Here is a 72,089-nt window from a genome sequence, read left to right on the forward strand (position 1 = left end):
TCTTGTTTAGATTCACAATCAGGCTTTAAAATTTCTTTTAGTGTTACAGTTTGTGGCTTTTCTTTAGAAGTCGTTGGTCATGTATAAAAGCACCATGTGTATCCCCTGACCAGCAATGTCCACAATTACAGACAGAATGGAGGTGCAGGGGTTGAAGGGACGCACAAAAAGCATGCTCCACTCAGCCATCCTGATCCAGCAGCATGCCTTTCCAGTGGATCTCCTACATGGACAGTGTTTTCCTTGCAGTGAACAGTGGGGTAAAAAATACAGCCTTAGAAGCACACAGCTTTGTCAGCAGCTCCCATCAAGTGTTATAGTTAGATAAATGTTGGCAGAAATATGTCCCTACTGAGTATATGTGATACATTGTCGTGGTTTAGGCCCATCAGGGAACAAAAGACCATGATTAGCCTCAAGTATCAAAGACCTGAGGATTGCCAAAGGGCAGGGAGAGCTTAGTTGCTGCTTAAGGTTCAGGACAAAACAGCCCAGGCTACTCAGCTAGGGAAGAACTCAGAAAATAGTGTAATCCAGCACCAACTAAAGCATAACCATAAAACCCCAAAACATAACCAACACAAAACAACACAGAGTGGTACAATGATGAAGAGCACAACCAGCCCTTTAAGATCACCTTCTCCCCACCTTTCCCCTCTTCCTGGGCTCAGAGCCCTGATCTCAGTGTCTTTATCTCCTCCCCCGCTGAATGGCTCAGAGGGGCAGGGAGTGGGGGTTTCAGTCAGTCTATTCCTGATGGCTTCTGCCATTTGTCTCTCCTCAGGGCAGGTGGGCTCTGCACCAGTTGTCCCTGCACCTCCATGGGGTCCCTCACACACACAGCAGCTCTGCACAGGCAGTTCCAATGTCCGTTCATCCCAAAGGCTGCAACTCCTCTCTGCCTCTCGTGTGGGGCTGCTCTGGGCCCGCAGGCTCCAGCACGGCCTGTGCCATGGCTGCCTCCTCACACAATCTCTCGCCCATCCAGGTGCACTCACACGGAGCTGCTGGTGTCTCTCAGTCCTGCCATAGCCCTGCATGGCTTGCAGGGGTACAGCCTCCCTTCTCACCACGGCTTGCAGAGGGGTCTCTGGTCTGGTGCTCCTCCTTCCTTCCTCCTTCTCTGACTGTAGGGTCTGTGTGGTCACCTCCATCTTGTATCACTCTTACACCTCCTGCCAGCACTTCAAATTCCTGTCCCTAAATAGTGATGGCAGAGGCGCCAGATTGGCCCAGCCGGGCCAGAGGTGAGTCTGAACCCAAGAGCTGGGGGAGAGTCCGAGAACTCTTTACCAGGTCTTCACCACAACCTACTTCCCCTTGTCACCAAGCAAAAGTGGCTCGTCATTAAACCATGACATACATGTACAAGGTTGGGTCATTTCTTTAATTGCAGAAGACAGACACAATACTGATGACTGCTGGAACATCTCTGGAAGTACTCCATAATCATAGATGCTGGTCCACTGCTGTGTGTTTGCACATCCTCCCTACCCTGAGCTGGTCCTAGCAGTACTCTAGTAGTCTACAGCTCATTGAATTGAAAGGACAAAACTGGCCCAAATCTGCAGGATGAGAAACTCATGTCTTCCAAGGAACACATGAGAACAGATTGTTCGCTTCAGTGTCTTCCTAAAGTTCTGCTCCAGAATGTGGAGGCTGGAAAACTGCCTAAGATAAAAGAAATCTACGTCAGCTGACAGCTGATGAACTCCTTGTTCAGAGACATGGGGCCAAAATCTGCAGGGATTTATGCTGCAGACAAGTCATATGGAGCCAAATCTGTGGATGGCAGAATGGGCCTAGTCGTCTGGGCAGAGAACAGCTAGAGGAAGAGTGTTGGAGGTTGTTTTGCTTTACTTTTGTCTGGAAATGCCATGATAGAGAACAGAGGATTAGCAAGTAGCCACATATATTTCCTCCAGGCATTGGGTGCTGGAAAATGCAGGTCCAAACTCATAATACATCTGTCTCTGACCACCCTTCACCGATGGGTTCACTGCTAGTCCTGCAGTACTGCATTGTGTCTCCACTCTTCTCTGGTAGTTGCAAAAGCTCACCCTGAGATTCACTTAGGGTTAGTTTGGGTGCTACAGGCTGAAGTTCAAAAGTCTGCCCAACTAGTTCTGCTTAATTCTCTGTAGTCCCTTCAACTGTTGGTGTCATATTTTGCACAGGCACTACCTGGGCATTGGTATGGTTGAGAGTCCTCAGCCCCTGATGAGTCTCAGATGACACCTTTCACTGAGCATCAATGGACTGAATCCCATGTGCCACATCATATGAACTTTACAGACGAAGGCATGTTTAGGTGTACTACTCTGGCAAACACTTTGTACAGCCCTACATATCATCTATGCCAACATATTTGGTCTCTTCCCCTCATGTTTTCCTTCCTCCACTTCAGTTTTAGTTGCTTCTTCTCATTCCACCATTACAGGATGACTTTCAAGAAATAATATTTTAGCGCACTCTTTGTCTCCTTCTCCTCTGTGCAAGCCACTAAATCTGGTCCTACTCTTGCTGCTCAGGTTTGCTTCCTTTGGGATCCATTTGTCAAATATTAACAAATCTTTGAAACTCTGAAACTAAAGTTTAAGTCAAAGAAGGTGCTGAATGTTGATCCCGTCTTCTTTAATCCTGGTGAGTAACATATGGTTATGCAAGGATGCAGGTACAACTCGTGCAGCATGAAGTCAGTGAAATACCAATTTAACAAACATCTGCAAGAGATTTATTCCTATATGCTAACCAGTAATGAAAATTAATGGAAGAACCACAGAATAATCCAGAAAACTGTAGGAACTGGACTTTATCCCAGTTCTTCTGCAATTTATCCACCTGTTCAGTTATCTGCAGAAGTATCTCTGGTTTACTTGATTAAATTATGCTTGGTCTTTGGATTAAATAGATGCACATTAGGAGTAGAAACTGAATCCCTGGCATCAAAACCAACTGTTTATACCACATGAAAGCATGGATGGATTTGAAGCTTTTTTTGTTTGTTTGTATGTTTGTTTTAATTTGTTTGTTTTACCTGACCTTAAAACAAAACTATTCACAATTCTTTTGGAAGAAATTAAAGAATCAACACCAAGTGAATATATTTAGCACTCTGTCAGGTCGGAGAACTACTTCCCTTAACTATTGTAGGAGGAAAAAACACATGCTTCAGCCCACACTTCTCAGACGGTTACTCAGGATTTTTGCACAGGCAAAGTGATCTTTAGTGAATGGAAAAACAGTGTTTTATGGTTGATAGAATTAATGAAGAAAAGATCTGCCTCCTTCGTGGGCCCAAACCAACGGGAAACAATGACTCCTTGGGACAGATTACCACTGAGTCCCCTGACAAGAGGAGAAGAAAGAGGCATGAAGAAATATCCCATTTTCCTACAGATGAGTCCACAACTGGACTGTCACTGTCTCATGCTCTTCCAAGCTCTGCCTGATCTGTGTAAAAGAGAGGTCTCCTGATTCCTTTTCAGCAGCTGAAGATGAGAGCCTAATGCAGAGAAGGCAATTTATAACCTTTTCTCTAAGTGGATTTAAATCCATTGTCTTTTGAGATGTCTCAAAAGTTTTGTGTTCTCAGATTTAAATCTTTGGGCAGCAGTGGGAAGAAACTAGGTCTTTATTGCCTTGAGCAGGACATCTAAGAAAATGGAGATGAGTTATTTTTCTTTTTAAACAAATTTCTTGTTCATTTCTCAAGAGCAAATCATTGTCTTAGATAAAGCTTTCTGTTAAAAACCTCTCAATGCTTAATAAAAACTTAAACAATGAACAGAATATTTACAATAAGTAAATAAGATGATCAGGGGACTGGAACATCTTCCTTATGAGGAAAGGCTGCAGGAGCTGGGGCTGTTGAGTCTGGAAAAGAGGAGACTGAGGGGGAGATCTTATTAACAGTTATAAATATCTAAATCATGGGTGTCAGCAGGTTGGGGAAGCATTTTTTTTTATGGTATCTAGCAATGGGACAAGGGGTAATGGGATGCAGCTGGAACACAAAAAGTTCCATTTAAACATAAGGAAAAACTATTTCCCTGTGAGGGTGAGGGAGCCCTGGCACAGGCTGCCCAGGGAGGGTGTGGAGGCTCCTTCCTTGGAGGTCTTCAAGACCTATGTGGATACATTCCTGTGTGACCTGATCTAGGTGAACCTGCTTCTGCAGGGGGATTGGACTAGATGATCTCTAAAGGTCCCTTCTAAACCCTACCATTCTGTGATTCTAAGCAACTGCTGAAAAATAAAATATTTCATGAAATGTTCTGAATGCTCCCACTTCATGGGATTTCAAAATAGAACACTTATTTTTACCTTTACCAAGATTTTCTTAAAGTTAATAAAGATTTCTGGCTTGTTGCAAACATTTTCTTTTAAAAATCTTTTTGTTTCCTCAGAGAACTAGGATTTCACTAAATGTTTCAGTTAAAATATTGTCAAGAAAGAAATGAAACTTGAAAAAAAAGATCACAAGGTTATCACTTCTGTAAAAAAACCCTACTTCTCAAAATGACTGCTTTTAATAGCAGCAATATCAAGAGACTTTTGACCTTGTCTAGTCACAATCAAATTTAAAATGCATCTGAAACAGAATTAGACAAATTACATTAGGTTGAAAAACAGCAATCAGAAGGCTATGTGAAATTAACTAGAGATGATTTTCCTGGTAAGACTCAATTGAAATAATTGTGTTATTTACTGTTTAAATAGTCAAAGAATCAGGAAGGATTTTCATAGTAATTGTACTGTTTTCTCCATTTTTTCCCTTTTGCACAAAAAAAAACAACAGTGGCAACAATAGCAGGATTTTCATCAAATCATTCAAGATATGAAGGGATCATGTTCTCTGTTTTTAAATGCAATTTATCTCTCAGTCTCCTTACTTGCAGACCTGGTGCAGATATTTGAGAGGAAAGATGCTAAGCATCATTATGCTTATACACGTGACCTTATCACAAAATTGAACTCCAACTGTCTTGGGGAGAAGCAGTAGTATTTGTGCATAATATTGGTTGGTGATCCTCATGATGATATTTCTGCAGTGATAAGTGGTTGCCTATCTGAGCACGCAAGTCATTTAGTAGGAGACCACAGAGATCTCTATCATCTGTGGTTTTATTCAATTTCTGTATCAAAATGAATATAACCCACATCAGCACAACGTGTAGTTTACAGCACCTTCCCCCTGAGGCTTCAGCATGGTAGGAACAGGGAGGGATGCTGTTTACTCCGTGAACGTACAGGGGACCTGAGATAAGGGCTTATGTTTCCTAGCTTTCTGATACCCAACAGAGGTACAGGCGCTCTCACAGCTTCCAGTGGCAGTACTGTCAGCCTGAAATTTGCTGCTTGGATTGATCCCATAAGCAAAGCAGAGCTCTTTTCTGGGAACAAGGCATTGCATTCTAGACTAAGAGCAGAAAAGATAATTTTTTTCTGTGTGTTTCTTTTGCAGACTCGCCCCCAACACCCCCTGCATATAATTTGGGGCTGTGCTGGGAAGTCTACTGGCTTGAACACCTGGAGTGGTAGGTAGGATGTGTCTTGCAATGCTATCCAACTTCTATCTGCTTTACATCAGAGCCTCTTTTGCTTTGTCTTCATTGAAATAAGTCTCTGTTATCCCACACAGGCAATTTTAACTCAGTACTTACCTTCTAAAAACAGAGATCTGATATTGCTTTAAGAATATGTATTTATTATTTGAAAGATTTGTTTTTAAATTGCAGATACTTTTCCACCTAGAGAAGATGAGTTATTTGGCCAGTGGAAGCAGGTGCTTGTACCTCAGAACATCAGTGGAGAAATGTTTTTGAATATGACCCTTAGATTGCATCGTTTGGCATAGTTGTGTTTCAACTTCTTTTTCCCCTCTGAGTAACCAGGCTAATGTACTGATTTTATTCCAATAAGGGGTTTGCTGATGATCATACTAGGCATGGTGTCAAAATCCAGGTATGCTGTTACTTTTTGATCATTCCCTGAATAGTAAGGCAAAGTCTTTTAAGTTTGGGTTTGCTTTTTCTAAACCTCAAGTTGCTCAAAACATTTCTTGTAGCCTGAAGGACATCTGGGTTAAAGCTTGTGACAGATGAACCAGATGCATGACTAAGTAGCCACAGACAGAGAAGTCAAAGCTTTTAAAAGTTTGAAAACCATCCTTATGAAAAAGCTCATCTGCATGTTCGTGCACTTGCTGCAGTCTTCCAGAGACCGGTGAAGGAATTGCAAGCCACTGCTCTTTGCTGTGCATTTTACATCATATGGAGAAGAGTACTACATCCCAAATGACACCTTCCATCCCTACTGACCCTTACAAAGGTCCAGAGAAGGAGTAATAGCAATATCAGTCCATAAGTAACACCAGTTAGCATGTTGATCCCAGCAGTGTTGAGGCAGGTGAGCACACAGCAAAGAAGATGGAGCTCGACAGGATTCTTCAAAATCCTGCACTCCTTTGTTGTTAATGAGAAGGACTGAATGCCTCTAATGTTTTAAAGACTGGGATGTCAGCATTGCATGCTTGCATCATCATCTAGAGACTGCAGTGGGATTACTCATTTGCCACCTAGCAGGGCTGGATCCCAAGCTGTGTGCATCACTGCTGCTTGGATCTTCAGGTGAAATGAATGGAGCCTTTCAGCCAAAGATGTGATATAATATCCACAAAAAACACAATCCCCCCCAAAAACCCCGTGGTCTCTTGCTAAAAGTGTGTCTGTTTTAAACGATAGTTACATTTATTCCCTAAGGCTTTCTGTATTTCACTGCCTCCAAGTGTGTCTAGAGTTTGTACTTCATTTGAAAGATTTATCTCATGATTAAACGAATCTCATTTGCTGTCACTCCTAATGCAAACAACTGTTTCATTTTTCCTGATACAGGTAAATTGCAAGTCAGACAGAATGTCCTTTTCCTTCATCTTGCAACCTATGTTAACAAAAAATTACTTTCTGGAAGTTTTTTCTTTGATGTAAAAAGAAAAGCACAAATTAAACCTCACATAAATGTTATGACTCACAGAAAACAAATAAAGGTAGCTCTTTATAGATTGTCATGTCAATGACCACGTTACAGGGGTTACTACTAATTTTTACTAAAATTGCATGCATGACCACAGTCATCTTTCAATTATAATGGTAAAAATGCAAAGAGGAAAAAATTGCCATGCAAATACTGTAGCAAAGGGCTCGTGCCTCACGTGTGCCTTCATAGAATCTTAAGAATTGGACGGGATCTCAAAAGATCATCCAGTCCAACCCCCCTGCCAGAGCAGGACCACCTAGAGTAGGTCACACAGAAACTCATCCAGGTGGGTTTGAATGTCTCCAGAGAAGGAGACTCCACAGCCCATCTGGGCAGCCCCTTCCAGTGCTCCCTCACCTCAACAGGGAAGAAGTTTTTCCTTGTGTTTCTTTGGAATCTCTTGTATTCCAGCTTGTACCTGTTGCCCCATGTCCTTTCATTGGCCATCACTGAGAACAGCCTGGCTCCATCCTCCTGACATCCACCCTTTATACATCTGTAAACATTAATGAGATCACCCCTCAGTCTCCTCCTCTCCAAGCTGAAGAGCCCCAGCTCCTTCAGCCTTTCATCATAAGGAAGATGCTCCACTTCCTTCATCACCTTGGTGGCCCTGCACTGAACTCTCTCCAGCAGCTCCCTGTCCTTCTTGAACTGAGGGACCCAGAACTGGACACAGTATTCCAGATGCAGTCTCAGGAGGGACTGTTTAATGTGTTTGCTAATGAAAGCATGCAGCTTCCAGAAAGGAATCTTTCTACTCTATAATAGCAATAAAATTTAATGCATTATAGACACCTTTTAATGCTTTTTTTTCTGATAGAAAAAGAGAAATCACAGGCACATCATTAGTAAAAACAGACTAGTTCAGAAAATTATTTCCATTTTTCTGCTGACTTTTCCTCTTCTCATGTTTTATGTTGACTCTGTTGTAATACTGTGGAATCACAGATCATCCTTGAACCTACCACAGAGATGTCTAAAATCTGAGATACGGAGCCCTTTATCTCATTTTCTCTACCACATATTATCAGATGATGCCCAGATTGCCCTCTTTAACTGCCAGTAAATCTGAAAGAAATGCTGACAAGCAGAAATACATTGGAAAGAAATACCGACAACAGTGGTATAAATACAGATAAAAAGTCACAGGGTCCAATGTTGTTGTCTATAAATGTTTCTTTTAGCAGGTATATATGGCAATCTTTCAATTCCATTCATTTAAGAGATCTCAGATAAGCAGCTGACTGCAGCATGAGCTAAACTGCCAGCAAGTCTCTAAATGCCTATGTGTAGAGGCTAAAATTCAGTGTCTGCACCTTCAGCTACATTCAGTCTCCAAAATGAGGTGAGATGAATCAAGCCCCAACAAATTAGAGTTTGTAGTTTTTTACTTTTGTGACCTCATTAGGTAATAATGTCAAGCTGAGATGTGTTTCTTACAACTTTTCCTTAGCTTATAGTACATTTTCTATCCTCACGTCTCTTAAAACATAGAGTGGGTTTGTTCATGTTTCTCTATCTGGAATACTATGGAAAGTGGGATTATACCTTAAATCTCATAAGAAGGAGATGTCTTCCTCATATTTTGAAACAAGTAGATTGAATTTATTCCAGATGCCTGTTCTGACTCTTTCTGGCAAAGGACAGGAGGTAGTATGACAGACTCCAACCTATATATGAACACTTGTACACCATGTCAATGTAGTCCATAGTAGCTTATTAAATACCAGGTCAAAGTTGTGTCTTCTAACTTTTGTCTCTAAATGTTATGCATAATGGGGCATCCCTTTTTTCTGTTGTAGCTAGCAACAGGACAAGGGGTAATGGAATGAAACTGGAACACAAAAAGTTCCACTTAAACATAAGAAAAAACTATTTCACTGCCCAGAGAGGTTGTGGAGTCTCCTTCCTTGGAGGTCTTCAAGACTTGCCTGGACATGTTCCTATGCAACCTGTTCTAAGTCAATCTGCTTCTGCAGGGGGGTTGGACTAGATGATCTCTAAAGGTCTCTTCCAACCCTACCATTCTATGGTTCTATGGTTCTATGATTCTATGATAATGTTTACATCATTCTTTAGTTCTCAACTGGAGTTTATCATCTTTGAAAAATGGTGTCTAAGACAAATGAACAGATTCTTACCCCCAGAAATCTCTCTCCCATCTTTGATTACATATTGGGAGACTAGATATTAGATCTCTCTTGTAGGTAAGTCAGGTGGATGCCACAGTAGGTGTCTTCAGTTATGACCACTGGGAAGAGCTAACATGGGACTCAAGCTGTGCAGAAGCTCAGCTGTGCAGAAGTCTATCTGTGCTGTTATTGAAAACCTTAAAATACGTCTTCTACTTGAGAGGGACAGTAATTTTATATACCATTAAGATCAAATTCTGCCCAGTTCTGCTATTAATAGCACATGGCAAAGTAAAGTATAAATAACCCTCCACATGGGTTTGAATGCCTTGCATATTCTTTACACTCAATGTAATGTCAGGAAGAGTTTGTCGATTAGTTTACAGCAAGGCAGTTACACTTTTACATTTATAGCATTGCAGGATAACTGAAATGAGCTACTTGGGTTTTATTGTGTGTGTGTGTGTGTGTATAAAAGCTAAAGTTTTCTAGAGAAATTCTGAACTTTACACTTGTGAATAACTATATTTTGAGGACTGAAGTTCTGCATTTGAAGTTGCCTGCAAGATAAATTTTCAGTTCTAATTAAGACTGCTAAAAGCCAGAGTAATGTTAAAATAATATTATCACAAAGAAAGTTGGCTCCAGATGGTTTTAAAATTAATTGGCAAATTAGTAGAGAAGGCAGGGATTACTCTTGATGCAAAGAAAAAACAGTATATCTGTAACTTTAAAGTAACTGGGGGTAAAAAAAAAAAGGGAAGACATATCAAAAGATACAAATGGTTCTTTGAGAAAAGCAAGACTCATTTCTGTAACAAAGTCAATCACTGTCTGATATTCTAATTAAATAGCATTCCTTAATTTGCACATTTTCTTAACAAATGTAGGATTTTTTTCAGCATAATACAGTTAGGAAAATGAGATAAAATTTTTTTTAATCCATAAAGTCTTTAACAATCAATAATTGTCCTTAACACTTCTGTCCTTAACAGTGAGTACAGATTGTAGTATCACTCAAATCATACCGTTCTTCATCAATACCACAATACTCCATCACTATATGACAAAGAATAACATAAAATAGGAAAATCTGTAAAACTTTCAATTATTTTTTTTAAATTCTGAAATTAAAATATCAAAAAAAATTGTGCAGAAATTCAACTTGAAAATGTTAAAATACCAGAATGAAAATAACGTTAGAAAATGTCAAGCTTTCTTGTGAACAGCTGGAGGCCTGTGGCCAGTGGAGTTCCACAGTGTTCTGGGGCCAGTCTTGTTCCACATCTTCTTCAACCACCTGGATGAGGAGACAGAGTGTACCCTCAGCAAGTTCCAAACTGGGCACCAAACTGGGAGCACTGGCTGATTCCCCAGAGGCTGTGCTGCCATTCAGCGGGATCTCGACTGGCTGGAGAGCTGGGCAGAGAGGAACCTCATGAGGTTCAACAAGGATAAGTGCAGAGTCCTGCACCTGGGAAGGAACATGCACCAGTACAGGCTGGGGACTGACCTGCTGGAGAGCAGCTCTGCAGAGAGAGACCTGGGAGTCCTGGTTGATAATAAACTAAACATGAGCCAGCAATGTGCCCTCGTGGCCAAGAAGGCCAATGGCAGCCTGGGATGCATCAAGAAGAGTGTGGGCAGCAGGTCAAGGGAGATTCTTCTCCCCCTCTCCTCTGCCCTGGTGAGGCCTCATCTGGAGTCCTGTGTCCAGTTCTGGGCTCCTCAGCTCAAGAGGGGCAGGGAAGTGCTGGAGAGAGTCCAGCACAGGGCCACCAAGACGATCAGGGGACTGCAACATCTTTCATAGGAGGAAAGGCTGCGGGAACTGGGGCTGTTTAGTCTGGAGGAGACTGAGGGGGGACCTTACTACCATTTACAAATAAGTTTTCTAAGCCCTAGGCTGTCCAGGAATTAAATATTCCGGCAGATCAACAATAACACACACAAAATGGACATGAATAGAATCATAGAATGGTAGGGTTGGAAGGGACCTCCTGAGATCACCTAGTCCAAGTCCCCTGCAGAAGCAGGGTCACCTAGATCAGGTCTCATAGGAACGTGTCCAGGTGGGTCTTGAAGATCTCGAAGGAAGGAGCCTCCACAACCCCTCTGGGCAGCCTGCGCCACGGCTCTGTCACCCTTACTTTCTATTTTCAGAGAACTTACTGTTTTCATAGAAGCATAGAATCACCGAATGGTACGGGTTGTAAGGGATGTTTAGAGATCATCTAGTCCAACCCCCTTATCAAAGGTCCACCAAAGGTCCATCTAGATCAGGTCACTCAAGAACGTGTCCAGGTGGGTTTTGAAAGCCTTCAGAGAAGGAGCCTCCACATCCTCCCTGGGCAGCCTGTGCCAGGGCTCCCTCACCTCAACACTTACATAGTTTTTTCTGATGTTTAAATCAAACTTTTTGTGTTCCAGCTTCATCTCATTACCCTTTGTCCTGTCACTGGATACAACAGAAAAAAGGGATGCCCCAACCTCCTGACACCCACCCTTTAGATATTTATAAATGTTAATAAGATCTCCCCTCAGTCTCCTCTTCTCCAGACTAAACAGCCCCAGATCCCGCAGCCTGTCCTCATAAGGAAGATGCTCCAGTCCCTTGATCATCTTGGTGGCCTTGTGCTGGGCTCTCTCCAGAAGTAATCTGTCCTTCTTTATCTGGGGAGTCCAGAACTGGACACAGGACTCCAGATGAGGCCTCAGCAGGGCAGAGTAGAGAGGGAGCAGAACCTCCCTTGACCTGCTGGCCACACTCTTCTTGATGCATCCCAGGCTGCCATTGGCCTTCTTGGCCGTGAGGGCACATTGCTGACTCACAGTTATTTTCTTATCAACCAGGACTGCCAGATCTTTCTCTGCAGAGCTGCTCTTCAGCAGGTCAATCCCCAGCCTGTCCTGGTGCATGGGGTTGTTCCCAATACAAGAAGACAAACACATACACTGAATAGATATATCAGCAGATTTCAACAAAAGGAAGTATAAATGAGTTCATTAATAGAAAAGTCTTGAAACATTATTTCACATCATCTATGTCCTGTTAATTCACCAGGTCCCTAGGTTTCATACTGCTCAAACAAAATCCTGGGGGGAGTTGCCAGTACATCTGTCTTGCTTTGCAGTCTTTCCCCAAGGATTCACTAGTATCTGCTGCTGGAGATGTGGTACTAGGCAAAATGACCCAGTAGAATACTTCTTATGCTCTTAAGTGGGTGTATTTGTCGTGAGGAAGGAGAATAAACAATTCTCTCATAAATATTAATAGGAATAAGCAGGAGTTTTGATTTGGTGGGTTTTTTTTTCCCACTATGCAAGTGCTCTCCAAAGGACTATGCAAGGGCTGCAGCTTTCGTGAGCCTAAATGTGTCACAGCTGTCTGGGTACTCACAGTCATGTAAATGCCTGGAGTGCTGGATAACTGTCAGTTACCAAGCAATGGAGTGATGAGGTCAAACTCCCAAAGAAATAGTGAAAAAAAGGTAATCACAAATTTCCTGACTCCTTGTATCTGAAGATCTAAGGGTACGAAATGTCCCTGAAAGAGGCTCCTACAACACAGAGGGGACAAAGCAGCCAAAAAAGGCAGGATACTGATGGGGTGAGGGGAATCACCAAAGCTTGGTGATCTTCTGTTGAGGAGATATAGAGGTAATGTGGGTGGATAAAGCAGAGACAGCTGGGACTGAAGTGGGGGGGAGAAGGATAAAAATGAAAGGAAAAATACACCAAACATTCAATGCTGGGGAGAATCTAATTACTTAGTCTGGGTGCTTGCAGCTGGGCATTGGGGAATAAGTACATAATTTCTAAGTGAAAGGCAGTCTGACTGATCTCTTCCAGTACTTTCCAGTGATACTGGAAATAGGACAGTACTTGATGTAGAAGTACTGTGACGTTTTCTTCTGCATTTTGCCCCACAGGGCAACTCTGGACCTTACTCTGTCTCACAGGAAGCTCACTTCCCATCTCACAGTTCAGGCACACTATGAGATAGCTTAGCCTGAAAACACTGGGCACAGTCCTCACATATTAACTACGTATAACTGTTTGTGTGTTCATTTTTAAAGGAAGGACCTATATCCATAGTTTATACAAACCACTTAATTTTCAGCTCCATTCATTGATGTTCATGAGAAAACCTCTTCTGGAAGCAGTCTGTACACACATATTCAAAAGCTATATAACTATTTAATTTCAGGTATCTCCTTTTAAAATCACTAGCTGGTCTCTATCAGTTCTTAAAGGTGGAATTTTCTTAAGAAAAGTATTTGCTTCCAAAGATTTTCTGATATAAACCAAAGGCTGGCTGTGATGGTGGAAGAACATTAACTGCCTTTTACACATGGTGGTTTCTCCCGTAGGGCTCAAGAGCTGCCTTCACAGAGGCAGTTGCTGTTATCCATATTTTATTAATGAAGAAGCAGATATCAGGAATGAGGCAACTTACCATTACAAGTCATAAAGTGAAACTACAGTCAAGTTAGTCCTGAAGTCCGAGTTCTCTGTCCACACTGAATCTTAGATACACTCAAAAGACAGAGGTTGTGAAACACAAACCTAGTGCACTTGCAGATGCTTCACAAGTGTCGGTTTCATCAAAATTGTGATTTAAAGGGGAAAAATTCATCAGTATTTAGTGAAAGTATTCCAGTATTTGCAGAATTTTGAGTTTTCCTTTCCTTCCTCCTGTCTTGAGTTTCTTTTTTATTTTCATTGTAATGCATGTTTAAATATATGCTATGTATTAGTCTGGAGAAGAGGAGACTGAGGGGGGATCTCAATATTTACAAATATCTAAAGGGTGGGTGTCAGGAGGTTGGGACATCCCTTTTTTCTCTTGTAGCTAGCAACAGGACAAGGGGTAATGGGATGAAGCTGGAACACAAAAAGTTCCACTTAAATATAAGAAAAAGCTATTTTACTGATGAGGTGAGGGAGCCCTGGCACAGGCTGCCCAGGGTGGGTTGTGGAGTCTCCTTCCTTAGAGGTCTTCAAGACCTGCCTGGACATGTTCCTATGCAACCTAATCTAGGTTGACCTGCTTCTGCAGGGGGGTTGGACTAGATGATCTCTAAAGGTCCCTTCCAACCCCTACCATTCTATGATTCTATAATTAAAAGAACAACAATTAAATGGAATGTTTTCATCAATCTGAATAAAAAAGTCTTCTTTCATACTCTTCTCAGTTCCAAATTTGAGGTTTCAGTCCAAACCATCAAGAAAACAGAAATAAAAATTAAAATCCCAGATCCTCCAAAAAACAAGTGTCTGGTTTCCACAGCATTTCCTCCATTTACTTGCATTTTCTACCACCCTATCCACAGCTGCTCTTGCAAGATAACCAGCACAAGAATACTAGTCTTCAGCAGAACTATCTCTACATCTAAAATGACTCTGCCCATAGAAAATATTCCAAATGAGATCTATTCTGGAAAACATTCTTCCACTTAAAGCTGCTGATTGGCAGCATTAGAAGAGAGAAATAAAAAAAGCTGGACTAATTAAAGTGGTGGAGTTTTTTTCATAAGTGTTTCTACAAAACAAATTCAGTACTATTTTTAATAACTAATTATAATAACTGTGAATTAAAGATGGGCAGCCTCAAACTTTGAACAGGTGTGTAAGAATGGGTAATAAACAGAATCAGACAACTGAAAAAGAGAAGAAAAAAATGGAAGGAACCTCTTGAGATTGTTTAGTCCAATCTCCCTGCTCAAGCAGGGTCAACTATAACAGATTGTGAAGAGTCGTGTCCAGTCAGGTTTGGAACATCTAAAAGGATGGACACTTTGCAGTGTGAAGCAAGCATTGGGAGGTCATTAAACCCCACAGACATAGAATCATAGAATCATAGAATCATAGAATCACAGAATCATAGAATCCAGAATCATAGAATCATAGAATCATAGAATCATAGAATCATAGGGTTGGCAGGGACCTTTAGAGATAATCTAGTCCAATCTTCCTGCAGAAGCAGGTTCACCTAGACCTCAAGATCTGCACATCAAAAGGAAGCTGAAATTTAAATACTCCAACAATTCATGTAAATGGATAACAGGGAAACAGTCTGAAATATCTAGAAATAGTTAATCACTAGATTAACTAGAAATAGTTAAATCACTCACTTTCAGAATATAAAGCTACTTTGTGGCAGATGTACACTATTTCACAACACTCATAATTCTTTACTGTGCTACCCTGTTTAGTGTTCCAGGTCCTGTCTGGGTTTAAAAACACAGTGGCAGTAGCATTATTATTTTTGGAAATGTGTATAAATCAGAAGATAAGATCAGTGTTGTGGTGGCATCAAACCTCAGAAATGCACTTAAAAACATGTCCATCAACAACATGTTGGATTTGACTGAATGCTACTTGGCTGCACATTAAGATAACACTACATGAATTAATATAAGTTTATAAATATTTGGATAGTCTTATGAGAACATGCAAATACTTCATCTGCCATGAGTTTAGGTTAGTTCTGCTTGTTCAAGTTCTTAGAAACAAGCATCTATGATAAGGATTAATCATTCTCTTTTGTTTCTTTCTTTTCTTTTCATGATAAGTTCTCTTATTTCTCCTGTTCAACAACTCTGCATCCTGAGCTGCACTGAAGAAATCTGCACCCATTTAACTGTGACAGAGTGACTAGTGTACATCACTAATACTTGTTTTACATCAACCCAGTTTATACTTCATGGAAATGCTTTAGCTCAGCTAAGAAATATCCAAGGAAATTAGGATAGATTGAGTTAAATCAATGGACATAGCTGCATTCAATCTTGTTTATACTGCTGAGTCAGAATTTCTGCCACTAGCAGGGGAAGGGAACTTACTTTTACTCTTTAATAAACAATCTGAGTTTCTGATTCATTAAGGAGATAAAAAGAAATCTGTACAAGTAGTTGTTTTTATTAGCCAATACCCTGCATTAAAGCATTGCAAAATATGCACTCCATATCTTATTTCTGTTTCCTAGTAACACCTCTAACTGAAGTTTACCATCTTATCTACATATAACATAGTTGTCAAATTACATGAAAGTAAAAATTACCTGTGTTTTTAGGCTATTACATCAACTTGTTACACAAGGTCAAAAAGGTATTGAAAATAAACCTGTTTGCTACTAGGAGAATGCACAGAAAGATAAATTAGGCCTCTGACAGACAATTCTGTTCTCCAGTTTAAGAATACCTGGAGATATTAAGGTGATCTTAAGAACAGCTTAAGATCATATTAAGATCATATTAATGAATGTTTTCTACAGAAATGTTTTTGAGATCATCTGCACCTGTGTTTGCATTGAGGCCTTTGCTTGCAGTTGTAGTGCTTTTCTGAATGGATACCTCCAGTTCTTCAGCTTCCTGCGCATTGGTGCAATTTTGATGCAATCACAGCAGATTTGTTTCAGAGGCACTAGCCTGGCACATGCTCCTGGCACATGGGTACCAGCAGCACTTCCATCTGAGGGTCCACAGCAATGTCCAGTGCCATCGACATCTTCAAGCCATGTGCAAGGGATGGACTTATCTTCCAAGGGACTGGGCAAAGACTAGCCCAAAGGGAAAACCCAGAACCACCAACAGTATAGATGTGATGACTAGCTGACCCTGCTTCTGCAGGGGGCTTGGACTAGATGATCTCTAAAAGTCCCTTCCAACCCCTACCATTCTATGATTCTGTGACTCATCACTACCTGCTTCACTCCCCTGAGTCATCCATGCTGTGTTGCCCTTGAAGATTTCTCAGTAATTAAAACCTGCAATTTAGGCATTCATGGTTCTGTGAATGGCACATGTTTGCTAGGAAGCACATGGCCATCATTGTTCTGAGCTCTGGCAAGCAGGTGGTAGAACTGTCTCTAGAGATTTTGTGGAAAATGTCAGGCGTTGACTACATACATACCCTTGGTTAAACTTGAGCTTACTTCAATATCACATCAGTCCATCCAGATGCCTATCTGCCACAACACTCAGTGATCTTGCACATGGATTGACCTGGACATAAAACAGTGCCTGTATTTTTCCTACTTTGTCACCGATTTTAAAGATGTGGTGCTCTAACGAGGCCCAGAAAAGCAGCAGGTCCTAGGAGGTGAATATTATTGTTAAAGGATTATGAAAAAGAAGTTATCCTGATTTCTCAGAGACGTCAGGACCATGATTCTGTAACCTAATACAAACATAACTCCTATTCCTGTACCTTGTTAAAGAACGTTGTCACAGGAGCCAGAATTCTTGAAGGAGTGCACAGTTTATCTAGGAAAAAATTTGCTCTCTGTGAATTCCTGTAATTTTTTTTTAATTTTATCTAAAATCTCTCAAAGCTTCTCTTTGATGTACCTAATGATTGGCAATCTGTCAGTTCAGGTGCAGCACAATTCAATTTGTTGAGGGAGGCCTTGAATATAGGGAGGAAATTATTCAAAACAAATTAGTAATTTTTAATGCTTCAGCTTTCAAAATTGCCAAACTTTATGGTACACTTTCACATTTTATGTCCAGTTTTGGACTCCCCAGCTCAAGAGGGACAGGGAACTGTTGGAGAAAGTCCAGCACTGGGCCACCAAAATGATCAGGGGAATGGAACATCTTTCATATGAGGAAAGGCTGTGGGAACTGGGGCTGTTTAGTCTGGAGAAGAGGAGACTGAGGGGAGATCTTATTAACATTTATAAATATCTAAACGGGGGGTGTCAGGAGGTTGGGACATCCCTTTTTTCTATAGTAGCTAGTAACAGGACAAGGGGTAATGGGATGAAGCTGGAACACAAAAAGTTCCACTTAAACGTAAGGAAAAACTATTTCACTGTGAGGTGAGGGAGCCCTGGCACAGGCTGCCCAGAGGGGTTGTGGAGGCTCCTTCCTTGGAGGTCTTCAAGACCCGCCTGGACATGTTCCTGTGTGACCTGATCTAGGTGACCCTGCTTCTGCAGGGGGGTTGGACTAGATGATCTCTAAGGGTCACTTCCAACTTCTGCCCTTCTGTGATTCTATGTGATTCCCTCATATATCTTGACCAGTTTGACAAATTAGAACTATATTTCTTAAAACAATAATTCAGTAGTCTGTATTAACACTTTAATATGGTCTAGTAAATCCAGACCAAAAATGAACCTTTTATTTTCATTTAGTACAAAGTCTATCTTTAAATCATTGAGGGATTTGTTTTAAGGCATTTAACTAGAACAGTCTTCAAATAGTTAATTTACATCAAAACTAAATTAAAACTTCCATGGCAAGACTTAATGTGATGATAATGCTTTCAGAGGCTTAGTAAACACCTTTGATTGCTAAAGAATCTGTAATGCTCTCATTACCAAGTTCTCTTCTTTCTCTAAAAAAAGATTATCTGGAATCTTAAAACAGAAAGTAGTGGTATTAAGCCCAATACCAACTTGCTAAGGATAGAGGTTTTTTAAAAAGAGAACTTTTGATGTCTATAGCATCTCTCTCTACTTTTGCCAAGCATCTCTATTGCCAAGCATGGTGTCTGAAATATACCCCTCCCGAGATCTGATGTGTGGTCCTAGCAAACATGAGATTGTTATTTTCCTTCCAAACAGAAATGTAATTGCATTATCATAAAAGTCACATTGCTTCTGGCTGTATTGAAAACACCTATGGACATACTCTTGACCTCAAAGGTGGGTTTTAGTGTAAAGGATTTCCATACAACTGAAATAGCCACCTCTGCTCATGTCTGCAGCATGAAAGCAGTAAAAATCTCACAACTATACTTTAACATCAGTAAAATCATAATTCAAAGTACCTTAAAACATTTATTTTGTTTTAAGCCCACAGTGATCAGTAAATAGAAAGGAAAAGTTGATGAGCTCAGTTCCTGGTGTGAAAATCCAGACTCTCTCCACTAAAACTAGTGGAAGCACTTTTCTGTCCAGTGCTGCAGTTGGAATCGGAATTGGGATTCAAAGACTGAAACATCTTTTAAATATTAGAAGTAGGAACAGCAAAACCAGAAATTACCATTTTTAGCCTAATCTCCTAAGGAGTGGAGTGTCTGTCTGACCCTGGAGGCCACTGATCCATTCATTTTAAGGAGATTTAACAAAGCAGTTTTCATTTCAAAGATGTTGCGTCCTTGTGTGCTTTCCTGAAATCAGCTGAGGGAGAGAGACTGCCTAGGCTGAGCCCTGGGATCAATGCCTCTTTGGCATGTCAGATCCATCTGGGATCTCAGGCACAAGCTGCAGCCCATGATCAAACACGGCTTGGCCAGCTCTGTTCCTCAGGGACTGCTCACACACCTCACCATGGGCTGAAACGCCATGCACTCTACAACGGTTTCAGAAGACAGAGTCCCTGCCCTGGGTAGATGTGTTGCAGTGTATGTAGACAGACTGCCATGCAGCTGCCCAATTTCTCTACTCCCCCTCCCCAAGGTGCAGAGCTGGCCAAGCCATGTTTCTCTGAGTTGTGCAGAAGTGCTGCACCAGCTGATCCTACGCAAGTAGGCTCCCCACACACCTCTTCCTCTTCTCCCCAGTGAGTTACCAAACCTTGCTGTATAGATAAGCATGACTTAAAACAGGGATGGAGAAAATATATTGTTATTCCTATTTTATGGCATGTCTCAGAGCTCCTGGTTTAGACAGGGCCCTAAGGGAGAGTCAGCATCAGAGTTGGGAGGTAAGTGCAGAACCCTAAATCACTGCCCATAGCTACAGGTGAACCCTCTCACAATTCCCTTGCTAGCTGCTGTGGGAGAGAATGTAGTTTTCTGAGAAAATGCATAAGTGCATAGAAAATTTCAGCAGCACTAGATACACAGCAGTCAACAAAAATCTGGTAGAGATTATATCCATCATATATTCCTGGCAGCACTTCCTGGCACTCCTTAGGCAGCATTAAACCACACACAGCCCAGGTCTTTCTTTTATTGGGGCGTTGGTGATTTGCAGCAGTAGCATTGGATGGACTCCCCACACACCTGCAATGCACTTCATGTCCCAGCAATAAACAAGAGAAGGACCTGATAATCTCCAGGATGTTGTACTAATTTTTAACATCTCCCTTCCCAAATCCCTCCCTGTTTTTGCTACAGGTGGGACTACTGCAGGTGTCTGGAAAACTTTGTCTTCAGAGAGAAAGTCCTCAGTTCCACATCATCCTCCAGGACATGGTTTCAGTTCCTTCACAAAAGAGCTCTGCAGCTGACCTAAAGCACAGCTCTTTCCCAATGACAGGCAAACAGCAGTATTGCAGTCCCCTGTGTGTATCCATGGGCAGCTCTCATGGGTTCTTATCCCCTACAGCAGAGGTTCAGGAATTATTCCCACACAGACCTGCCAGGACATCTTAGTCCTATCTTTTAGTGATTTAAGTCAGGAAGACACGAGCTGCTCTGCCACCAGAGGTGGAGGTGTTCCTGCTGCACCCATCCTTGCCATCCTGCCCAGACAGCTGGCAGCACTCCAGGCAACGTGCAGGTAGTTCTGCTAATAGATATATAGCTTCCTCTGTGACTGTTAATAGGTACATTTCTGTTACACATACAGCTGTCTCTGACTCCTGCAAGAATGGAAATTAGTTTATTTCCTAGGCCAGACACCAGAGGATTATAATCTGTCAGCAGACTGCAGGATCACTTGCTCCATATGACTTAATTTAGGCAATTTTCCAGTGCACTGTAGCCAACAATTGCTTAACCAAAATGCTTTTTGTGTTGAACAGGCTTTGTTCTGTGATTTTTTTTTTAATCAGTCCAAAGAACCAATGTTCTTTTTTCAGTGTAGGTTCAGTTACTGCCCTCATTGAGTGGTCACAGCCCTGGCTGGCTTCTTACCCCCTGCATGGCAAAGAACAATGCATCGCACTCTTATGTTTGCTTCTTCCTGGGAACTTCTGCCCTGGACCTGCTGCCCAGGATCTTGGAACAGTTGGAAGAGATGGACAGGAGCAGCCTGAGGTGGGATATAATGCTGCTTGAGGAAACAAACTACTTACCCCACACAGGGGAGTGGGGATAAAACCAGGAGCCCTTGCAACTTGAGACCAGTTTTAGTGTAGCAGGCTCATGGAAGCAGTGCTGCCTTCAATGTCAAACAAATAAAAGTAATTTGAGTATGCTCATATGTATTGATAAGCCATACTTTTTTCTCTGAAGTGTTTACAAGAGCTTGCTTTGTTTTACGGTTGTGCTAAAGGGTAGCCCTTGGCACATTGCAGGAGGCCGAAGGTCCCCAGGTGCCTCACTGGCCTGATTGTTTAGCACAGGTGACAGAACTCATAGCCACTATGGCACAAAGAAATACTTTTGCTAGCAGCCTGTCCTTATATCCAAATGTACAGGAACAAGTTCCTGTACAATACATCTAAAATCACAGAATCACAGAATCTCAAGGGCTGGAAGGGACCTCGATCATCCAGTCCAACCCCCCTGCCAGAGCAGGGCCACCTAGAGTAGGTCACACAGGATCTCAGCCAGTTGGGTTTGACTGTCTCCAGAGAAGAAGACTCCACAGCCCATCTGGGCAGCCCCTTCCAGTGCTCCCTCACCTGAACAAAGAAGTTTTTCCTTATGTTTCTTTGGAGCCTCTTATGTTCCAGCTTATAATCATTGCCCCTTGTCCTATCACTGGCCATCACTGAGAACAGCCTGGCTGCTTCCTCCTGCCATCTGCCCTTTGTGTATTTGTAAACATGAATGAGGTCTCCCCTCAGATCATAGTCTCCAGCAGCTCTGCTCCTGCCAGAAATGACCTGCACTTCTACTTGAAAGACTGAAATCCCATCACAGCCAAAATTTCTTAGAGCTGAGTAGGTGGTATAAATCCCTGCTTGCTTTACTCAGATAGGTAGTAGTATTGCTTTTAAAAACCCTACCCAGAGGGGTTGTGGAGTCTCCTTCCTTTGAGGTCTTCAGGATCCACCTGGACATGTTCCTGTGTGACCTGATCTAGGTGACCCTGCTTCTGCAGGGGGGTTGGACTAGATGATCTCTAAAGGTCCCTTCCAACCCCTACCATTCTATGATTCTATGAGGAATGCAAATACAGTTCTGAGCAACCTGACCTTTTTGAAGATATCCCTGCTTATTGCAGGGTGATTGGACCAGAGGACCTTTAAAGATCTCTTGCAACCCAAACTATTCTACAATTGAACTTCATATGAGAAAAAATATGAGGTATTTCAAATCTTACCCATTTAATATCTGGCCCTCAGATTAGATGGGAATATGTGCCCTATATTTAAGACGTAATGTTGAATTCCTGTCTCTGCTATCACAATATTCCTGTCAACTAAAGCATCTCTTGGCATGCTATAACAATTATACATATATTAGCCAAAACTGTTTCCAGTTGAGAGAAAAAAATAGATTTTGCTTGAGAGCTTCAGAGTATTTTAAATACCAGAGTGATTCCCTATAATATATGGATGAGCAATTACCACCTTTAAATCACACATTGTATGCTACTGCTCCCATGAATAATACATTTACCAGCCAGCATTATAAACCAAAACAGTGCTGCATCACAATCTGGTCCAGGTAACCTGGAGGTACTGAGATTTCTTGGGAGAAGGAGAAAATATCATGACAATTTTCACTCGGATGCCCATCACAAGGCAACATGTCCATACCAAAGACTGAGTCTCACCATCTAACATGTCTACAGTGAAGAGTTCTGAGTTAGTGCTAGTAACTTCACATCACCTTTTACAATCACTGAAGAGAAATAGGCAATTTCAGGGTGCAGTTTCTACGGTCAGTTTAATGTTTACGATGAGATTGTGCAGTGAATCCTGTCTACTCACTCTAAAAATGTGCTTCTGTCAGCCACGGTGGGAGAAGGATCTGAGGAAAGGGCTTACACTGCTTTTCCAGACCATTTTTTCCCCTAAATTGCTCATTGACCTTTCCCTCCTTGTAGACTTTGGGGAAATATGCCTGAACCAGTGAGCCAGGATCTGATCCCTTCCAATGAAGAACAAGAGAGTGAGAAACACTGCAGGTTCCATGAAGGCAAAGCTGTAGCAGCACAGGCTGTTTACCAATCCTTTGTTCTAAGCTTCAAACCTTTATTATTGCCCACAGGCTTTTTTTTTTAAAGTCAGAAAAAGAATTGCCCGAGGAGCTAAATGGCTTTGCAGTCAGTAAATGTGGAGTTCACAAAGCCCAGGTCCTTTTTGACACATCACTACTGATGCACTTGAGTGTGGGTCAGATCCTCAGCTGCTGTTAACAGTCTTGGTGGCACAGATGTCTCTATTTCATGACCTGCATGGATATCTCCATGTCTTGACCTGCACAGACACCTCCATTTCATGATGACAGCAGTTCAGTCCTCCAGCAAGTCCTGCACACCAGAATGATTTGGCACCAAGACATTTTTCACTGATGTAAAATTCAGATCCCTTCAAGCAAACTTCTAACTTTTGCCTGTGCTTGAGAAAAGAGGCAAATGGTTTTCTAGAGAGCAATATTCACTGATATTTATATCCTTCACCAAGCTATTGTTTCCTGATGTAATTGCAGTAATAAGGAAGGGGAAAACATATTTTTCTTGGCGGAAGGTCAGAGGACCCTACTGAAGAAAACAGTGTCATAAAGAAAGTATTTTACAACCAAGTAGCCAATTATACCAAAATGGAAATAAAAAGAGTGTAAAGGACAGAATAATTAGATCTGTTATCATTATAGGCTTTAGCAGAAATTCTGAAATGTATGAAAAACCTAGTTTATAGTAGATTAGTGTAGTGCTATAGATAGGTCAGAATAAAAAATAACCTTTCCCATCTAAACAATAGGTCATTTTTGAGCAGAAGGGAAAGTGTAGGTGACATGAAATATCAGGATTTTGGTACTGTCTTAAAGAAGCAGTGGTACAAGTCTGTAGATACGAATACTGTCTTACCAAGAATAAAGAGAAAGGGGCATCAAAAAGGAGCAAAAGGTTCTGGATATTGTAATCTGACAGAAACTTCCTGTCACTGAGTACCTAAGAAAGGGAGCTGTCTACATTTATCAGCCTTTCCTGCTGACTCTCTGTACACTCCAAGCTACTTGACTTTCCAGTAAAGCATAACAAGGAGTATGCATGAGCCTTCTGCAAACTGAAGATCCTATCACAGCTGCCATGTTCTTCTGTCTGCCTACTGCTCTCCTGGTTTTTTCATTCACTTTTATTTCCACATGCCTCTCTCCAGTCAGTCTCTCAAACAAACTACGTGCTCCAGCCAAGGTACAATGTGATGCACATTCCATCTGCAGAAGTCACCCAGGGCACTCTGCCTCAGGTTCTCCACAAAACTGATGCAAGCACAAAGGTGGGGGTAAAACACCAGAGATCCCTTCTGAAAAAAAACCCCACCCAGCTCATGTTTTAAAGTAATGAGACAACTGCCCAGGAAAAGAAATAGTCAAAATCAGTCAATCTCAGTCAAAAACACAGTCAAAAAGTCAATCTCAGTTAAAAGATGAGATTTTTCAACATATGTGGGGTTTTGTTTGTTTAGGGTGAGGTTTCTACCTTTATATTGTTTGCCTAGTTAAAGCACTACCATCTCCTGCATCTCCCTTTTCTGAACACAGCCCACACACAGGTAACAGGAGCATTACCTTTTCAGGTTGATACTATTCACGTATAACAACACTGCTGATGCTAGCAGGGCTGTCCCACATCATTTATTTAGCCCGTTAACCGTTTTGAGAGTGCAGGTGCTGCCACCAGATCTGTCAGTGAGACACTGTCCGTGTTTGTCTTCTGAAACAGCTCATCACCAATCTAAATTTAGAGTACTGCCAGCCTGCCTTATCAAGCTAGACACGTAAAAGCTGCTGTCAGTTTAATTAACATGCACACAACGCTGCTGCAGCGAGTCCCCTGAACGTGGCAGTAATGGGAATCACATGCAGACAGCAGATACCTAGATGTCAGAGGGAGCTCACACTTGCATTTTTCTGCTGTTTGCAGGGTGGTACTATGTGCTTTGTGCATCCTTGTCCTTATTCCAGGTGCTCCCATTGAGGCTGGCAGCGTTGGCATGGTGGTGAAGGCTTCTCCAGCTCCTTCCCTAGTGCTGCAGGGAGGTTCAGGGTACAGCTACAATTGCCGGGGCCTCTGCAGCCATTCTGGTATGGGATCAGAGGCCAGGAACGATAATGGCATTAAAGCTGATGCTTGATCAGAGAGCTACATCCTTTGGGAGGAATGGGGATGATGGTCTCAGCACTGAGAAAGATCCCAAATGTGCGGGAAGTCTTGTGTGTCTACATGGAGACACATTAGGAGTGGAGAGAGATCATGTTATGCCATAGGCACCCTCATCCTCCTCCTCAGCAGCTGCTGGTTACCATCCAACCTGACCTTTTCCTGGGACTCCAGGGGCAAAAGCTGGGCTGGAGGGTGGATGCAGGCAAGGGCAGAGGCAGGGGCAAGGCTTGGGCAGGGCCAAGCTATAAATTAATGTTCTCTGCATTTCTGTTCAGGTTTTGGCCTAACAAGCAACTCATCTCAAGGTGTGATGTGTGCTCAAAGTGGTGTCATTAGATTAAAACAAGAGTGTGAGGCTTTAAGGACAGGAAAGGGAAGAGTGACCCCCTGCAGCTGACAGTTCCTGCAGCCTTGTCTCCTGCAGTTTTGCAACAGTGACCGTTTCTTCATGTTTGCTGTTTGTGGTTTGTAACAGCTGAAGTAGCCCAGGAACTCTGGAATGCAGAGGAATAAATGTTCAGCTTTTGCTATGTAGGCAGGATTTCAAGCTAATAGCATGGCATTATGCATATAGCACATGAGTAAAATGATTTTCATTGTTTTGTGTGCTTGTCTCAATTCTAAAACCACAATCTAACAAACAGAAAGACACAGTATGAAAAACCTCTGCATTTAAATATTAATTCAGGTGGAGTGCTTGCACCAGGCCTTATGATTTAATGCAATGCCTGTGTTACTGTAGACCTGCACAGTGCAGAGTCTGCTTTGTATTTCTCCAACTCAGAGAGGAAGAAAGAAGTATTCTTATGCTAGAACTCTAACAAACTGTGATGGTATATTCTTGTCTCTCTGTGCTCCAGTTATCCTTTACAACAGGGATTGCTTACAGGAGGAGCCTTTGTGAGACTGGAGGCCCAACAAAAGAACAGAGACTGTGATTTTTAAGATTTCAAAACAGCTCAATAGCCACAGGCATTATGGCAGTGGTTTTCAGCAGTGATCCTCCAAGGTGCAGTTAAGTAGCACACAGAGGGAGCTGGAAACCACATCAGTGGTGTTTTTCATTACACAGTGCAATAAGGACTATGTGTGGTCATTCAGAAGAGATATTATGGGCTGGCCCAACTAGTTTAGGAACCACTGATGTGATTTGTGGCATAGATATTGGGTTTTTTCTGCAGCTTTAAAACCTTTCAGAAAATAAATAACATTTTCTTTAATGGGTACACCTTACAAACCTTCCCATGAAGCACATGCATGTGGGTTATACAAGACACGCAGTCATAGCTCTTGCAAGAGTCATCGCTCCAACATGAAGTGGCTTTTGATACAGCAAGCAAAGTTTTTATGCCAAAAACAGGAAGTCTGAGTAAGTATATTTCCCTCATATCACACATATATTGATCTTTCACCTCTGGTATTTACTAGTAGCTGCTAAGAGAGTACCAGCGTGGCTATTATATGCAGTATAGTAAGTGTGTGTCTGGGAAGCATGGAAAGTTTTACACCAATTTTAGTAATCCCTTTCCCCTGTACTCTGAAAATTCACTATTTCTTTCTTTGAGTCATGGCCTCAAGGGCCAGTTGCCAGGTTTGTAGTAGGAAAGTTGCTGAGAAAGAGGCGGGTTGAGAATGATGTTTCATGGCCAGGTACAGAAAAGGAACCACTGGATCCCACCACAGTGGTAAATTGTGTGGCTTAGAGAGTGGTATATCCCCTCCTTTCCATATTCTACTGTCATCTGACTCCTCACGAGAAAAACAGCTATAAATGGTTATTCTACTGTTTTTCAAAAGGGAAATCATAGAAAGAATATTCAAACCTCAACTTAATTTTAATGCCTTCTTTAATAAGTACTAAATGTTCTCAGCACTGCAGGGGAAGCAGAAGGAATCGTATATGCAGCCTATTTTTAGACTCTGAAACATTACTTCCAGTGCATCCAGTAACATGTTATAACTTTCCAGCCACTGAAATTATTTAATTTCTCAAAGCCCATCTAAAATTCAATAATTGTCTTCAGCTGTCTGAATTTTTACTACCTGTCATTAGTCTGGCTGTGTTGAAGCTTCTCATCTCTTCAGCCACCTAAGAAGGCCAAGAAGGCCAATGGTATCTTGGCCTGCATTGAGAAGAGTGTGGGCAGCAGGTTGAGGGAGGTTGTGGTCTCCCTCTCCTCTGCCCTGGTGAGGCCTCATCTGGAGTCCTGTGTCCAGTTCTGGGCTCCCCAGCTCAAGAGGGGCAGGGAACTGCTGGAGAGAGCACAGGGCCACCAAGATGATCAGGGGAATGGAACATCTTCCTGATGAGGAAAGGCTGCCAGAACTGGGGCTGTTTAGTCTGGAGAAGAGGAGACTGAGGGGTATCTCATTAATATTTACAAATATCTAAAGGGTGGGTGTCAGGAGGTTGGGGCATCACTTTTTCCTATTGCTTCTAGCAATAGGACAAGGGGTAATGGGATGAAGCTGGAACACAAAAAGTTCCATTTAAACATAAGGAAAAACTATTTCACTGTGAGGTGAGGGAGCCCTGGCACAGGCTGCCCAGAGAGGGTGTGGAGGCTCCTTCCTTGGAGGTCTTCAAGACCCTCCTGGACACATTCCTATGCAATCTGTTCTAGGTGGACCTGCTTCTGCAGGAGGGTTGGACTAGATGATCTCTAAAGGTCTCTTCTGATCCTTACCATTCCATGATTCTATGATGTTTCCTACCATGCAGATGTCTTGCAACCAGCAACATATAAGGCTCTGATTTGGTGGCAGCTACATAAATCTTCCTCATTTCCCAGATCCACTATGGAGAAATTAACTTCTCCTCCATGAAAAGCAGATGCTCCCATTCAATCCCTTCTCCTTTATAGGTTATAGTGTATGTTTTGAGAACCCAAGTTTTAAAAATGTAAGTACTGGCAACACATCTGGGGGTACATGGAATTTTCATTTGCAGTCAGGTCTTTGCAGGCTGAAAGGACAGAATCCTTTGTGGGTACCTATGCAGGAATATACCCTTACAGAGCCATGGGCTTTGCAGCTCATCATCTCATGTCAGTCTCACATTCAAGCTTATATGAGCTGTCCAACAGGGCTGCACAGTGAGTGGAAGTTACTTCACATGAGTCCTTGTGAGAACAGCAGAGCTTGGCCCTCAAATAGTTGTCTCCAAATATTTATGCATCCTTCAGCCATCTTAGCTCTCTTGTTAATTCTTTAGGGCTCTTTTTCTAATCTTTTTAATGTCTCTCTTCTTTATTCTCCTCCCCATGAATCAGAATCCACACAAACTGATGATGGCAACCTCAGTATTTTCTCTAATAAAATCTACCTAATCTGATATTATTTCAGTAGTCTTCTCTGCTTAGAGTGATTCCAGCACTTTTGCCATTTATCAACCACTATTCCTCATTTTTGCCTCTCATATAGATCCAGTTCAACACTGGTCTTGAGCTGTTTTTAGGGCACTTTTGCAGAAGTCAAGCACATTGTGAAAAGCTGATCCAGTTGATATTTAGAACAAAAGTCCCCATCAATAGCTCTTAAAAAAATTGGGCTGCCATGGATAGAAAGGAAGTTCTTTCTCAGGTTAATACATAATTAATATCAAGAAGACAAATATTAGGCATTAAAGATCAGGTTGCTGCCACTGTGCATGAGGTTCTGTATTGGGACCAATCAATGCATCCTGTATGTGCACACACAGGCCATTTTGTATGTGTGACACATTCGGTTCAATGTACTGATGGAAAAGGGGCAAGTAGCAATGTGTGTTACACAACCTGGAGGTAAAATAAAGGAACTCAGGATGGTCAAATCTAAAGCAGACTGCAAAAATTGTCACCAGAACACCAAATAAGTGAGCAACAAGCTCGCAGGTGAAACTGAGTGCAAATAAAAGCATAGATAAGCACAAAGAGAAAATGATCTTGGCCACATATACCCATCTACAGCCTTTGATTTATCCCTTATGAGCCAGGGAAGAGTTCTTGATGTCAATGTGACTAGTTGCTTGAAAATATCACTCAGTGTCCTGAGATGCTCAGAGCATTTCTGAGATGCTCAGAGAGGCAAGTAGGCCATTAGGTGTGTGGTCAATAGTAAGACTGCTGCAGTAGAGTACAAAATGCTTGTATATTTGGATTTTATACCTATTATTAGTCTAGGTAGTGTAGCCAGAAAGAGTAGACAAGTGTTTCTCTATCTCTTTTCTTCATCTCAGAAAGAGAGTGCAAAATGGGAAACATCATTATGCTGCCATATAAAAGCATATAAATGCATCTTCAACATTGCTTGCGGTGTCAGTCATCCCAGCTTAAAAATACAATACACTTGAAAACTACAGAGATGGGAGATATGGAAGAGATAGGGACAGCTTCTTCTGAGAGCAGACAAATATGGGTTTAGATTCTTCAGCATGGAAAAAAAGATAGAAGCATACACAAGAACCAATTGTCTAGTGGTAATAGGGAAAAATAACAGTTTTTTTCTCACAATGCAAGGACCATGGACATTAGTAATGTTACAAGACAGCAGGGTTTAAGGAAACAAATGGAAGGGTTTTTGTGCAATGTTTAACTGACTTGTGGAACTCTATGAAGCAGTTTTTCATTGTTACAAAAGAGGAGAAATCCAGAACAGATAAAATTGTAGGGATATGAGAAGATCAGAAATGTAGGTGTCATATTTAAAGGTCAGTAGCTAGAAGAGATACCTTGTCTACATGGTTTTGTGTGCACAGGGCATTTATCAGACTTGTGAAAACAATTTACCCTGTGAAAGCCATTGGTATAGATAAAGTGAGAGTGTTCTTTGAATTAGCAGTAAGACTGAAAAGAGTTAAAACTTGCTCTGATATGGTACAAGACTTAGCACATCAGCAAACTAAGTTATGCCCTATTTTACAATCCTGAATTTGCTACACTTATCAGGTCTTTGCTCTGTGGTGACCCAGCCAATCCTTGCTAGTTTTAGACAAGAAGTCCTGTAATCCATGGACTAATCTTAAACAAGCATATATCCCCAGACACCTCTTGTGCTGTTCCCCTCACTGCTCTGGCTGCATTTATGTCTCCTTTGATCCATATGGTTTAGCAGCTACAAATTAGTCACAGAATAACTTCTTTCTTGTGATCCCAACTCTCTATCTGCTCCTCCTCACTTGCAGAGTTATTGCCTGCACAAATGTGACTTTTCCAGTTCTTTTTGCCAAGTGATGAACAGCCAAGAGTTTGTGACAGGCACTGGCTGAGCGGGGAGGCACAGGGACACCTCGAACACACGCTGCCTTAGTTCATGTTTAAAGAGTATTGTGTGCAGAATTATGTCAGCCTGAGGGCTAAAGAAACTGCACATTCAGCTGACAGAGCTGTGCCAGGAGATGGCCTTGGAGAGACATAGCAATCTTCTTCAGGGCAGTTTGCCAGGAGAGCTTATGTCGTTCCTCTAACCACTATAAACTCCACCAGGAAAATAACTCCCTCATCAGCACAAACTGCCCAAAAGAGAGTTTGCAACTTGAATTTGGACATTGGGCTGAGGTCTCTTCTGGCTACAACTAGAGGCAAAAGGTACATTTGGCAGAGAGGAAAGAGCATGGGAGCTAAACAGGGCTCAGCAGGGACAGAGAGTGAACAGTGATCATTATCCAGAGTAATCTGGGAGAGCCAGTGCAGAGTGACAGCTCCTGGCAGCTCCTCTCCTCCCCGGCATCTTTGGAGCAGCTTTTATCTAAACACAGCACTGTGTAGCCCCAAGCCTGTGCATGGGAGCTTGGCTTGATGCAATGTTGAAATATTGCACTTCACCTCCACTTCCTCACCCCAGCTGCTCTTGCCCTTGATAATAGTGACAGGCTATTTGGCCAAATTGCACAGATGCTGTTTCATGTAGAACGTGCCAAATTCATCCTCATGACATCCCAGGGACATTTCTTTTTTCTGCATAATTCAAGTCACAGCAGCTTTGGGAGCATCCTTTTACTCAGCTGAAAGCTCCAGGGCTCTACAAGGGTGACCTTCCAGAACTGTGCCTGTGTCAGCAGTGCCTGCCAAATTGGTGCTGACTGCTTAGTCAGGAGGGACACTGGCTGCTGGGGCACCCATGGGGTCCCAGGCAGCCACCCATCCCCACGTTCCCTGTGCTCTTTGGCAGCTCGACTAGGGATGTGTGAGTGGTTTACAAATGGCCCAGGGAGTCTGGCCATGGATGGGGTAAGGGGCATTGTGATACCTTGTCTTTGCAAAAGCTGCCTATGGCCATAACTTGCCTATTCCCTTCCCTGTGCAGCAGCTGGGGCAGTAATTGGTGACCATAAGCGTGTAGCAATAGACATTGGCACAGGCTGCCCAGGGAGTTGGCAGAGGCACCATCCTTAGAGACGAAAAGATACATAGATGAGGTGCTGAGGGATACAGTTTAGTGATGGCTTGTCAATGTGAGGTGAGTGGTTGGACTCGGTGATCTTAAAGGTCTTTTCCAACCAAAACAATTCAATGATTCTATGAATGGCATCAGGGAGGGGTGAGCACAAAAACTACTTCCCAGTGTTGCTGTTAGACTGCTTGTGCCTCCAGGTCTGCAGAATGACACTCTCAACATTTCACATGAAATTGTAAAGCCGATTTGTCACTGCTTGAGCATGTGCATCGGATCCATATTTAAATGGTTACGTTGCTCACTTAGCAATAGCCTCTGGGAGCAGAGAGGCTCAGTTTTATGCTGCATTTTAAGACAGCTAACATTTAATCTTGTAGCACTTGGCAAGCAGGGAATGAGAGTGCTCCACCGCACTTCCCCATCCCAGTCCCCATGTTTTATTGTCTCCCTTTACTTTTGTTTTGCTGTCAACACAGTCCTACCTGCTTTACTGTGCATTTTCCTGCTCCTCCTCCTGCCTTTGCCTGGCTGCCTGTACCAACCCCTCTGCCAGTGTCATGGCCTCTGCAGCCAGGGCAAGGCTGCCTGTGAGGGGGATATGCACTGGAGGAGTTAACTCACGGGTTGTTGTCTGCAGATGGGAGAAGTGTCACTTCAAATATCTGCCATCAATTCCTCTAAACAAAGGGCAGCAAAATTCTCTGTACAGAGCAACACCTTCCTACTACCATTTTTCTGTGGCTTTTTTTCTTTACCTGCACCCAGAAGTAAGACATGCAACACAGACCCATAAAAGACTGTAAAAATGACTTTTTGTAATATCTTTCCCCTCCTTTTCCAGTACCTTTTGCAATCTGGATAATTTTGTGTGTGTGGTTTATTCAACTTAAGAATCTAAGCTGAAACATTAGAACAAAACCAGAAGAATATATTGCCTACTAGAACATGAACTTGTTTGGGTTTTCTTTTGTTTCTCAAAGAATATCCAAGATCAATTCATAACATTTACCTTTTTCCCAGCTATAACAGACTTACACAGCAGCAACACCAAGGAACCCCATGGGCTTAGTCCTTATTTAAACAGTTTCATAGAATCATAGAATGGTAGGGGTTGGTAGAGACCTTTAGAGAACATCTAGTCCAACCCCCCTACAGAAGCAGGGTCACCTAGATCAGGTTGCAGAAACCTGTGTAAGCATGAAAGAAGTTGTTCCAACTTGTAAGCTGGGAAGAGAAATTGAGAGATGAGTGGTCGAAATAAAGCATGAAAAATAAAAAGAGGAAAGGAAGAAGGTTGTGCTGGAAACATCAACGTGATGCCAGCCTGGAAACAAGCAGCATGGGGACAGGAGAAACACAAAATATGCTGCTGAATAAGAAAGGCAGGTTCAAAAGTATATAGCATGATGTGGTATGCAGGAGGCTCTTGTCAGAGTCTGTAGCTACAAAAGTTATCCATCCACTGGAAATGTTTGATGAGGGTGTAGCCACAAAGTTAAATTCCTTAGTTACACCCCATTCAATTTACTCTTTTTTGATGAAAATTTCTTTCCCATTGCATCAAACTCCTTTTCTGGCAGTTTGGCTTGAACTATTCTTGTCCTCAGGGGCAGAGTTCAGAGCATATGGACCTTCTCAGCCTTTGCATTTTCCTCATTAGTGCTGCAGCACATGTCAAGGTCACAAGCCACTTACTTTTCCCTTCCCATATATACTTGAGAAAAATGAATGTGAAATACAAACACACCCACAAAGACCTTCTAAGATCTCTCTCTGGATCAGGTTAGTAAAGCTTTTAGCATTACAGACACTTTAATATCTTTTCACAAAAATTCCCCAAGGAGGGATTTACAGATTTTAGACCTGTCTTGAGTGCATGCTTAAGCTGATGCAGACAGCTGTTAAAAATCACCACATATAAGCACATCCTAAGCATGCAAATGAGAAAACTTTGATTTCCCTACTCTTTTTCTTTCTTGATTACAGAGAAGTGTTCATCAATTTGCATAGTAACCTATTTACTATGTATAGAGCAGCCTCATCGAATAATGAGCTGCTGTTGGACACAACATGAGTTATATTCCTGTGAATTACACACACTTTGGGTTAGACACATTGATACGAGGTTTGTTTGACTGGAATGGGTCATAAAATGAGTTAATCTTAGATCTGTTGAAAAGTTTCAAATTCTTGAAGCACTTTTTAAGCTTCACCCTGGCAGGTTTCTTGCAAAGATATCCTAAAACATAGTGAGTTTGTGAATGGATGGTGAAAAGAACAGCCAAAGCATTTGTTTCACTGGGGCAGATAAGATTATCTTTCCCAACCAATTCAAATGGTAGACATTGCTGGAGACTATTTAAAGCTACTGTGTAAGAGTCATTACATCATTAATTATGCTGCAAATACCAGGTGGTGTTGCAAATATGTAACAGTAATGATTAACTCTGAAACTTATCATGGCTAATTTACCTCTTCATAAGCTAACTGCAGGGGTTTCAAATACAGAACATTTGGTAAAGGCAAAGTGTCTACAGTCAGAGGCAATCTTTCCACTACCTTGTCCTTACAGAAGCCAGTAACACCACCTTTTCCTCTTAAATACACCCTGACTCCTGCTCATGCCTTTCTTACCATTGATAAGCTTTCAAAGAATTATTACTAGTTATGTCCACAACTAATAAACTACTGGAGAGTGGCCAAACACTGCTTACGTGGCTCCAGTGCTGTTGCTGAGGTCGTGTAAGTGTGAGGGAGGCTGTAAATCAGCCCTTCACCTCTGAAATGGCCAATGGTGTTGCTTTTTTCAGCATAATCATGTCTTTTCTCACAGCAGTGTGAGGAAAGTCATACATTTTATTTAGCTGTCACTTCACCTGCATCTTTGCCACACTGGGAATGTGCTGGAGCACTTTCAAGGAAATGTTTATGCTGGGAACAGTAAAATTCCTCCATTTGCTCTGTGTATATTGCAATGCTCCTACTACTTTCTTGCTGAAGGATGATCAGTCCTTACTTGTCTGCTCCAGAAAGGTGGTTCATGGACAGTATTTTTCTCCCCATCAGCTTCAGAGTACCCCAGTCAGGGTGAGGAGGAGATTAGCCATAAGGGTTCAAAGACTTCCCTGTAGATACTCAGGGAGCTTATGTGAAGCATCCCATGCTGTCTCAAGTGCCATCAGAGGCAGGAGAGTTATTTGTGGATTCAGCTACCGTAGTATTAAAACATCATGCTCAGCTAGTTGAAACTGATTGTATTTTGGAAGATAAAGTCAGGGTACCAGACCAAAAATATCCTGGTGAAAGATGCCAGGAACAGCTTTCATTCATCTGTGTGGTAGGTGCCAAAGGCTTACTGACATAGCAGGGCCAAGGTATATTAAAGTTTGAGCACAAAGACTGTAAGGCTTGGCTTCCTTCATGTATGTACTGTAATACCTGTCACCCACTTTCCCATTGCTTATCAACTTGTTTCACTTGTTGTCCATACATGTCTTAATGAGCTCATGCTCTGTGGCAAGTGTGCATCTGAGGTCCAACCATTAGTAACATCCCATGGTCAATGTGGAGGAATCTTCTTCCCATAGGGGTGGTCACCTGCCTAATCCTGCAGACCCCATGGCATCTTGTCAACATCATCACTCAGGCATAGGCAGCTCCCTCTCACAGGCTCCCAGAGGCTGATGCACCCATTCTAAATGGCTGGGATACACTGAGAGACAGGAAACATGGCCCTCTGATGCCATGACAACCACCCCCAGGATTAACTCACTTGCTCCATGCACCCTGCTTGCCAGTGGAAGTAGAGAGGGACTGGCCAAGAAGGCAGCTACTCTAATGGCATCAGTATTAGGCAGAGACAGTGCTGTGGGATTTCACTCCTGGATGCTACCCCGGACAGGTGCATGTAAACACAGGCAAGGAGAAGTGAGTAGAAATCATCCTCCATGCTTTACCTTGCATCCACTGTTGTCAGTGGGGACTCCTTCACATGCTATATAGAGCCAGAAGTGCTGGCATCAAAGCTGGTGACAGGAAAGGTCTGTCCCCTGCATTATTTCAATTGGGGCTGCCAAAGAGTGGCTGGCTCCAGACACCTCTGGTTTCTGCTTGCTGTTCCAGTCTTACTGCATCTCCAGTGTCAAACTGCATGATCTGAAGGATCTCAGCAAGCAGCAAAATAAGATTTGAAAGAAAAAGATACAATTGATAAAGGAAATGTCTACATACCAATGTACAAGAAAAACAGAGTTTCTGGTATCATTACTAAACCAGCTGTGAAAACCAGGAAAAAAAAAAGTAAGCAAGCTTTCTGGAGTTATACAGCATGGATGGACATGACTCCAGGCAAGATCAGAGGGGCCTGAAATAACCCACATTTTATGAAAATAAGCAAGTAAATTCAGAGCTATAACTGAGCTAGAGAATTACCAGGCACAGAGGAGGCTCACGACAGCAGGGAAAACTATCTGTTTCCCCATATGTTATGTGAGATAGTCCTCCCTTGAACTGCCACTGTAACCTGGGGTCCTTGTCATCTCCAGCAGAAAGAGGATTGGGTCTCAGGAATTTGGATCTCACAGACTTGTAAGGAACCAATGACTCTGCATTTGGATAAGAATTATTTTCCCCAGCTGCCTGTCAAGTGCAGAAGGTGGCAAATAGAAGAGATGATGTGCTGGTTGCTGCAAGGTAAAATCCAGAGCCTCCATAAGCAACTACAGCAATTTGATCTCTCTGGAGTAGCTCCTGTTGAGTTTAACACTGTGCAGACATCTACTTTGTGAAAGTCCCTGTATTACTGTCCTGGTTTCAGCTGGAATAGAGTTCATTTTCTTCCTAGTAACTGATACAGGGCTGTAGTTTGGGTTTGTGCTAGAAACAGCATTGAACACACAGGGATGTTTTGGTTATTGCTGAGCAGTTCTTCTACAGCATCAAGGACTTTTCTGCTTCTCACCCTGCCCTGACAGAAAATGGGCTGGGGAGCACATGAAGCTGGGACCATGGCCAGGACAGCTGACCCCAACTAGCCCAAGGGCTATTCCATACCACAGTCACACCCAGTACATAAACTGGGAGGAGTTGGTGGGGGGGAGCAGATTACTGCTTGAACATCAGTCAGCAAGCGCTGAGCAGCCACACTGGACATCGCTTAGGCTTGGGGGGTTTTCCCTTTCATTTTATTTTTTTCTCTATATATATTTGGGTTTTCATTATTATTGTTAGTGCATTGCTGTTACATTTTATTTCATTTTAGTTAGTAAACTGTTCCTATATCCATCCACAGGTCTGAACTTCTCCAATGTGAGTCCTTCCCATGGGCTGCAGCTCCTCATGAACTGCTCCAGCCTGGGGCCTGCCATGGGGCAGCTCCTCACACCCTGCCCCAGCGTGTGTCACCACCAGGAGAACAGTCCCAGGAACAGACTGCTCCAGCCTGAGTCCCTCACAGGGTCACAAGTCCTGACAGCAAACCTGCTCTGGCCTGGGCTCCTCTCTTCCCATGGGCTCCCAGGTCCTGCCAGGAACTTGCTCCAGGGTGAGCTTCCCACAGAGTCACAGCCTCCTTCAGGCATCCACCCGCTCCGGTGTGGGCTCCTCCACAGGCTGCGAGTGGGTCTGTGCTCCCCAGTGGCCTCCATGGGCTGCAGGGGCACAGCTGCCTCACCATGGGCTGCACCACAGGGCACAGGGTTGTCTTTCTTCCACAGCCTGGGCACCTCCTCCCTCTCCTTCTCCACTGACCTTGGTGACTGAGGAGATGTTCTCACATTCTCACTCCCTGTTGCTGCTGCAGTTTATCAACTGCCCAGCAACTTCTTCCCCTTCTCCAATATGTTAATCATAGAGGTGTTACCTCAGTCACTAATTGGCCAGGCCTGGGTCAGCTGTGGGTCCATCTTAGAATTGACTGGCATTAGCCCTGTCAGGTACTGGGGGAGCTTCTGGCAGCTCTTTGTTTAAAGAAGCCACTCCTGTAGCTCCCCACTACCAAAACCTGACCCTGGCAAAACCACTACACCAGCACATCAGTAGTGAGTGCAATAGCTCAGACAACTGACCCAGTCCTTCCTTCATCCAGACAAAGCTTCCACATGGAAACATTTCTGGAAAGCCAACTGTGACACAAATAGCAGCTGCAGATACTAGAGCTGCTGAAAACTCATAACCAGAAAAGGTTTCCCCACCTAAAGATCATTGTTAAGTTCAGGCTCCATCTGTAAATGAAACACAGCTGTTGGCTAAGTCTACTGTGTAACAAAAAATATCACACTGCATTGAAACTCTCTGAAGAGTATTACCAAACTTCTCACACAGACTGTCTTCATGGGTTTCTTCAAGTCAAACGACATTTTAGAAGGGATCAAAAACCAGTATAAACACATAAGATAAAAGCAGACCTGTATATACATATGAGTGACAATATCACCTTTGTAATCGTCCCTCATAACCAGATGATGCTCTAAGTCATTCTGACAAGTCAGTATTTTAGACTCTGGGGCTGTCTCCCCTGGACAAATGACCTGAGGAGGCTTTTATTTGCTACAACGCTGTTTCACTATGAGGAATAGACACAAAGCCTGTATCCCCACATACCTGACAGCTCCATTTACCTTATTTTTTATCACATATATCAAGATTGCCACTGGATTCCAGTGGGTGGATTCCTGAAGTGGGGGAGGAGAAGATGAAGGCAGTGCTGATCCTTCCCAGGGCTGTCCAGTGCTGTCTCAGTGCATGGCAGACACTCTGCATCCCTCCTTCGTGCTGCTGCCACATCTAGTCCTGAAGGAGATCCACACACCCTCTTTTGGCTTTCCAAATGACCCATGTTGGGGGCAGAGTCTCCCATTGCTTTGGTTCTGTAGCTTTCCTCATTTCACCCACCTGCTACCCAGGTACAGCAGTTACATGCACCTCTCTTGAAAATGTCCTTACAAAGACAAGATCCAAAAAAACCAAGAAAGTTACTCAAGTGGAATAATCAAGTTGAAAGGACAACTCCAAAGATAGGAAAAGAGCAAGAAAGCTAGAGAGCATACCAGCAAGCAGAACATCCAGAATAGAAAATTAAGCAATCAAGGTGGCAGAGCAATCAGCTGAGGTCATGGGCATGATTGCCAGAAGGCACCACCCCACAAACCTGAAGAGTCCAAGGCCTTCACAATTTTCTCCACACCTTTTAGACAGGACGTGTCAGGCTTTATACTAGTTTGTTAAAATAGAGCAGGCAAAGTTTAAAAACTTGAGCACTGATATAGAAAGGAAAAATGCCTTGTTCAAAGTGCATTTCTCTGTCCAGAAATCAAGGGGAAATGTCCATGTTCTTAGTCACTCCTTTGAAATGCATTGGCTTTTTGCCTTATAGCTTTCTTGAAAGGAACATAAGAGATTTTTAGGTCATGTCTGCAGTTCTCCTTTTCATGCAAGTGCTTCCTATGTTTATTTTCTGTTTACTGAAGCAGGATATATTTGTAGTTATCAGCTGTTTAAACAGGATAAATATGTACTGTACCATCTAACATTACATATTCTATAAATACTATAATGTAAATAACATATTTATTATTTCCCTAGAACACATAGGCTTCAGATCTTAGCTTAAGCCCCAGGGACTGATTTCTAGCAGCTTGCTAAAATTGTGTAGGGTGAGTGTTCAACGGGGGAAGGACTCTGTGAAGGTGAGATGAGCCCTCTTATAATCATGGCTCTTACGAGCTGATGGAGGTACAGATTGAAGCAACTCTGAGGAGCTCCAGTGGTTATGGGACCACTGAAAAGGCAGCTCCTCTTCTCAAAGTCCAGAACTTATTATATAATTGTATTTATTGTGAATTATATATCACCATGAGTGTGGACAATCCTCACTCCTTCACACATTTCAGAAATGAGTTAACCTGCACTTTACTCATGGAGTCTCAACTTTGTACTAGGAAAATGTCATTTGATAAGAAGCCATTAAAAAGGCAGCAAAGCAGCAGCCACAGCAATTCTGTGTTCCTATGAGGCAGGTTATGCAGGTCTAACTAGTGCTTGTCTTTTTAACTTGGTCAAATTCTCTTTGGAAAAGCGAATCCTATGCACAAAGAAATACTACTGTTCTAGTTACACTGTCATTAATGTTGAAAGATAGATCACATTTACTATTGTTCAGGCTTATACCTCTATACACTTCATCAATAGCTGTACCAGTGCAAGTAGGAACAAAAATAAATCCTAATAAACACTACAATGACAGGAAGCAATTGTACTGAAGTGTAGGACTTGCTCCAAGCAATGAAGAATGACTGAGGGAAACCAGGCAAAACTGGCAAACTGACCCAGAAATGCTTTCTGAGGGTGTGGAAAAAAACACTTCGACTAGAAATGTACTAAAGGAAGGAATTTTAGGGCTCCAGAGAAGCCACACAGACACTTTGGTTTTATGGGACAAAGTTATAACGATCTGCAAGATCTTGCAGTGACTCAGAGATGGTTCACTAATGAGCAGTAGGTAGCAAGGTACAGTTCCCCCACCACTGAAACACATAGAATTTTACCCTGGCCTCCCCAGAGGCAGGATATTGCTTTATATTTAAGAGTTCAGTAAAGCACTTAAGCAGATACTCAATGGTAAACAGACAAATCAAGCACAAAGGAAGACTAAATATGCTAAATCTGTGCCATAACACAAGACATTTCCCTCTCAGCAGAACTAATGTAACAGTTGTGTCTCTGGTTGCCAGCTCTTTCTTCTCCATCCCCAAGGTTCACAAGACTTCATCTAAAGTCCAGTGCTACAGCATAGGCACGAAAGGAATCCCTTTGCAGAAGATCAAAAATCCATCCTGGCTTGCCTTGCTTTACTGTATGCTGTCATTCCACTGATTAGTCCTTTTGGCTTAGCTCCATTGTCTTAAAATAGACCATCTCTGAAAGGATAGTCATTAGAGTCAGCAGTTTATTTCAAGTGGAGAAGTACCAGGCATTTCAGGAGCCCCACAGCTTCTTCTTTTCAACCCCACGATCAAGACAAATCTTCTGAGCGTGTTTCTGTGCCAAACACCTTTCTGGCTGGACTGATGCTCCCATCATTTTCCTTTCATGTTCCCAATTAGATGAAAGAATTTTGCACGGGCTTTCCTGTAATGACTTTTACTGTGACATCTTTTATATATGGACACGTATCCATAAGCTGTGTGTCAATGACAGAAAAGTAAAACTGAGCCTGAATATTGCAGGCTCAGATAATTAATGTAGAATGGCAGAGGCTTTCTTTTGGAGTCTTTCCATCTCCTGTACTCTGTGCCAGGGAGTTTTGTCCACTGCATTGTAATCTTGCTTGTCATGGCACTTGCCACCATAGGAAATAAATGTTCTAAGAATTAATAGAAGTCTTAAGGAAATGAAGTCATTAGGGCCTTTGCTAAGTGAGCACAGATTATTCACACACTTAGAGTTTAACACATGCTTAAATGCTTTTAACAAGTGTGGCTAAAGGAAGGAGATCTCCCCTAAAACATGCTGCATTAGAGGTGAAACAACTATGTGCCCCTTCCAGGTCACTGGGATAAATACGACCTGCTGTCTCACTCCAGCTTTCTATGCATATATATCATTTCAGCTCCTGTCTCCCATGTGCCCTTTTGCAACGTTCCCTGTCACTCCTCAGATGCTTTTACAGTCGCTACTGATGTATTTTGTGGAAAACAAAGGAAGGCACTTTTACTGAGGCATAGCCTCTTCCCTTCCTTGGGATGATTTCATCTTTTGGTTTCCAATTCACCTCCTTGTACCTCATTTCCAACCAGTACTTTCAAAGAAACTCTTCTTAGCTACTTTTTTTAATCCTTTTACTTTTTAAGGTTGTTACTGCTCAGGTAATCTTCCTTGTTACTATGCCATTGACTCAGAGCAGCTCAGGGCAGATGGAGGGAAGGGACCAAAGCTGCCATGTCAGTACCAACACAGGCCCCTGTGCCTTAGAAACAAAATCATTCTATTTTTCAGCCATGCCTTGTGAAAAGGCAGTAGAAGATGTCATAGTAAACCGTCTTCTTTTAGTTGTGAAGATAGGAATGTCTTTAGCCAAGTAGGAGATCTTTAAGAATCTGTGTTACAGCAGAGCTTTAGGTACAAGCAGAAATGCTTCCTTGCCTGCAGATTACTTTGCCCACTTTGCCCTCTTGCAAGTGACATGGGAACACAGAGCACCGATGGTCTACTCACTGCCACGTTTTCCGCAAGAGATGATGTGAAGATACAATGTATGAGGTGGGTTCACCTGAACCTTAGAAGCTACTTATAAAACACCAGAAGATCTATTGAAGAGGGTTTTGGGCTTTTTTAATCTGTATCCACTACAACGACTTCTGAACCTGAAAACTTCCCCATGATTTTCCTAGTCTACTAACACCCTTATTTTTCCTCAGCTACTGTCAGAAGTTTTTTGCCAAGGTCATTTGACAGGCCAGGCCCTTGGAGTGAGCTGTTCCTTCTCCTGATGACAGCTGCCCTGTCCTCTTCTGCTGCCAAGGCTTTCAAGATATGAATACAAGGAACCTGGCAGCAGTGTTGAACAAGATTTATTCAGCAGTTATCACAGAATCACAGACTCACTTAGGCTGGAAGGGGCTTCCAGAGGCCACCCAACACGACCACTGCTCAAAGTTGGTCTAGTGAGAGTAGATTGCTCAGCGGAGCTTCAGAATCTCTGAGGATGAAGAATCAGCAGTGTCTCTGGGCTACAACAGTCTGCTCCACTCTCTGACCACTCATAACATTTTTTTTCCTTATATTTGATGATAATTTCTCTGGTTCCATCTTGTGTTCATTGCATCTTATTGTAGTCCTGTCCACTGCGTCTTGTAGCCCCATCCACTGTACCACTAAGAAGAGTTTGGTACCATCTTCTCTCTACCATCTCATTTGACAGCCCTTTGCTGGGTCACTCCAGCATATCCACATCTTTCCTCTACTGGAAAGCCTGGAACCAAACCCAGTGCCTCACCAGTGCTGAGCAGTGAGGCTGGCACTCTTTCCTTGACCTGCTGACAACACTTACTGATAAAGCACACAGTTGATGGCCTTTATAATAAGGGTACACTGCTGGCTCATGTCTGACCCCCAAATCCTTCCTTGCAGAGCTGCTCCCCAGGAAATCATCTCCCATCCCACACTGGTGTATGCAGCAGTCCTACCTGCATCCAGCTCCACTCTGTGCTGGTCTGTAACCTCTCACAACAAGGCCTCACTCAGAACAAGAGCTGTGATTGGGGAGCACCAGGCAGGCCATGCTTAATTAAAACACCCATCTACTTTTAATGGCCAAGTGCTAATTTACTGTTGTTAATGGCATCCAACAGATTTAGGGTGACATGTACAGTATTCAGGGTGGGTGGTGAATCATTAGGAAGTTGTTCATCTGCCAGCAGTCATTCCTTCCAAGGATACTCCATGGAATTTTCTAGGGGGTTTTTTATTCTGGTCTGGAAGGACAATAAGTACTCACAATCTGTTCCTGCTCATTGTGCTTCTGGTAGCTGAAAAAACACACCAAAAATACCCTTCATCTGTGCATGGAGATTTCTAATGGTATTCTAATGGTTTATCAGAATGAAATTTAAGTAGGTCAAGAAGCTCATAAAAGTAAGTGCACTCTAAAACTTATTTCTCTCTGGAAACAGGTACTTTTTGCTAAGAATTACCTGGTTTTTAGTTCTCAGCTTATGAGACTAAACAACATGACAGCAAAGGGCTGGATGGGGAACAATCTGGTACGGGCAGCAGCAAGGAGTAAAGCAACATGCTGCGGAGCTTGGTAGAGACTGACATTTTGCTTACCAACGCTAGAGACAAAATCCTCTTCCCATCATGCATGATATACTTCTACTTCAAGCATGAATGTTATTGAATCTCCTGGGTTAAAGAAGATCTTTACAAAATGTGTGCAGGAGAGACGGAATCACAGAATCGTTAGAGTTGGAAAAGATCTTTAAGATCAAAGAATCACACAATCTTAAGGGTTGGAAGGGACCTTGAAAGATTATCCAATCCAACCCCCCTGCCAGAGCAGGACCACCTAGAGTAGGCTACCCAAAAACCCATTGAGATTCAATAGGCTGCATTTTCACCCTGACCTTAGGGTCAGAGGATGGCAGGATAGTTTTCTTAGCACTGATTTCATAAGGAAAGTGGACATGTCCCCAGCCCTGTGTACATAGTTCTAGTACGTGTCCCTCTTCAGCCTGGACCTTCTTTCTAGCAACCTTGAGTGAAAAAGTGACATACATTACAGTTAATTGCAGCAACATTTAGGAGAAATGGAGCCCTTCAAATTAGCATGCAACCATCCACCTCACTGGCATTCATTCTGGAAACATGTCATTTTTATGAATGAACTGTGACTCATAAAGCCTGGTTCACAGCTCACTGAAATCAAGGGGAACATTTCTTTCAGTTTCATTGGATCTGGGTCAGCCACATGACAGGCTAAAGGGGTTTGCACACATCCAGCAAGAATGTAGAGACAATTAAAAGCTTATCTGTAAAAACTGGGACTACAAGATCCTGCTCTCAGGGACTGCAGCTTGCCCTTGTAAGATAGTCTGCTGCCAGCTCTCTTGCCTGAACAATGAAATGAACCTTGTGGATTAGTTGCTATAAATAGTATAGATACTCTCCTTGAAAAAAAAATGAAGCCTGCCATTCCCTGATGTTTTCTGTTACTGAATTTTCTGATAATTGAAAACTGCTGTGCCAAGAAAAATTTGCAACCTCCTTGGCAATTTATTGCAGTATCTGGAAGTCGACTCATCATCCACTCATTACAACCTTTAACACCGATTCACGGTGATCTCAGATATTACAAAGGGAACAAGAGAAGTCGCGTGCATTTACCCCATTTAAATTAGTGCTGCACTAGAAGGATCTTCTGCCCATTTAATGGTAGAATCTGCTTTAAAATTACATAACTCTCCTCTCAGCTAAGTGTATATATAATTTGTTCTTTTTAAAAGAGCAGAGAAAGAGTTATTGGGGTTTTTTTTCCCTCCACAAAAAGACTAACAAGAGCTTGACATTGTTTCAACCTGTTTTCCCATGTGGTGGCACTGTTACCACCGGTGGGTTTGGTTGGTCTTGATTTACCCAAGTTCAGTGCAAATCCCCCACTGACATCCTGCCACGGGACAATGCAAATGCAGGAGAAACTTACATTAACTCCTTCACTCACAGGCAGAGAGAATGTGAGAATAAGCCTTCTTGAGAAACACAAACTTTATTGGAGTGAAACTTGACAAGTATGCAAACTGACTATTCTCTTTTTGAACACAGATGAAGATGAAAAGAGTGGAAAACACACTTTTCAGCTGAAAGCCACAGTTGCTTTTTCCAAAATGTTCTCCAAATGTTCTCCAATTATTTTTCCTTTAGCTGGTCAAAATACAGAATTTTGTTATGGTGAGTAATTCTGACATTACAAGAATCAAGTGTCCTGAAAAATAGTCAACTGAGGTTGAGTTTTCTTGAGCAGTGGAACTCTAACAAAAGTCTTATTCTCATTCCTTTCCCTCCATTTCTCCTAATAGAGATGTCTTCCTACAGAGTGTTTCAATTTCCCTGGACAGGAATTTCCTGACTGTGAATAATAGTCTGCCTGAAAATGTACAACCAATTTACTGCTTTTAGTAATACCAAAACAGAAGCATCCTTCTGGCAGAAAAGCAAGGTTGTCTTAGCCCCCAGCTTTCCCCACAGAAGAGGTTTTTGAACTGTGGTGTACCTTAGGGCTGTAGTGCAATGTCAGGTGTTTTGATGGAAATATCAGTTGTACTAATGCTGGTAGAGCTCATACAGTCAAGATCTGCTCAACCCTTCATCTTCACACTAATCTAATCATCACATTAGTGAGTGATAAGGAAGCTTCTCACTGGACACTTGTTTTAAAGGGAGAAATCCCAATCTTTGCTGTCTGGTTGTGCAGGAAGAATAACGCTGCTATTAATCCACTGTGCAGAGGGAGCAGAGGTGTGTTATGCAGGTGTAGCTCAGTGCTCTTCTCATGTCATTAATGTTTGGCTGCTTAAGGATTAGCTGTACTTAGCAAAATTAAAGTGATCTGGTATTAGAGAACAGCCTTCATCTGACAAGCCAGGATTCATGGGAACACTGAGTCCAAATGAGGCTATAGTAAAACTGACAATAAAATTATTCTACTAATATCAGATTAAAAGCTCCGAGCATCAAGGGGCTGTGGTAAAAGACATGAAAAATGTTTCCCATCATCTAGGGATAACAGATGAGCAGCAGATGCTGGCATAACAATTGTACAAGTGTAATACTTTATGTAGGGAAGTGGCACATCTAGGTAGGAGGAAAACAGCGAGTGAAGCTGCTGCCACATCATTCAGTGCCATCTGCAGACCCCAGCATGTGGTGTGAAGGCATCCTTCCCCGTGTTAGCATTAAACTTGAGCCCTTACACACCCATCTCAGTTCCTCCCAATCTTCAAAGAGCAATTGGATCATCCATATGCTTCCAACAAATTTGAGAGAAGCATTTTGTGAATGTTGGGAACCGAAGAAAAAAAATATATCAGTGTCCTCGGAAGAAATAAATGGCCCAAAGGATTGCTTTCTGACTTTGCAGCTCAATTGAATCCCTACACACTCCAGGCAGGTCATTTTTCCAACCAAGCAGGAGAGCTAAAAGCAATTGAGTAGAAAAACCCACCAAGAACTCCTCAGAAAATGGCAAGCTCCAAGTCATCATCTGAACCCCCAAAAACAGGAGGTGACCCCTAAAAAATTTACAAAGTAAATAACGTTTGGTTCTTTTTCTCTCTCTTCTGTGCCTTCACAACACATGTTACTAAGCAGCTCTCTGCAATTTCTTTGCATGTCATGTAGCTCTTCTCACAGTCATATGTCAAGGGTGGAGGACTCATTGGCTGCATAATCATAACTTTGGGTGAAGTGGAACTTTAGGAGAAATGCTGCATCTCATTCAGGCTTCCTGATAACATAAGGAGAGTTGACAACACTGTTGTGCTATCTCTGGGCAGCAGCATGTTTGGGTACGAATAGCTCTGCATGCCCACAGCAGGCAACAGTGTCAGCAATTTCTTTAAGCAGTAGAGAGCAAATTTTGTATTACAAAGGACCATGTCTGGCAACTTTTTTTAATCATCCGTAAACATTAACTCTTGTTTCACCTTAAGATGAGTTTCAAAATGTCATTGAGAAATGGATTCAGCTTGCCTGCTGCAAAATGTCACCAGCCCCTAACCTATGATCCACACCGAGCACTGACCCCTGCTTGACAGCTGTCCCATGGACACACACAGAGCAGAGCCACTTCTGAGGCATCTGTTACAGCCTTCACTCAAGAGTTGCCCTTTGGAGCTATACCAGGGTCTGTCACCTCCACTGGGAGCATCTCTGGAGATTTACCTTGTTCAGTAACATCCAGTTGCTTTCTTTTGTTCCTGTGCCAGGAGAGCTACTCCTGCAAGACAAGCAAACCCAGCTTCCTCAGACTCTTTGCAGGGAGCACTGACTCTACCTTTAATCAGCATCAGTACCTAGAAATGCTGAAATGTCATGGTCTGTTGTGGAGAACCAGGTCACCTCCTGGCAATTCCTCTCTGTCATCAGGAGTATGGGTGAATACAGAGCAGTGCTCTGTACCTCACTGCTGACCACATCCACATGAAAGGCTAAAGTTGGGGGGAGGAGGGGTCTAAAGGCTCTCTGCCCTCTTCAAGGAACCAGATCATCTATTTTGAAACGTTAGTGTCAAAGTCCTTAAAGACCAGCAATGTTGCCTTTGCAGTTCAGATCACAGCTAAGCAGAAAACACAGCAGGCAAAGAACTCCCTGCTGAGCCCTAAAGCTGCATCTCATACTCGCAGTGAGTTTACTAAATCAAATCACAGGGTAATTTAGAGAAACTGAAAATTGTGTAAAGACTCACAGGCAGTACTTGCTCTCAGATGCAGTGAAGCATCACCTGTGCAGCTCTGAGTGAGGAAGAGGTGTACATGACGGCACTGTAAGTAAGGCTCCAAAGAGCAGCGCAAAGCAGGTAGTAAAAGTGCACCAAAGCACCAGGGAAAATACATCTCAAGTCAGCTGAACGTCAAAGTTGAGAAATAGACCTCATTTACAAGGTATAGCCAAGTTTGGAAATGCAATTGCAGGTAAAATAGTCGGAGAGAGGAAGAAATAGGCTCACGCTTGAGAGATTTGCAAATCACATACCCCATCTGCAGCAAGCCCAGCAAGCTAAATTGGATTTGGACTTGCTGGGAAATCTTTCAAGAAATTATATTTTCTTTTATTTCCCTGTGGATCTACTTTTTCACTACTCTACCTCCCACAGTCTACCAAGAGGACAAATAAGACTGATTGTCAATAAAGCGTAATGTGAGCAACATGGGAGAATGAAGCTGCTGCTTCAACAGTTATGCTGATGTGCACACGTGAATTCCCATCAGATGTGGGCCTAACAGCACTCTCTCTAAGAAGGTTCATTTTGCATCAAAACTGATTGTGTACAAAGCCTTATCACAGAAGGTTTTAAGTTGGTCCCTGATTTGGGGCACTTGAGTTCAGTTGCTTGCTTTTAGTAAACTTTGATGCTTGATATCATAGGTGATGTTTTTCTAAGAAAAGGTTGTTTTTCTGTGTCAGGTGAAAGATTGATTCAGGATGCATCTTGATCACCACCTGTAGATGAAAAACCCAGAAATACCTAAGAGGAAAAAGATTAGGGAACACTTATTAAGTTGTTTTGTTTTGTAATCCAGCTTTCTTAAAGAAAAGCCATAAAAAGGCAAGTAAAATGACATGGTAGTGCTCCTCAACAAGCAAGGCTATAACCAGCAACAGGGAGATATTTTTTATTGACTGTAGCTAGAATGAATAAAGTAGCTCTTAAGTAGCTCTGTTCAATCTTTGCTAATAAAATAATAACACAATAGTAGATGGCTGCCCAAATCTTCTTAAGGCTACCAGAAAGAAAGGCTCCGTTTTGTCACTTTTTTGTGCAAGATCATATAGGGAAATGACAAGATTTGTAACACTGTGTTACTAGTAAAGGACACCCTGTTTGGAGTTGAGTTTTCTTGGATCAGTTCAGTACAGTTAGTCAGAATTAAAATGGTTTATGGGAGAGGTTGAAACATTGCTGAAACATGTGAGTGGCAGACATATGCTCTTTCATATGATGATCTGTTTCAGGGAAGACATGCAGCTTCTGTTTTCAAAAGTGCCTACTGAAGGTCCATCAAAACCCATATGAATTGTTATCGATCATCTAAAGTTGCAGACCCCTCTGAAGAGTTACCTTGATGTTACTTTTCACCAAGTCCACTTTACCTTTTGCTGCAATTAAATGTGGACTGATTTAGAGAGGGTTTTGTCTGCATTTGCTGATAATTGTAAGGCATTTTTATTACCACTTTGTATAATATCATACTACAAATATAAATTAAAACACAATAGATTGTTTCTTTAAATGGCAATTTCATAGTCAGCTTACCACGATGAGAAACTGAAGGTAGTGGTGCTTTCTACTTAGATCAAACATCACATTGATGAGCAAGATGAAACATCAGAATGCAACGAATGGCAAAGAGAATTTGCTACTGCTCTGCCAGTCTCCTCCTTCTTGTGCAGTTTGTAACTCCTGAGGACACATTTTAACCATTTATGCCAAGAAGGGTTGTAGGCAGAGTGCAGCAACAGCCCTTGCTCAGTAGGAGGAACAGCTCCTCTTCATCCTTGTCTCTCACGGCTGGGGCTCAGAGACATCCTCTGCACTGCTCTGCATGGCAGCAGCAGCTTCTCCTCAGACGTGCTGGAGGCTGTGAAATCCCTGCAGGCAGTGAGGGAGCCTTTTGGTGTGAAGTTATGCCCAAGATGAAACTGCACAGGTAGTTCCTTGCTCCTTTCATTTGTCTCCTCCATTTCCATCTGCCTTCTGCCTTTCAGCTTTTACTGCTCTTCCCTCTGTACATTTTTCCTTATGAATCTTTTAATCTTTACATAACAATTTCCCTGGAAATATCATGACAGCTTTGGCATTTTAGTCAGTAGAAATCTGTGAGGCAATAACCTTGTCTGTTATAAACAAAAAAGCATGAAGGAGCCAGATAATTCATTTACACTTTTCTCCATTTTCCCAATACTATAATAACAGGGTTCAACTGAAAGTAAATATTTTGTGCTTTCCAACCTGCCAATGCATTGTACAAAATTTATTGAGTTATTCTGCATCAATTTGTTGGAAGAGAGTGGAAAAATACCATTTGTCTCATTCCAAATTAATTTCTGAGAGAAGAGTAGTGTGATGGACTAACAGCATGTTATGAATCATGACATCTACTCATTTAATGTCTTTTGCACTGCAGATGTACACCATGTAATAACAGATATGCAAATATAATAATATAGTAAAAGACAGTTTCCTTCAAATATACTCAATGTGAGAGGACATAATAGCTCGTTGCAGGTTACAAAGATACCAGCTGTAAAAAGAAACGATGAAGGCAAAGTCTGAGTCCAACATTAACTGTGAACCTGAAGGTCTGCCAAATCCAGGCAGCATGAAGCCACTTAACATTTAATAGCGCTCCCCTGAGAAAGTCTAAACGAGCCAGTTAACCTCCAGCAACTTCAAACACGGGATGCCACCTACTGCAGCAATGCTCTTTACCTTCCATGGATGCTGCACCTTGCTCTGTGAGCACTCAGCCAGACATCTGTTAGGAGAAAACAATCAGAAACATGAAGCATAACTCAGGGAAAGTTAACAGATTTGGGAGAGGGATATTGCATAAGCATAGAAAATACCCTCAAAGCTTACTTTACCAGAGTAGTCGTGAAAAATCCATTCCTCAAGGAGGTTTTGGGAGTGGTTTTGGTCAGATCTACCCAGTTCTGTTGGGTCTCATATTACTGGAATTTTTTTAAAGGTGGTAAGAAGTATGATGTTCACCAGAACAAAGCTAAGATGATATTTTTTGTGTTCATAGGTGATGCAGAATCCTCTAAAACCTATGTCACGTTCAGCACAGCCACAGGATTTACAGATGAAATATAAAGCTCTGGGTCTAGTTCTTAAATTCCAACACACTGTTTGGTGTCAGTAGTGATTTGCCATCTGGATGAAACATCATTTGGTTTACAAGTGATAAAGCAAGACTGACCAGCCAGAACAAGGCAGGTGGGTAATATTTCCATTAGGAAAACAATGGCTTAGGATGTTCCTTGATAATAATTTTACACTGGCACCACCTAGAAACTTCACTTTCTTTCCACAGAAGTATCACTCCTGTTCTCTGAGATGAGGGATTTAGGAGAGTTCCTGGGTCTGAAATTATTCTGCAAGGCTCAGACCACTAGGTTTGTGAGTCATTTGGGAGTTCAAGGTTTGGGAGGTATTTAAAATGACTTTGCAGAAGCAACTTAAATGCCTAAGCTCTAAGATACCTGAGAAGTGATAAGATGAGAAATGGAATAAAAGATTGAGATATTCTGTGAGAAGATGGAGGTATAGAAAGAAAACCTCAGTGTTCTGGATTAATGGACTAAGATTTCTTTATTTGTTTGATTGTGAATTCCAGCCAGTGGCAGGCATATCATCACCTTTCACTGCCAGCTTTGAAAGCTCCAAGATGCAGAAACATCACATGCAAAGCACAAAGTATGCGCTCAAAAATATCGTGGTGGAGCTTCATTGGTTTAAGTAGAAATAATACACATTCATAGCAGGTTTGGAAGAATCAGAAGAGTTGCCTAAAGATGAGTTTCAGAGTTTCAGTTGAAGGCCTTGGAGCAAAATGTGCCTGGAGTTGTGCTGGCTGCAGAGGAGAGGAGGAGCTGCAGGAGTCTGTGAGAAGCTGCAGCCCTTGGGAAGGACTCACACCACAGAGGTTCATTAGGGACTATATCCTGTGGGAGAGACCCTGCAGGGCAGCAGGGGAAGAATGCAAGGAGCCTTCCTCTGAGGAGGAAGAAGGAATGGCAGAGATCATCTGTGAGTGATTGACTGCAATCCCCGTTCCCTGCCCGGCTGCGCTGCTGAGGGAGAGGAGGTAGAGATGTGGGGAGCAGAGAGCTGAGCTGTGGAAGAGGGGAGGGGTGTGGGATGGAGGTCTTAAAAGGAGGATTTTTATTTTTCTCATCATCCTACCCTGTTTTGGCTTTCTGTCTGTGCTGCTTCTGGTTGGTAGTGGATCAAAGGGATCTTGGTTTTTTCCCTTATAGTCAAGTCTGTTCTGTTTGGAACCGTAACTGTCGCGTGAACCCTCTGTGTCCTTGTCTCAATCCACAAGGCCATTGGTTATCTTTTCTCCTTCCATCTCCACAGGGGCTTCTGCCATCCCACTATGGGGTGTGTGGAGGTGGGATCTGGGTGAGCAAGTGGCTGTGTGATGCTTTGTTGCCAGTGAGGTTTAAACCATGCTGAGGAGGAATTATTCCACTTCTCCTTCACTCTTCATGTGCTTTGAATTGATTCATGCTCCTTGGCAGTTCTTGGAAATTAAAATATGAAGGAGAAAAATAGGTGCCAGACTAAAAATATCAGCTGATGAAGTGTAGGTTAACATCAATAATTTAATATCCTAGTTACTGTAGCCAAAGATGAGTCCCCATGGATCAGTCTGCATTTCATAGAATCATAGAATGGTAGGGGTTTGTACTTCTGTTCTAAGGACAGGGTTCAGGCCACCTAGCTCCAGCTGTCTCAGGTCACTAGGTGACTTCAGTAGCTCCTTTGATATCTAATGGTGATAAATAGATACCAGTAAATGTGAATGCAGCTCATCTTATGGCTGTGGGTCAAGGCAAATTACATGAATCACCTTCTGAAAGTGTTCTCTCATCCATCAACTGCAGAAAGAGGCTTAGGACAAGTTTATCCTAGATATATGCATTTAAGTACTAGATGAAATGAACCTCAACTCTCAACAGCAACAGATTTGTGAATAAATACGATGACAGTGGTGCTAAACAGCTGTGTAAATACCTCAGGCATCTAAATTCTCCTTCAACCATTCCACACACGCCTACCAAGATTATCATCCATATTTGTTTGTGTCATTTTCACTGCATCCAGGAACCTTTTCCTTTTTCTCCCACAGCCCTAACACATTAGCAGCCTTTGCTTTAAGATGTGCTGCTGACAGCTCCTCAGTTATCTATTCCTGCAAGCAATTTCCTCAGTCCCATCCACTACCTAAGGAAGGATGATGCAAGTCTGATATTTTCCACTGCCCCAGAAATATTATAAACTTTGCAAAAGGAATAAAAAACTTTTCACCTGTCCCCCTTCAAGTGTCTTTCCTGACATCTCTTGGTTCCAGCTGCAAATGACCAAGCAGAGAGCAACTTCAGCGTGATGTCCGTGATTTCATGGATATTTGTAGCTGTAGTAGATATCTGTGAATGGACAACAAAAGTTACCAAGTTTATTAGAAAAGTCTTACTCCAGAAAATAACCCCATATGAGGAGATCCTCACACTGGTGTGGGTTCAGATGCCAACCTGTTCAGCTCATGTTCTCCCTGAGATGTCACTGAATTTTATTCCCTCAGAGGCAGGAATGTGCGGAGCTTTAGAAAAGTCTGACATCCCACTCAAGAGGGGTGAGGTGACCAATTTAGTCCATGAGGCATGGTAGGCATGATAAAATAGGTTTGAAAAATAAAAGATGGCTATTGTTAATGAGCCTTAAAAAAAAATACCCCAAAAAAATGACAAGCAGACATTACTGTGTTGAGATCTTGGAGCTGAATGAAACACACATTCTGCATTAAAATCAAACTCCAAAATTGCTTTAAGTGTCTCAGCCTTGAGAAGGAGGCTACAGAAAATGGGATAAAGTAAAGTGCTTGTTTGGGATTTTTTCTCTCAGTGGTAGAAACCAATGCATTTGAGAAGCAGTAGGTGAGTGATGGATGCTCTTCAAATTTCCAATACTTCAGCATCTGATTTTCCTGAAGAGAAGCGGCTGTGAAAATGCTAGCAGGAAAACATGAACCCTTGCAAGTGTATTGGGCAAGCAGACAGTTAGGTTTTTACAAAACCTGCAAGAATTAAGCATTGGAAACATCACATGATTTTTAAGAACTGAAAAATTCTACCAGCAATTATAATCTGCACTGTTGCATCTTCTAAGAGCTCAGCAGGCGGTTCTTCCTAAGCAAATGGGTTTAGTGCAGTGTTACCAAAGTACTGCAGATAATGTAACTGCAAAGTATGATATGAAAGCAGAACAAAGATAAATAAGGAAAAACAGGGAAAAACATCTGTGTTCAAAAGTTAACCAAAAGAGTGGATTTTACTGAAAAGATTGTAAGAAAAGATTGAAAAAAGGACTGAACTCCCTGTAAGCAACCTTCAGAAACAGTACAAGAGCAAGCTGTAATAACAGGAATGTTTTGTGGGCTAATAAGAAGATATTGGCATTTCATCCTTTACTGTTCTAGGAATATGAACATTCCAAACTGAGCCCTTTTTAACACCCAGCATTTAAAAATTCAGTGGTCTTAGTCCAGCTCCATTGCTCAAAATGGATGTGAGTAAGTTTGCTCTCTGAGTAAAGTGACCAGTGTCAATAAGAGAGTAGGGAGGTAAAACTCCTTCAGCAGTGGTCAATGCAAAACAGGGCCACAAGTCACACTGGAAAGGAAGGAATAAACTGGTTAATGTTTTCCCATTCTTCTGTTGACAGGCAATCACTTTCCACAGCATTCAGATTTACTTTTACAAGTGAAAACTGTCAGCTTCTAGGAAATAAAGTATAATATATGCAATGTCCAATGATAAGACAAGGAGTAAGGGTACAAGCTGGAACATAAGAGGTTCCAAAGAAACACAAGGAAAAATTTCTTCCCTGTTGAGGTGAGGGAGCACTGGAAGGGGCTGCCCAGATGGGTTGTGAAGTCTCCTTCTCTGGAGATATTCAAACCCACCTGGACGAGTTCCTGTGTGACCTACTCTAGGTGGTCCTACTCTGGTAGGGGGGTTGCACTGGATGATCTTTCAAGGTCCATTTCAGCCCTTAAGATTTGGTGATTCTATGATTGTGTGAAAATAAAATAACCTGGGACCGAGTGCTTTACTAAAATTTCTTAGAATTTTGATTCTTAAAATGGTTTGGAATTGTCCTTAAATATCAAGGTAGGCCTGACCATCTATACACCTACAAATAAAAGGCTTTTGCTATCCTGTATTGAGACTCTAAATTTAATGATACCACAACACAGTACATTTCTCTCTGTTGAATTAAAACCTTACAAACCTATATACATGGCACTAGTAATGGTACAGAAAGGTGCTAGCATATAATGAAATGTACAGTGCAAGCTTTTGAGGTTACTTCCATACAACATTTTTAGAACTCTTTCTTTTAATACATATAACCTGATTCAAGGAAACTCACATAAGATTACTATATGTTACTGCAGCAGGATTAAATGTCATTATTTTGCTCCTTTTCTTGTTGCTTTCTTTTTAAAACTCTGTGTTGTCAGTGGCTGTCTGCATATCATAGAATCATTAAATCATGGAATGGTAGGGGTTGGAAGAGACCTTTAGAGATCATCTGGTCCAACCCCCCTGCAGAAGCAGGGTCACCTAGATCAGGTCACATGGAAACATGTCCAGGAGGGTCTTGAAGACCTCCAAGGAAGGAGCCTCCACACCCTCCATGGGCAGCCTGTGCCAGGGCTCCCTCACCTCATAGTGAAATAGTTTTTTCTTATATTTAAATGGAACTTTTTGTGTTCCAGCTTCATCCCATTACCCCTTGTCCTGTTGCTAGATACTATAGAAAAAGAGATGTCCCAACCTCCTGACACCCACCCTTTAGATATTTATAAACGTTAATAAGATCTTCCCTCAGTCTCCTCTTCTCCAGACTGAACAGCCCCAGTTCCCGCAGCCTTTCCTCATCAGGAAGATGCTCCAGTGCCCTGATCATCTTGGTGGCCCTGTGCTGGACTCTCTCCAGCAGTTCTGTGTCCCTCTTAAGCTGAGGAGCCCAGAACTGGACACAGGACTCCAGATGAGGCCTCACCAGGGCAGATGAGAGAGGGAGCAGAACCTCCCTTGACCTGCTGCCCACACTCTTCTTGATGCATCCCAGGCTGCCATTGGCCTTCTTGGCCATCTTGACCATTTTTAGCTTATTATCAGTCAGGACTCCGAGGTCTCTCTCTGCAGAGCTGCTCTCCAGCAGGTCAATCCACAGCCTGCACCGGTCCATGGGGTTGTTCCTTCCCAGCTGCAGGACTCTGCACTTGTCCTTGTTGAACCTCATGAGGTTCCTCTCTGCCCAACTTTCAAGTTGGTCGAGATCGCGCTGAATGGCAGCACAGCCTCTGGGGAATCCGCCAGTGCTCCCAGTTTGGTGCCATCAGCCAACTTGCTGAGGGTACACTCTGTCCCCTCATCCAGGTCATTGATGGTTGTTGATATGTACAGGGTGTGCACAAGAAAGTCATTATCTTCAGACTTATTCAAACTTACTCTGAGACTCATCACCCACAAAAAAAACCCCACCAATATTGTAAGCAATGTGAGTCCAAATGAGTCAATATTTGGCAAAGAAGTAGGATGGTAAGCAGTTTTGGAGGTGCCAGTCCCTAAGAGCAGAATTTGAATGAATGGGGAGGACTGCTAAATAATGCTAATGACAACAGATGGCAATCTGCAAGTTGTGTTTTATTCAATTGAAATATAGGTGATTAAAAATAATGTTGCCTCTTTCCAGACAGCAACAGGTATGGAAACTTTACCTTACATCTTTTTTCCCATCAGTAATCAAACCTACACCAATGATGCTGGATTATTTTCTAGTGTAATGTCTGTATTTACTGAATATAAAGTTGAATGGCAATATTCCTTTCAATCTATCAAACGAGCTCCCCAAACAAAAGAGTCCAATTAGGACATAAGTCGCTTCCTTTGTTCTTAACTGTTATCCCTCTCCCTTAGCTTCCAGCTCCCCACCTGGTCACTTTGGGGGTTTTTGCCTTTGAGGTCTTTCACTCTGACTCACTGGCCTTTGAAAGAACAGCTCTTGTTCCAAAACCAAGCACAGCCTAGCATAGAAAGTACTTTATGCTAATGCTCCATCTGTGAATTGGCTTGGCTATTCAGAAAATGTAAATATGTTTGCTATCCACAAGAGCCTTATCTTCAGCTGGCTCCCTTTTGGGGAAGAGGTAACTCAGTCCAGACACTACCTCACAAAAACATATAATGCCATGGTAGGAATCAAGTCTTCAAAGAATCTTTTGGACAACATCTCTACATGACCCTTTGTAACTCATTCTCCTCCCTAACACTTTTGCCATAACAACAGGGAACTTTTTGGAGCTCTCAGCTAACAGAGAGCTCACAGCATGCTGTCAGATGCATCTTTTCACTCACTGCCTTGCTTTCCACTGTGCTCACACTGCTAATATTGTACTACCGAGTGCACAGCAAGACAACAAGGAGAATTAATTATCACAGGCTTTGGGGCTTTGAATCACGTATCATCAACCAATGCCTTTATGTGGAACAACCAAACTCTTGAAAGGAGACTCAAATATATTGTTAAATCCCAAGGAGATATTTCGAGGGCAATATCTCAGTAGCAAGAAAAAGCCTAAATTGTTTGCTAAGTTAAAGAAAAAGAAAGGAAGATCCACCCAGGAGTATTCTCTATTCTATAAACATCACTGGAGCGCATAGCAAAACAACCCCAGTTACAGGCTCAAAACGAAGTGCTTCACAGCTAAGGTGCGACTCTTCTGCAGTCGATAGCGTAGTGACACCTGCCGATCAAAACGCACATTGCAAACACTTGTAGGATGCTTCAAGCCCCTGTTTCCTTCTGTCTCTGAACCCACCCAATTTACAGCCCTACGGTATTACCAAAAGTGTGTTACCGAGTGCCCTGCAGACTCTCTGCCAGTCCCCTCAGCCTCTGCCTGCCTACACCACTGACTGGCCACGACGAGCTCATTTGCTCTCTGAATTTATTGACAACCCTTTCTTTATGGGACTGCAGGTTGATTGTGACCATGTGAAGAAGGATGCTTCATTGTTTCACATACAATGATAACAACACCTGCTTTTTGCAGTGTCAAAGCACAAAGGGCTTTTCGCTCTGCAGTTTGAAAACTAAGGAACTGTCTTTGGCTGGTTCCCCTATTAATATCTAATAGTTTACCAATGACATCCTGGGGATGTACCTGAAGACAGGAACGGGATTCAGAAATAAAGCTGGAGGTCTCTAACTACTCATTTGAACCTGAAGGCAGAGATTCAGTCCCACTGTTTGATGTAGTCTCATGCATTTCCATCAACTAGATGGCTATGTCCTTTACTGTATGTTCAGTCTACATTTTCTTTCACTCACACAACAGTGGAAGAAAGACAGGGAGCAACTCTAGTCACTACTAAGAAAGGTTAATTTATAAGCAGTTCTAATTTATACAGGGACTTTAAGATCTGAATCTTTTTCTTTCTGTGCACTGACCCTTATCAACACACACCTCAGTTAGATCCAGCATACTGTTACCTCCTTAAGTCCTATCTGTTACCTTTTCAAGTGATAAGCTCTCTTTCATACTGCTTGCTTTGAGTTTGTGCCTTAGGATTTTCCCAAGCCCTACCAGACCCATTGAATAAAACAAGACCTTTCAACAGGCAAGGAATCAGTTTACTGTAGACAGAAAAATGAGGTGATATTCTGATTTCTAATGGGATATTTTATAAACATTTAGATCCCAGTATTTGCTAAAAACTTAGGAAAGGAAATCAGCTCCTGATGTTGTAGTAATTCCATTCCTTTTGACACAGTCATAGAATCATAGAATCATAGAATGGTAGGGGTTGGAAGGGACCTTTAGAGATCATCTAGTCCAACCCCCCTGCAGAAGCAGGGTCACCTAGATCAGGTCACATAGGAACATGTCCAGGCGGGTCTTGAAGACCTCCAGAGAAGAAGACTCCAAACTCTCCCTGGGCAGCCTGTGCCAGGGCTCCCTTGCCTGAACAGTAAAACAGTTTTTCCTTATGTTTAAATGGAACTTTTTGTGTTCCAGGTTTATTCCATTATCCCTTGTCCTCTCACTGGATACAACAGAAAAAAAGTGCTGCCCCAACTTCCTGACATCCACCATTTATATATTTGTAAATATTAATAAGATTCCCCCTCAGTCTCCTCTTCTCCAGACTAAACAGCCCCAGTTGTAACAGCCTTTCCTCATATGAAAGATGTTCCAGTCCCCTGATCATCTTGGTGGCCCTGCACTGGCTGGGAGCCCAGAATTGGACACAGGACTCCAGATGAGGCCTCACCAGGGCAGAGTAGAGAACCTCCCTTGACCTGCTGCCCACACTCTTCTTGATGCATCCCAGGTTGCCATTGGCCTTCTTGGCCACGAGGGCACATTGCTGGCTCATATTTAGCTTATTATCAACCAGGACTCCCAGGTCTCTCTCTGCAGAGCTGCTCTCCAGCAGATCAATCCCCAGTCTGTGCTGGTGCATGGGATTGTTCCTTCCCAGATGCAGGACTCTGCACTTGTCCTTGTTGAACCTCATGAGGTTCCTCTCTGCACAACTCTCCAGCCGGTCGAGATCCCGCTGAATGGCAGCACAATGGTTAATTAAAATCAGTCAACATGAAGTACCTAACGGAAAAAAAACACCTTCTTTTTAAATACCGTGGGGCAGGATTTAGGGTGAAGTTGCTAAATTGTCATTCAGGCTGGGAGATGTCATGCCAATGTGGTTTATAAATTTTCCCTGAACTGTATTTCTCCCCCACAGGCTCGGTCACAGTGACGGAGGCTCTTGGTAGGGAGCTGGTGCAGCAGGGAGCATGAGCACAGCAGCCATTTCTCAGGCTGTCTGGAAGCTCAAACTGGACCTTCTTGGGATCCCATAAGGCACACCTCATGTGCTTTCACTGAGCACAGTGAATTTTCCCAAGAGGAAACTGCTTTCATTAGGGTGTCTTGTAGCTTATTTGTCTTTGGCCTCCTTCCAAATGAGTCTTGGTCCTTGGGGCTCATGCCTTGGCCCAGAGCTGCAGGCAGCACTGGCAGAGCAGCAGGACACTGGTGGCACTTCCTAGTTGCTCAGTTTTATATACTGACTTACCTCTTTTGATATATCCAGCAACAGACATGGTAGCACATGAAATACTGCAACATGGACATGTTCCTGTGTGACCTGATCTACGTGACCCTGCTTCTGCAGGGGGGTTGGACTAGATGATCTCTAAAGGTCCCTTCCAACCCTTACCATTCTATGATTCTATACAGGACATGCAAAACCACTCACCCTGGTTGATCCTTTGGCCACCATATGCCAGCATTTCTCGCCCAACTCCACAGCAGCCTCCAGGAGACCTCAAGAACCCAAATTCTGAGCACCGAGTTCTCACATGCAGAAAAAAATGTATTTGTCAGTGCAGGCATCTTTTGACACATGGCTTTTCACATGCTAGAGTCCAGAGAAGTCACTAACCTTGGGTTTTCAAGGTATCATTTTAAGAAGGAACTTGGCGCCTTTCACGAGGCAATGACGTGTGAAGTGCCAAGTCATCAGCTCTGCACTAGTGTGTAAATTTATACTTAGATCATGAAAAACATTTTTAATCAGGCTCCTTTCAATGTGTGGAGAATCACTCTGTTTCACTTCATACCCCAATAAAATCCCAAGAGTGGTCTTTCACAGAATGGCAGAATCTCAAGGGCTGGAAGGGACCTCGACAGATCATCCAGTGCAACCCCTCTGCCAGAGCAGTCTTTCTGGCGGTTTTTGTGTTGGAAAGGTGCCAGACAGGCTCCTTGTTTTACAGATTCAGCTCAGTGCTAACACTTCCTCTCCTTCAATACCTCCTAAAACTGAGTGCAGCTAATAATTGCCATAAAACCTGAAAGCTGGTTACAGCAATGAAATACCACATCCATTTCAAGTCTAACTTGAATACAGTTACACAGGATGCACCTGGATGTTAGAATTGCACGGTGCTATAGGAAGGCAGGCTCCAAAGTGTTCATGTATTATTTGAAACATACAAGTTTGGAGCTTGGCAATTTTTACAGTAGTTTTGTTCTTCTGAAACTTGACCAAAAATCTTTACAAAGTTGCTAATTATCTCAGACAGAGGTGAAGCCCTTGGTTATCTTAGAAATGCTCCAAAGCACCTTCCTGCTTCTTTGGAGGGCAGAATATATTTGAAAATCAGTCCCCTCATTCTCTTTAAAAAGGGAAAAAAGCCATGGGTTTTAAGGGTTTGCATTTCTAATAGGAATCCTTTCCATTGCTGTTTTTGACCCTGAGGTTTAACCACACCTTACAGCCTCCCAGGTCTGGCACTGCAGGAAAAAGACAAGTGAAAACCAGGGTATATCCCCAACAACAGAAAAATAATCCCCCAAAAGGAGGGTGTGCTGCTCTTTGAAGGGAACTGTGCTGATTCTGAAGCAGGGCTGTAATGATATACCTGTTAATTGGCATAGATATAAACAGGATGAATGATAATGATGCTAAATCTTGTGCTTCAAAGTTTGATCAGCAAAGCCTTCTCTTTCTGGCTACTCTTTGAGAAGCCCAAACATCCTTCATCACAGCACGACTCATAAAGCAACAGGAATTGATTTCACTTGTGGCCACCTCCAGTAAGTTCTTACTTATTAAAATTCATACAACTAATTTAAGTAACACAAGGGTCTGGGAGAGACTCATACTGAATTCTCTCCCTTCCCTGCCAGAGGAGGTGTTATCTGAACAGCTGTGCCTTCCCTCTCCCAGCTGATTTCCCACAGTGCATCCAGAGATGTTTAAACTGTCTTAATTATTGTCTTTGGCAATTGTACAAGGAAAATAATTATTACAGTATTTATCTTTATTGCTTAAATGATGCTGGGGAGAGACAAGATGCCTTTTCTTAATTCTTTGGCAATAGTTTAAATTTACACATGGTTTGTTATTAATGTAGATTTCTGTACTTCTTTTAAAGACCTCATCTTTCCTGCCTCATACAGCAGCTGGAAGGGATCTTGCAGCAACAAAGCTATGGTAAAAATTCCTTGTTTCCCTGATTGAAAACAGAGTTGGAAAAGAAACAGATCACATCCAGTATTCATTGGAATAAATTTTACTAATGAAGCTGTTATTATTGATGGAATCAAGCTGTCATTAACAGCAGATAACTATGTGCATTCAGCTGTGCTCACTCACACCCTTCAAGGTGGAATCGGAGGGATCTGAGCAGGATGGGAGGAACCAGGTGTGCAGAAAGCTGAGAGGGCAGTGTTCTTGCAGGGCTGTCAGCCTATTCTCAGAGCCTGTTAAATGTTGTCAAATTACCATTTTCCAGTGGAAGACATTTCCCACTGAATGTTTGTGCTCAGCATGAGGGCTGGACATGGCGTGAGTTTCAGTCCTCACAGTCTGCATTCAATATCTAGTGTCCCTTCCCTCCTTGTATGAGTTCAGAGGCACGTCTGACCTTCCTGCTGCTAAGTGTTTTATGGGGGCATGAGGAAGCCATGCTCTCAGCAAACATAATTACCGTGTGCAGTGGTGCAGAGCTGTAAATGCAAGAGCAACATCACAGCTCCAGCAGCAGAGCTCTCGAGAGAATTGTGTGCATAGTGTCAAAAATACACTTTAATTGATAAGAAATGCTGCATTTGTTGCCTCCCTGAGGGCTGCATAAAGCCACACACTTAGGCTGTCTTACAGTTGCTTTTAAATATGTACATCCTTAGTCAGGAAGGTCTCATGCTTCATTGAGACCACAGGGAAAGTCCCATCAGAACCAAAAAGACTGGGCTCAAGCTTGTCACTAGCCCCAGCTAAGGATGTGGGTTGAGCAGACAACCCCATTGCTTCTGTTGGGGCAGAGAAGGCATGGGCAGCAACGCCTGTCTGTCTCTGAAGGCAACATACTTCACAATATTAACTCACAATATTAACTTTTTTATGTTCCTCTAATCTTAAGAGGCATTGCCTTCCAGATTTCACAGGGCAGTAGTGATTTTCCCATGTGTATTATGTCCCTTATTTTGAGATACTTGAAGAAGCTGTTTCCTTGATACAGTGCAGAGACATGTCACATCTATTCAGCCATGTTGGTGCAGTTTGGGGCAATTTTCTGCATGTCTCATGATGTTGTTTGAATGATGCTGAAAACAGGCAAAGGCACAGCCTAACCTGTCAGGCCACAACATCACACTTTACATCCAGACTCAATGGCAGAGTCCAAACCCCGCCCAGGTCCCTGAAAGATGATTTTTCAAGGTCCCTTCCAGCCCTTGAGATCCTGTGACTCTCAGGCCATTGTTACCACCAGAACCATGAAGAGAAGACAAATAACTCCAGACAGAAGCAGGGAAAATTCATCTTGTCCAAAGTGTCCTGCTGGTGCCTTACCAAGTTGGGGAGACTGGGCAGAGTGGAGTTTGCTGGGATTTTTTCTCCCTCTCACTCCTAACTTCAGCACAAAATGCTACTGTTTCAGTTCTTGCTTTGTTCTCTTTTGTCTTTAGGCAATTGTTTTGGAGGGAACTGGTGATTTTAACAGCTGCTCTTCATCCAGAATTGGTGGATGAAACAGTTCTCCTTTTTTTCTGAGCAAGTGAGCTGGTTCAGGAAGAGCCTCAAGTGAGACTTGCCCCAAGAGTACATTAGAGAACATTTTACTGGGGACTCAGTGGATGCACAAAAGGGGCTGTGCTGTCTGAAGGGCTGTGAGCATGTGTGTGCATGTGTGTGAGCTATTGTAGCTTAGATGGAATTTAGAAGTAGGCAGTAAAGGCAGAAAAAACCCACAAGGTAAATCCAAGAAATGTGAACTGTCAGAAAAAAGCTGAAGGGATATGAGGTGGGGGCACAATGTTGGCTGGAAACAGAGGTTTGGAAAGGGGAGGAAGGAGACGAATGGCCTCCAGGCATTCATAGCAACTATGTTCAGCAAGATGCACATTTACACACTTTGTAGATTAAAGAGCAGCACATACCTGACTTCATCAGTGAGCTCTTCCCCTGGAAGCAAGGAGGTCATCCTTTCTACTAAAGGGTGCCTGCAACCTCAGGCCTCACTCTCTAGGGCTGCCCTTTCTCACATCTGGGGCCACAAAGGCAAGGGGGTGCCCACCTTCAGCAGTTAGTTGAGATGCTGAGAGTAGCCCAGGACAGAGGCAGCTGCGAGACTGCCTCGCTGTGCTTCTCAGCTGCCTCCTCAACTCCTCCTTCTCCATTAGCAGGACTGCTTCATTGCATTTGTTACACTCTTAAACCAGCTGCAATATGAATTAAGGGCTGTTTAATGGAAACTGTGATTTTAGCTGCTTTAAATGAGAAGATAGATATTGCTTGTGGGTGCTTTTAAACTGTTTCTATCCTAGTTTGTATTTGCTTAATTTTCAGGAGAAGCTGCAAATTAGAACAAGTTTATTCTGATGAAGTAGATTTGTCCTACTTTATCCAACTGAGGAGTTCTTTAATGATCTGACTTTAATTAGTGTACTAGTTGTGAGCAGACTATCCCTGTCAAGTCAAGGAAACAGGAGTCACTGACAGTGTGGAGCACCAGATTTCCCCAGCACAGGATACAAACCATATCACCACAGTGCTATTTCTCACATTAAATATAACCCTAATTATTTTCTGTAGGATTTTTCTTTCATTTACTGCTTATAGGTCTGTGTTTCACCCCATGTGCAAAGAAGAAAACTAAAAAGCTTGTAGACAATCCAATTCCTCCTGATGTAACAGGGTCTTGGTGACATTATGTGGAAAGCTCTTGCTACAAATCTGTGATCACATACTGATATCAGGGCAGATCCCAGCAGAAAGATAGCCCCTGATCCTATCCCCTACAAAACCAAAATTAGATCATACCACATTTCTTCCTGTCAAATGAGCTTGCCTTTTTCAAAGTATTGCTGCCAGCCATAACAAATCTTCCCTCCACTTGATTAGTATCATCAAAGAGCAAACTGTGATGGGCAGAAGATGAACCAAATAAGTTCAGACAGTTGCTTTAAAAACAAAGTGAAGGGTCTCGGGGGAGTATGGCATGTTCTAGTGCTTGTGTCAGCAGAGAAGGATTGGGATGCTCAGCCAGGGACCAAGGATTGGAGAGTGGACAAGCACCCTGTGGTCAGTCCAGCAATGCACCACATCAAGGCACAGGCAGCTGTGGGAGGTAGAAAGGGGATGTCACCCCATCCCAATGCCCCATTTCCAGCCACTGTTGGGGCCACACTCTCCCATTCCTGGCAGCATGCAGCAGGTCAAGGAAAGTAGCACATGTTCTGGGATGGATAATAGCCCTCTCACCACAGATTCATGGCATGCCTGGCTTTCTCCCCTAGGGAAGTCTGTTGTGCTGTGTGTTGGTTGGTTCCTTCGGCTGTGTGGCATGCTCACGTAAGTCAGTAACTAGAAAGTATTTTGACATTAATTTAGAGCACTTGGAGCCTGTTTTGACAGGAATTTAGATGTGTCAAGAGTAATTATTCCTTTTTTTTTTCCACTCTGCTTTGTTTAACAGAATTTCCATGAACAAGGTAATTTGAGGACTTCCACATCACTAGGACACTTGCCAGAGACAGATCTAAATCGCCTCTAATCCAGCAGAGCATATGCTTTGGCCACTGTCAGAGGAGGTTGGAAGGGACAGGTAGGGAGGGCAGCTCAGTTTCTGCTTGCTCCTGCACCCAGCTGCCCAAAGATCCATACTCACAGACCAGAGGGACTGATGTCAAAAAATAACTTTCTCAGATGAAGGACCAAACCCTACAGGTGTTCACCCAGCAGCAGGGTGAATTTAAGAGAGCACCAACAAACACAGAAGCAGATGAGTTTCTGCATGCTAGAGGTGGAAAATATCAAAGGCAGATGACCAAAAGGGAATAAAAAATACTTTGTAGATGCTTTTTTTTGCAAACAATGGCTATGGTGTAAAGAAATAACTGATCTGTAGGATTAACAGCCCAGCATGGATCCTGCTACCAGCAAATTGTTCTTGTTTTCAGGGCCAAGTGGAGCAAAATGTGGAAATCATGGATATAAAACATAAATTGTGGACTTAAGCAGTAAAATAAATAGTTTCCAACACGTGAACATTAATGGTGGTGTTAAGAAATGTGATGGAATTTCAAGAGAGGCTGAGGGAATGTGAGGCGCTGCAAGGTCTGTGCCTGATAGCCCACACATAATGAGAAGAAAGAAGAGATGGAACAAATGTGATGCAGACACTTATATCCCGAGAGATTTGAAAAGTGTCTGTGACAAGTCACTTGGAAAATCTCATGAAATTAAACAATTCAATGGAGAAAAACGTTCTTCTGCAAAACAAAGAGGCAGGGGGAGGGAACGAGCCTTACAGATAAGAAGGAAATAGGGATTAAGTATTGGAATAGATTGGAATAAGTGAACAACTGCTGTCAGACCTTTCTGCACTCTGTTTAAACAAAGAACAGGTGAACATTACAATGTAGATTTATCTGACAAATCTAATGGTATAACACAGCACACCCCTGGGACAGGAGAGTGGGAAAAAGCTACCTCAGAGACTGAGAAGAGGGTGTTTTCAGTGATTAGGGTCAGTCAGTGGAAATTTGTCCCCTGGTTTAGGTGGCTTTTCTGCCCCATTGCAAATCCTCACAGGGGAAGCCTTCAGATCAAAGCTCCTGAAAGAGGATCAAAGGTACCAAGAAATACAAGAAATAACTCTGTGAACTGATGTGGAACACTGTGATCACAGGCAAATCATTTGGGCTGGACCCAAACATCCATGCAACCTGAAGGAAAACCGCTGCTGACTTTGGTGGGATCACTCATGACTTATGAGAAACAAATGCTTTCCTGGGCTGGGGTTTTAACCATCAATGAACAGGGTATTACAAGGATATTCACTGGAAAGGGCAGGGAAACCAAGTGAGGAAGGGGTTTTATGGGGCCAGCAGTGAGTAAATGTAACAGGACAACAGAGATGAGACAGAAAGTAAGATGCTAATAGGTGGTAATTGTAAAAAAGGCTCCTAAGGCTCCATTCACATTGACCCTGTCAATGACTCTTGTGTGGACACAGTACTCTAGGTGTGGCCTCGTCAGTGCTGGATAAAGAGGCAGAGTCACCTCCCTCAGTGTTCTGGCAGCGTTCTGTATAGCTCTGATATAACATCAAAGAGGAGCATTGTACCAGCTGCCCCATACTCCTGGAGACCATAGCGTTTCCAACAGGTACAACAGTGGCCTGGCCATAAACAGAACTGAAAGAGCTGTGAAAGCCCAGTGGGTCATAAAATGTTTAAATATCCCAAGCCTCATGGATAGAAAAGCAGACCTTTGTGATCTTATTTCCCTGAATATGCTTCATATTACACTTTTACTTCCTGAGAGGTACAGACAGACCACATTCATCTATGTCAAGAGAAGGTCCAGCCCTCACTAACATATTAGGAGAGGACCAAGCCAGAACAAGCATCTTTCAGTGTAATTACTTTGCCTCAGCAATTTCGTTTTATCATAGACGATGTAAGTGAAGGCAAGTGAAAAGGACCCGAGAGCACAACATGAAAACAGCATGGCACATGAAAGGCTTCAGCTTTCTCAAAGATGGATCAAGGCTGTCATTTCTATCTGACACTAATTGGGAGCTTTTTCATTATCACAGAGAAATTCTGCCCTTGGCTACCTGCCCATGAATCTTTCTGACATTTTCCAGTGGGAGCTGGAGGTAGATAATCTGAGGGCAGAATCTGACAGGGAGCTAGTAAAAGGACACAGCAAGGGCTCAAGGAGAAATCCCTGGAATGCATCTCCTGCCCTGACCCAGGCATATCTACTAGCTGCAGTGACACCAGCTCACCCTTTTCCCCAGATCTGGGGTGAAGGGAGAGCTTGAGGTTTGCTAGTTTTGAGACAGGCTTCAGCTTGGATTTCGTATTCGCTCTGGGGGCTGGAGAGAGGTTGCTCACTTTACCACCATAGTTTGCACTGAGATTTCAACAGAGTTTGAAACTGCCTACACTTTTGGATAGCTGCTTTTATACTTTAAATAATATACTTCCAAATACCAAGTTTGAGTTATATACTGGGAAAGGAGCAGCATGCAGTGATCCTGACCAGGAAGCTACTGTACATGGAGGAGCTGGTTGTCCACGCAGCAGCTAACCATGGCAGGAGCATACACAAGCTCAAACCAAGAGTGTATCTGAAACAAACAGCATCATATGATGGAAAAGCCACACCAACTCAAGCAAACAAAATTGGATGCATGAACCAGAAAGGGAATTAAAAAGAAAAGTTATTTTGAACACAGGGTGAGATTTAGCCTTATCTTAGCATTTCTTTCTCTTGTAAAGATGCAAATAAGAGCACAACCCATAATTTCCACAACACAGCTAAAACATTGCAACATGCAGAGAGGCATTTTATAAATACTCAAAATCCAATAGGGAAGTAGTATTATATTTAAATAAGGACACTCTCCTATGCAAGTGGGTTGGCCAAATATCTATCTCTTTTGGTTTATGAGCGTTTACACTGTTATTCACAGGATTGCTTCAAAAATGCCTGCTAAAAGGAGGCACAAATAGCAGTTTGAAGAAGGAGGCTCCTTCACCTACTCACCTTTACCTGTACCTCACAGATTTATCTGTATACCTGCAAGCAGAAGTACTGACAGCAAAAGAATAATAATTCTAGGTATTGAGTGTCGTGCTGGAAAGATAGATGGCATTGATACAGCGAGCAACATGCCATTACTATTGTTCATTCATCTCTAATCACTTTTCTAGTCTCAATTTTGTGTAAAAGATGGCTGATTTCACACATGGGCTGATATATTACTACATGAATTGGAGGACCAATTACTACATTGCTTGCATTACTTTGCTCTTGTACAGGGCAGGCTGGAGGGCAGAATCCAGTCAGAAAATCATCATTTATTTGTGACTGTGGTTCACAGGAAGCCCATGGAGGAATTAAAGCACTCTGACAGGTGTTTTCTGCACACAGACCAAACAGATGATCCCTGATTTCAACTGCAATTTAGATTCAAGGGTGCTTCCACCTAAGCTCAGCTTAGAGTAGTGAAGTGCCTGAGCAACAGGCCCCAAGTTAATGTTGACCTCTAGATAAACCTCCCAAGGAAACATTATCTAAAATTAGTGTTTGTTAGTGAAACATTTAGTATTATTAATGAAAGATGTAGCTTAGACAGAATACCATTATTAGTGAAGAGAGGTGCTGTGAGAATGGATTCCTTTGCTTGTTCAGAGGCAGGCTGTCAAGGCTGTGAAACCAGGTGTGTGGCTTTGTGTGAAAAGATGATCAAAACTGAATAGATAAAGAAACTCCCTTGATTCCTCCCCAAGCCCTGGCCAAGCTCTGGGTGGTATCTCAACAGAGTGAGAAACCAGATGCTCTGCATTAGAAGTGATGTGACTTGTTTGTTCAATAATATAAAAAGCTGGACCCTCTTACAATGACTTGGGAGATTTTACTTGTGAGTGGCTGTGTTGTGTAGGATAGCCTAGCTGTTGGGACAAGTTCTCTAAATCCTCACTGCAACAGGGGTTCCCCAGGGACTGTGGATTTGGATGAAGATAATTAAGGTAATTGGTGATGTATTTTTCTTAATGATTAATGATAACTTTATGTAATAATAGTTGGGTGCATTGCTGTACCTATTTTCTGTGTTGCTTTACTAAATTTGCTGTATGCTTTTGCTTGTTTTCTTAGCATTTCAGATATAAGTAAAAATCAGCCTGTTTCCTTTGACTTGATGCTTGTGTCTTTGGTGCTGACCCTGTCTATTATTAGAACAAGCAGCAGTAAATGAAGGTTCTTGTTGTCTGGTGATGAGACTGGGGTGGACTTGGTTCATGTTCTGGCTCACTGGTACATAAATTATCGTGACAACTTTATGGCTTCTGACTCCTCATCCTACGAGAGGCACTTAGAGACCTGCAAACACGTCCTCTGTCAAGGGCACAGCCAGCTTCTGTGAGGCCAGCATCACCCATCCCTGGGAAGGAAAACACATGTGATGTATAGACACCAGGGACATTGAAGGAGCTTTGGGACTGTAGCAGGGATGGAGGATAAAGGCAAAAAGGTGGAAACACTTCACAAAGAGATGAGGTTCTTGCTGCTATCGTGGCAGCCAGCCCCTGCTAGAGGCCATTAGCAATTTTTTTAGTCCTTGGTCCATCCCATTATAGGTCTCAAAGAATTCAGTTGGTGTAAGTTTTGTGGCTATCAGCTCTTTCACGGAGGCAAGGTGACCTCAGATGTCTCATCTTCTGCCTGCAAGCAGCTATCTGATCTGCAGACAAAAGTATAGGTTGGGAAATTACCATCCACACTACTCTGTATCATTTATACTGCCTGCTCTTCAATCCTCAGATCAGAAGAGATGAGTAAGAACTAGAGGAGAAGGAAAAACATTGTATTGTGGTGAAAGTATGAGCTGGGAAGAAGCTGAAAATACTATGGCAGATATACCAGTGAGGGAAGGGCTGCAGAGGTGCTGTGGGCTGCAGGGAGGCTCGTTGGTGATTGAATCCAGAATTGTACAGTGTAGATAATGTTGGGAGAAGAAGGAAACAATCACAACATTATCCTGAGGTGGTTATGGTGGAAGTATAGGGAAGATTAGGGAAAAGCAGTTCTCCTAGGAATATGTTTTTCTTAATTGGTTCAAACCTAATTTCTGGTGTGTTTAAATACAGAATGTTAGAGATAATAACTGTTGCAATTCACCCAGGCTCATTGTGCACATCTTCCTTTTGGGAGTGATTTATTTCATCTAATCATTTGTCATATGATTAGACTGGGGCTTATGAGTCTTATTTAACATTAGGGATGACCTTTTATGTGTATTACAAGCACTTTATTACAGTTTGCAATTGCTACAAGGTGCACTTGGTAAAGAAAACAGTCCAGATCCTGCCTCCAGAACAAACATTTTGTTCCTGATCCTTGCAGTGTTTGTAACTCAATCTTTTTAAACCTTTCAGATCTAACTCATTATTAATGATAACAGCTTTAAGTTAATATAACCAGCACTACAAAGATGACTGGCAAATGTATTCTGGAATGAGTCTTGTGCTTTTCCTTCCTGAAGCTCGTACTCATTTATCAATGGGAGACAGAAGGAGAACAACCAAACCAAAGTATACTGTGTCACTGAGCATTGCCATTTATGGAGACAAGAGATGTTCATGTTCAGAGCAAGCTTTAATGAGAAATATTTTTATACAGAAATAGCTAGTGATAGCTGTTGATTTTGGTTTTAATGAAAGGTATTCATTTTAAACTTTCCTTACTTGTATTAATAAAAATCATCCTTGGCTGAGCCCCAAAGCATGGTTTTGTTGCTGCTCTGCAAATCAGTTGCTTGAAATCTCCTTGTGCTCCAGGTCATGCTCAAAGCTATTGTGGAACATTTTACTGGAAAGTCATGGAAGAATGTGTGGATGGCATGTGAAATACTGTGGGTAAAATAATTTCTCCTAACCTCAGTTACATCCCATGGAAGTGTTTACTGTCCCATTTCTTCTGGCATAGATTTCTGGTATCTATTAAGTAAGGATGTGACAATCTTTTTGTGTAAACATTTCAGATGACTCTTTGTATTCACAAAGAACAGACTGACTTCTCACCTCTATGCAGCTCAGTCTGTGAGGGCACTTGATTTTCAGCTGCATGGCCAAACCATGTTTTTTCCCCCCCTGCATCTTTCCTCTCTCAATAACCTATTTTAATGCATATATTTGACGTAGAATCATCTCATCTTGTTTTTTTAAACACAGGGAGGTTTGCCTCTTTTGTATTCAGGTGTTGACTATTTTTATCTTGTTCACTTTAACAATGAGTAGTAAGAAATAGACTGACAGGGCTGTAATTTTATTTATTCTTGCCAGAAGGGAATTGTTCATGGATGGCAGCCCTGTGATTTGAAAGCAGCAGCTCACAGCATGCCATGCTGTGGCTGCTTAAATCACTTACCAGGTGCTCAGCCCAAGCCACGTTTAAACCAAACAAATCTGTGCCAAACTTCAGAACGTGGGAGACGAAGAGTATCTCTTCATTTTGACATTTTTTTGGCATTCTGGTTTCTCTGCTGACTTTAGTTTGTACACAAACGTTCTGGGGAGGGGAAAGACCAACACGGAGGAAAGGTGTACAGGCAATGACAGTTTGCTGTCTCTTCTGATATAAGAATCTGGTGGCAGAAGATGAAAATAGCAGGTGATTAAATAACAGATTCAGAACAAATTAAAAAAGCTCTTTAAATTTGGTTGAGGCTGTTTGACATAACCACAGGG

Source organism: Colius striatus, chromosome 2 (assembly GCF_028858725.1).
Source record: "Colius striatus isolate bColStr4 chromosome 2, bColStr4.1.hap1, whole genome shotgun sequence".
Lineage (NCBI taxonomy): Eukaryota > Metazoa > Chordata > Aves > Coliiformes > Coliidae > Colius > Colius striatus.